The sequence below is a fragment of the Pempheris klunzingeri genome, chromosome 22 (assembly GCF_042242105.1).
Source record: "Pempheris klunzingeri isolate RE-2024b chromosome 22, fPemKlu1.hap1, whole genome shotgun sequence".
NCBI classification, from domain to species: domain Eukaryota; kingdom Metazoa; phylum Chordata; class Actinopteri; order Acropomatiformes; family Pempheridae; genus Pempheris; species Pempheris klunzingeri.
In genome coordinates, this window is record NC_092033.1 from 4,778,485 (window position 1) to 4,843,436 (window position 64,952).

Genomic DNA, 64,952 nt, shown 5'->3' on the forward strand with positions numbered 1-64,952 from the left:
TGCGTGTGTTGAATGTTGCCAACATGTCCGCTTTAATATCAACTATAAATAAAATAAATGAATATATCAACAAAGCTAGCAGTATCTTTATCAATGTTCAAATCTCTCTTTTTTTCTTAAACAAACAAGATACAACCGTTAGTCAACTGCATAACTTTGAGCTTTGGACAGAGCCAGGCGAGCTGTTTCCTCATGTTTCAAGTCTTCATGCTAAGCTAAGCTTTATGCTATGTATTGATCTTCTCGTCTGACTCTCAGAGAAAAGCGAAATTTCCCAAAATGTTGAACTGTTCTATAACGACAGGAATGAAATTCCAGCACAGTTGTTTGTTTTTAATGGATGTAAGCACCTATCCTGTGTGTCATAATCTTTCATTATCTTCTATACCAATAACAAAACAGCACGGTGAGTGATGAATCTTAAAATATAAGATGTATCCAGTAGTGGGACCATTTCTGACATCTGTTCAGCCATCTTTCAGTGTCAGAGCGCTGGGTAAACGTTTCTCAGCATGTCAGAGGTGCCATGTTTAACGGAGCAAGCAGCTCATTTTCTGATGTAAGTAGCCACTAAATTAGATGCACCACTGATATCAAGTGTCTTAACACAAGTCGTCAGAAGTTTATGCCGCTGATTCTCCGCTGTATTTTCACCAGCAGCAAATACGAAATATTCATCTGTTTGATAGAAAGACTTTTATCATTCACAAATAATAACGGACCAATTTAAGTTTTGATGAAAAAAAAATAGTGCAATAAGAGTTTATGAGGGCTAAAATGAGTATTTGAATGGCTAAAGTGGGGATTTTGATAAAGAGGGTGGCTAAATGCCGGAAATGTAAATCAGTACAGCAGACAGTGAAAATCCTTCATGGAGTGTTGGTTCACTAAAGTAGCTTCAATGCAGCTCTGCACAGATACAAAAACGTCCACCTGTATGCGAGAGTCTAAGATACTATACCACTCCCAAAAAAACCACCTATTATTTTGTGTTTTGTTTCCAGCTACACTCTTATCCAGACTGATACGAGCGCAGGAGGAGGTGAGGTTTTGGTGTCTTAGTCAAGGGCAATTTGATGGGACATGTGACGCATTTGGCTGTTGCCTGTGGAAACCGCTAAACTCTCCTGTGTGTGTGAGAGGTAAAGTACGAGAGACAGAAAGGATGAGATTAGGGAGAAATTCCATTATTTTTTTGCTTTGTTGATTGTACACAAAAAAAAAAACACTCAAACAGAGAAACTTGTGTTCAAATGGGTGGAGGTCTGGTGACTGAGATAACCACTGCACTGAGTTTGTTTTGTTTTCATCTTCATCAAACCAGCCAGTAATGTCCTGGGGATGAGGGTACTGAGCTCCCGCAACAAGGGAAAATAAATGCATATGCTTCCTTCCCCAGGTCTTATTTTTCTGATGTCTCACCCAATAAGTTCTGATCATTCTTGAATCAAGCGCACTACGGCTCTGAGGCTCTCACTACCTACCACCGGCTGCTTTAAAATCAAGTCCATCTAGGAGGTTTATTCTGTTTTCATTTGATGCTCCTTAGAAGAAATACTTGCCATATAGTGTGGGTATATTTCGGGCCTACATGTTGTGCTGCATTACAATTTTGGATGCATTATGTCTGTGGATTCAGGTTGCCACTGGCTTCCATTCATTTCAGTAGGTTAAAAAAAAAAATGAAGCTTTAGCTGATATTATATAATCCATCACTGTGTGGTAATGCAGATTAATCTTGAATTAATTTTAAAGACTTGGGGACACAGACAGACAGACAGACAGACATTTGGCCAGAGGATCAGTGGGCACTTTCACGCACTACTTATGCATTTCCATTCCCCATAACAGCCAAATTAGCGGCCTTTAACAACTGTGTATCTCATTGTGTCTGCCGTTACAAGCTACACAGTAACACTTTAAAGTGCAGCTGTCATTTTTATGTGCCCTTACAGAGCAGACCATGAATACGGGTTTTATGTACGACACCACGAGCTCTCATCATTGGTCATTGCAGGGGTGGGGTTTGAGCTGATGGCGAGGTGGGGGGGGGGAGAAAGCTAATGAGGACGTTAGCGGGTCCTTTATCCATGAGCTGTCCTGTTATCAGGCTGGAGGGCCCCGTGTAAAGATGTCACTTCACGCTTGATACACATCTGATGATTATTGCCGTCTCTGCCTGGCTTTCGTATCCACCGCCGCTGCCCAAATCGGCACGCTGCGCTGATGAGAGGGACAATAACCACCTTGAGAGGTGCTTGGCGGGTATAACGATGAGGCTGAGAGAGCGGCTGCAATAAGCGGAGGGGGAACTAGCCGTGGGAGCGAGGGGTCTCAAGCCATCCAAACTAAGTACACCCCCAACCCCTTTGTGTTGTGCATTTTCAGTAAAACATGCACACACACACACTGAGGGAGCACACAGGGCAACACTCCAACTTGTACTTCATCATGAAGTCCATTTTATGGTCCTTTCTGCTCCTCCACATTTCTCCTCTCTTTTTTTTCTGTTCTTTTCCTCATTCTCAAGTGCAATATTGCAATAATTGACCAACACTGTGCAGCCAGCCCGGCTCTTTTCTCCTGCTCTGGATAACCGCCGAATGCGGCAGGATTTCTTTAAGAGGAAACAAGACATGGAAATTTTCAAAAGGGAGCTCAACTGTCTAAAACAAGCTTGCAGCGAGAGAGGAGCACTACAGCACCCTATTTGCATGAGCAGACAGAAGGTTAATAACACAAGCCCTGCTGTGACAAAGGAGAAAAAGAACATAGAGTAGGTAGGAGGGATGGAAAGTGCTGATCCTCCACTTCTGACTCCTGCGAATCCATCTAAGACACAAGGGAGGAGCGTGGAAGTAATTAGAGCCCTGGATATATGATGGGTTTCGTGTACGGCACCACCTCCCCGCTTTCTCTGCAGCACCTCACATTTCCCAGAATGCATGTTGAGACGGAGCAGCAGCAGCCGCAACAATCTAAATGTGTGTGTGTGTGTTTTTTACGTCAGTGATTACCAGTCAGGGGCTCAAACTGAAATTGTGATTTGACTGAAAGAAAATTAAGGCACATATTTGTGTAAAAGAGGAAAATTAACATACAAATAGGATTAAAAAGTGGCGTGATGCTGATCTTTGGTATATTTACAATAAACAGTAAGATACCAGTTGCAACAGACTGACAGTGCAAACCATCTGCTAACCTGAGTCAGTTAGAAAACTCATGAAATCTAGTCAGCAAGCGAGCAGAGAAGCTGAAATAGTTGAAAGGATAAACAGTTGACACATCTATGGTAGCAGGAAACTTGTACACAGCAACCAAACAATAAAAAACCAATAGCAGTATTTTTGCTTCTATATTATCAAATGTTAAAGAACATCCAGTTTAAAAGTAATTGATAGCTGATCTTTCCGTCTGTAGAATTAACCCGTCCCATTACAAATATTGGCAGCATGTAACACGCCTGTGTGCGTACACCCTTGTGGTAGAGGCTCCACCTCTTGGTAGTTGTAGTTTTTAAGCAATAAACTAAAAGTACTGTGACACACAAATAGAAGCCATACTTGGCAACAGGAAGCCAAATGGGACCTTAGCAAAGATCAAGCGGTGGTCATCCTGCAGTCAAGCCATTGATGAGCATATGTGGAACATAACGGTATGAGTTGCTGGAGGGTTTGAGCTCTCTGGCTCATCTAATAAGTCTCTGCGATATGTCAGACAAATAAAGAAAAAGGCTAAGAAACACTGTTTTACATGATGCAGGGGGAAAATAAGGATGAAAGCCGTTGGTGGTGGCTGAAAAAGAGGTTGAGCGTGACAGGGAGACAGCTCTGTGTGGGAGGTGGCATCAGATCAAATGTCTCTCCTTTCTCTTTCGCTATTTGTTTTAGCGAGGATGCCGAATTACTTCCTGACAATAAAGCATCTCCGAGTCGAGCAAACACGCAGACAGTCGAGTACAGTTAAAAGACAGGAGAACGTGTTATCACGCTGACAGCTGTTTGTGCAAAGCAAACAGTGAGCGCCGCTTCGCTCGCACAAGTTTAAAGCGCTTCTTTTCGCTATCCTCTCTTTTCCTGCATCATGGCTGAAGAGTGCAGTTCAGAAGTCACCAGAGGGAATTGATTATCAACAGGCGGAGGCTGGATCCTTCCCTGCTCCGGCATAATGAAGCTCTCTATTTTGGGCCCATCAGGTGTTTTTTAGGCTTCTTGTCGCTATTCCTAGGCTCTCTCTTGCTTCTTCTCTGCATCCTCGGATCATACCAGCCCAGATATGAGTGCACTGGGAATATGGCATGAATACATTTTTTAAGTCTAATTCAAAGTTACAAAGCTTTTTTTTTTTTTATTTTTTTTTTTTTTTATGTCTGGCAACAATGGGTTGCAACTAAATCCGCATTGCGATAGCTTGGCTATGACAGTATTTCAACTGCATGATGGAAACAAACAAGAGGGGGGGGGAAAGCTTAGACAATTAAACACGCCCGCGCAGGTGCACGTGCAACACACACACACACACAGACACACAAACAACCTATAAATAGCGGAGATCCATGGCAACCTGAGATTTGTTGTTTGTCGTCACATGCTGCTGAGAGCGAGAGAAGAGCGGGGACTTAAATAACACTGGGAGATTGGTTTGTGTGAGAGGCAAAGTCAAAACAAATTACGCCTTTTCTATCACTTTGGGCCCACCGGTAAAGCATCTGAAATAGCTTTGTGCCTGGGGACATTTTACCACTGAAAGAATACGGCAGCAATATCCTCCGAGGACCTTAAAAAACAAAGGGATGAGGGAAGGAGGAGAGGATGGGGAATGAGAGGGTTAGTTTTGCTGAGGATCACAGGTGGCTCCTTGACCACCTAACTAACTCTCTTCACTTTATTCTTTCCCGTCCCTCCTGCCTCCGCCTGTCTCTTCCCATCTCACCACAGTGCACCGCTGTCACAGCGAAGGTCTCCTCCAGTGAAAAATGTGAAACACCATTACACTGATGCGTCTGGTTCTCTTCTTTCTGTATTTTTACAGGGGGGGTGGCCCAAAGTGGTCGAAGACGTTCAAACGTAATGAATATGGAATTCATACTCTTGAGAGGCAGCCCTGAAGGTTTTATCCGATTTCTACTAAGTCCAGCTTGTTGATTTAACTTGTTTTTCAGACCAACAAGTCAGAGAGGAAATTTCTGCCTTTCTCCATTTAAACTGACCTTCAGAGAACCTTTCACTTTGCGCCCTCTTTCTAATGCAAATAACCATTTGAAAACCATTTGAAAACCATGGGCTTTGCACTTTCTCTGCGCTCTGCCCTCCTTTGCAACATGAGCGCTGTAGCAACATGAGATATATATCAGGCTTTAATTGATTTTTGTTTTGCAAGATAAAGTAATTCGGTGCAATTGTTTCAGTTTGGCGGCGTATTTGCACTCGCTCCCGAATGCTGTTCATTAATTTGCAGCTAGTGGGTGATTTATCAACCTATTACACTTGGGCTTGCGCCCTCAAGACACACACACGCTCTCTCTCACACACACACCCACAGTTTGCTCCCCCTGGTATCTTGAAGAGGCATACATGTGGCACCTCTTTGGTGGCTGGTGCTGTAATGGCTGTGCTAAAGGGCTGGGAGCGAGCCAGGCCCTGTCAGACTGCAGATGGATGGACCCACGGGCTGCGCACACACACACACACACACACACACACACACACACACAGGCTGTTTGCCCTGGCCCATCCCGGACTAGGCTGGACTGGCCCAGCCTACTTCGGAGCCACAGCAAGGCTAAGTGGGGCAACCAGGCTAAACCAAAATGCTAATACAACAAGATTAAAATCACTATTAATTACTTGATTCTACAGCACAAGAAATCTGCACCTGTGCTTATGTTGCATTAACTAATAAGCCATGAATTGGTATTAATTAACGCATGAATAAGCATTTTCAGGAAGCAATCTAGGGAAGTTAGAGAGCCTGAAATCTCTGGCTTCTTGAGCGATGCAAAACAAAAATCAATACGGTTTGAACAGAGAGTAGAAAACATTAAGGGCTCTTCATGCAGAAGTATGAAGCAGAGGAGAGAAAAACAGTTTTTTTTGGAGCTCACAGACGAGTGAGACATAATTTGCTGAAATTGGATGATGCAGCACAATAACAGGAATGTAGTCTTAATATCACGTAGGCCTCATAGTATTTCTAAAGATGTTTCATCACCGGTGACATGTGCGGGGTTATATTGCGTTATCTACCCTGCTAAATCCCATGCTGTTGTTTGTGAGAGGCCCTGATAAGGGAGGGAAAGAAACATTTGTGTTGTTCGGATTGCTTTGGAGAGCTAAATGGATTGTTTTTGTTTGTTTTGTTTTTTTTTTTACAAGAGGCAGTTGCAAAATTACTAACTGAACAATAAAACTGTCTCTGGCTGTGATGAGTTTCAGATTTGTCCTGTTTCACAATGTGACATACAGTGGAATTTCAACAGTGTGCCGCACAGCAGACAAGTCTGTTGGACTGGATATCAGTGCCGGCTGCCAACAGTTTGAAGCAACTTTACTGAAAATCGAGAGACCAAAAAGTGAGTATCACACGAAGCAAACAGCAGACAGACTCTGTATTATTGATTTCAGAGTGAAAAGGCCTTTTTAGCAGGCTGATCTTTCCGCCGCTGCTCCGCTTCTTTTCCTTGCGGCAGACAACCGCGTCAGAACAGACCAGTGTTCAGCCACCAGAAGCCACTTTGTGTCAAAAGATAGCATTTCTCAAGGAGAGTCTTGTGTAGCAAAGAAAATGCTCTACTGACATACTGTGTGGGGGTGCATGAACTATTGGACTATTCGTTTAAGCAAAGAAATGCACAGTAGTGACAATGGGACCTAGAAACCCTTAACCCTTAAGACCCTTAAGACCCTTAAGGATAAGCAGTGTAAACGATGGATGCTACACTTAAAAGAAACATAAATCATAACTTATCTTAACAATTTGTACTTTCAGTCTGAGGGTACAGAGGGTGGTCCTCATGGTTTGACCTGGGCCCCTTAGTTCCAATAAACACAAAGCTGTTAAAAAAGTCACAGTTCGCACTTCTTCTAGGCGGGACACTGCAGGACACTGCAGGACACTGCAGGACACTGCAGGACGATCCTTTGCTTAAGCTAAACATTTAAACCGTCCATCCATTGCATGGATAGTTGATTATTTCAGCTTCACATTTAATGAATATTTTTACAAAACATTATGAACGACCTGAAATTTCTCTTCTCCTGCAGGCTGGATCGGACCCTCTGGCGGGCCGGTTTTGGCCCGCGGGCCATATGTTTGACACCTCTGCTGGTAAATCTAATGCAAATCACAGGCTGTGGTCAGTCATGACTTTAACATCAACTCAGCGAGGCAGCTTTCCCTCATCGCTGAGCTGCTGGGCATTGACGTCACATCAAGCAAGACCCCCCCCCACCCCATCTGTGCCATCTAAAAACGCAGTCCATCTAATTCACACAACCACACGAAGCCTCGCCATAAATCCAAAAGCAGAGACATTTAAGCCAAGAGTGCTTTTATTCCTTGTTGTGCAAAGTACTTGCTGTAGTTTTAATTAATTTTATGCAGGTCTTTCTATTTAATGAACTATAACATGCAAAACCATTACCTTTTTTCCTCCTTAAGGAATCAATACTTCCTCTACAGACTTTTCATTAGCCAACGTTCACAATGGCCTTGCCTACTTTTTAAAAGGACGCCATAATGGATATTGTCAGTGAAGCCTATCTGATGCCCAATACAGACTCCCAAACTGGATAATACTTCCTGTTTCCTGTGGGCCTAAGTGACAAGAGCCTCACTTTCAGCCACAACTGCAATATACAGAGCAGGGTTAAGCCTCCAGGCAAGCCTACACACACACACACACACACACACACACACAGGACCACTATGTAGATGAAATTACAGCTGACATTAATAGGTAAACACACCAAAGTAAATAAACTCCATTAAAAAACTGACATGTTTAATTTAGCCGAGCTTTTTTGCCTTATCGGCTCGGCTGTGTTTTTTTGTTTAGAGAGAGGGAGTCGGCGAAGGGATGCAAGTAGAGAGTGGGAGAGAGCGTTGCAGGTAATTATACTCCATACACTTGTAATCTGGGGGTCAGACCGAGTCCCTCCCCTTTGTTCTACAATCAATAGTCTCGGGGGGAGCGAAGGGAGGAGACAGAGCCAGAAAGTTGGTGGGTCTTTATATTCAGCATTAATCATTAAACAGCATGGATGTGGGCAGGTAGGAGAGCAAAGACGCTGTAGAAAACAAGCACTTAAGTGGTCAGGTGCAACAGGGAAATATCTGGTGGTATTAACAGGCCCCTGCAGGACAAACTGGTGCTCTACCCCGCCAACGGATTGGCTGGAGGAGGAGGCACCGTATGAGAGCTGAAGAGGGCTGGACAGAGAGAAATAATCACTTTTACTTAATCCAGCGATCTGTGGGGAAAGAAAGAAACAGCAGTGACTTTACTGTCACCATCCAGCGGGATAACCTCCTGAGTTTATTTGACAGGAGAGTGGTGCCAGATCCAGTAATAAAAGAAGAGGCAGAGCAGGAAAGAAAGTACATCACTATTCCTCCTCTAACCTCTCACCATCTTTTATTTTTTAACTATCTCCTGCCTCACTGCTGCATTCCTCTGCAGCTGCTGCAACCACTCAGGGAAGTTACAGGGACTTTTCAAAATAAGAGCCTCACTGTAGAACCCTCTACTAATACAATCCACACAGATCATTTTTGTGATTATCGTGGCCCAAAATTACTGAATTTGAAGTGTCTTTAGAAATGTGCAGAAAAGTTTCATGTTATAGACAAAATTTTAGAGTCAAGAAAGCCCAATTTTTGGGGAAATCTGATTGTAGCTATTAAGCTGTAATGCTGGCAATTGTGATTCTGTAACTTTTTTTTCCCTTCAACTGAGTACTTTTAAGTAACCATGGGGCCTCTTGCCTTATTGTATAGCACTGCCAACAAGCTCCCATGGCACATTTTAGGGCTGCAGCTAATTATCAATTTGTTATTTTCTCGGTAGGTTGATTCATCATTTGGTCTATAAAATGATGGGAAATGCTGAGAAATGCCCGTCAGAATTTACTCACGTCGTAGGTGTCATCTTCAAATTCATTCAAACAAAGAAAACCAACCAGTATTCACATTTGTGAAGCCGATACCAGTCAATTTGTGGGACTTTTAATTAAAACCATGAGTCAATTACCATAATAGCTACCAGTTTAGTTTTTTTGTTCATCAATTAAACAGCTAATTTGCTCTAAGTAGTTTTATTGGGTTTTGAAATGGTTCACTTTTGTTAACTTTGAAAACTGAGAAGCTTTGGTGGAGCTATACGTAGCCTGGGGGCGAGAACTGCCTGAGGAGACAGGTTCTGGGGAAGCAATGTCCTCTCCACTGTAGCTGAAGGGAAGTTTGTTTGTAGAGAACAAAGCTTCATTTTCTTTAGACTTGGGCTCATAAAAGTAATTCTGAATTAGAAAATAAAATTTGTTTTGGGTTTCGTGTCCAATTTGTTGGTGTAAATCTCCAGGCTAGGCTCGGCTCTGGTTATTTTCAAATGTAATTTATTAAGAAATGTCTGTCTTTCTCTCAGACCGTTTCCATTGTTCCATGCATCGTCTGTATCCATGCATGTCATGGGAGTGATGCCCAGTGGGAAGAGGGAAAGAAACAGAGCGTGGCCCATTTAGCCCGGCAAGATAATGGGTCAGTAATGGATTAAATAAAGCAAATACACAGTTTGGGGTTGGGTTTGGCTGTGCAGAACGCTACTGTGGTGGCATGTAAAAGTGCATTTTACCAGTTTGAAAAAAAAATTCCAATTGTATGATGGCAGGGGAGTCCTGGGAGTGACTAATGTGGTCAAGCAATGCAAATTATTTATGACACACTTATATATACTATACAAACACCGATAACATCCAGCACGTCACACTTTGTTTATTTGTGTACATCCACACATGTATGGATGGATTAAAGGCGCCACTTCAGCAGTACCTCCGCATGGAACTGAGATAGAAACCCATTGTTTCCTTCTCGGCTGAAATAGGAATCTGTCTCAGGCTGCATTCTCTTCCTCGGCCTCAGAAACGGACCGAGATAAGCGGGGACGCTATTGCGGTAATGTCAGTCTTCAGCCAAATGGATAAACCCGGATGGCAGGCTTTTCTCCGGCGATAAGGATGTTACTGCCACAGATCTGTGGGAGACAAGAGTCAGCTTTCTAAAAGCCGGGGGAGAATGGGGCCCTCGTCGAATGCCTACAGCCTCACAACATGGAGCGTGGTGAACTGATGTTTGCAAAGATCTGAATGGTATCATTGTAACGACAAGATCGAGGCATCTTTATTCTGGCTGTCTTCGGGACTGATGGTATAAAATGCAGTCTCTTTATGTAGACACTGACAGCTAATGTCACTGTGGAGACTGTTCAAATGCCTCAGACTCAAGCCCAGTTTTATTTTAGGCACCGTGCTGCCATTTATGGACGTGATTAGGCCTTGATGTATACGGGGTGGGAAAAGTTTTGCCTGTTATGCAACGTGGAGTTGCCACGCCAACTCACCCCAGACAGAGCGGGGTGTGGCGTTTCTGACAAGCCCGCCACAAATCATTGTTTTGTTTCATCTCATCAGTGCTTTGAAGCGTGATGCGCCAGCGGGGGAAGTGCGATTATTCAGCTAAATTCTGCAAGGGAAATTACAGCTCTGTGGCAGCAGGTGCATCTACAATCACCCCCCGCCTCTCAGCCTCAGGCATAAACAGGCACGCAAACATGGACACATATGCCACAACGTACACCTGTACATAAAATACATAGGCACGCATCAAAACAAGCTCGCACAGTCACACCTGCTTTCCCCTGTCTGTTTCACGTGCACAAACCGTCCCCTGCATCCCTGCCATTCCTGGAAAAACACAGGCAGCACAATCACACAGCGACACAGATCTGCACATGATACCACCACAATGCAGCAAGCGGACAGGCAGGAGAGGTAATTCTCTTTCTGTTTGTTCAACAGAAGAAAGAGGGGGGGGGATAGGAGGCGTAAGGGGTGGGAGGAGGTGGAGGGCCCGTGGCAGAGCCCCCAGGATCAAATCCAATTCTGGCAAGATACACATTAAGCCCCGTCAATCACAACAGTGTCCTTGGAATGCGGCAGAATGGTGATGAGAGCGGCGGGGGAGTCTCTTTTCCACGAGAGCCGGGATGAAGCCACTTAGACACACATCTGTGCAGCCACATACGAAAAGCAAAAAGAAAAATCGCCCCGAGGGCTCGCCATACTTAAACCCGCCCAGACACACATATGCAGCTGTGGGACATGATCCACACGTCTACGTCTCAAGTATTTCTACACTCACTGTGTTTATTTTAACAAAAGAGGAAGCGAGTGAAGAATAGAAAGGCTTTGTAGCATTTAGACTTTAACGTAGGGAAGCACATTTTTACGGAATATTTAACTGAGCAGATAAAATATGAATAAATCAATTTTACAAACTTCTTTCAGCATTCAAATGGGTAGCTATTTAATTCTGTCCTCCTGCAGAGGCTCACATCTGGCTTGTTGTGTATATTCTGGAGCACATATGTACATGTGAGGCAGCTTTTCATATGAAACATATTTCTTATTGAATAAATAAATCTATTAGCAGTGTTAGAATCATCATTATTATTGTTAAGGGTACCAATTTAGCGCTGCACTTCTCTTACAGTCAGACTCACATGCAGCAAAACCAGAGAAATTGTCTTATTAAACTCTTCCTTGTCAAAATCTGATGCCTGCATTACCCAAAATGCAGTTCAGTCTGATGCAGCCTCAAACAGAGCTGAGGAGTGGGCTGCAGACGCCTGGTAAACTCACCTCTCTCTGACTTCACAACCCCCACATTTCTTTTCCCTTTCGAATTTGTAGTCGTCAGACCCAACGGACGCTGACTCAAGTGACATCACACGAGGCAGTTAAGCAGATTTCCTTTAGCTTCTTCTACAGAGGCTTTACGCAATTAAAGACCTGTAAGCAGAAACTGGTGGCGTTCCCCTTTAACATCAACTTAACTGGAATGTGTGCATGCAAAACCTGTCCCAAAATACACATCCAAAATTTAAATTAACTCCCAGCAAAGGAAAAAAATAAAGAAATTAATCACACACTGCTCAGCTCGCAGCTTGAGTTCATTCAGGCAACAGTGGAAGCGACAGTTAGCCTATTTACTTTTATTCTGGACTTTTGCTAATTATCTTAACTACACAAGTAATTATCTTTCACATCAAAGGGCCGCGCTCAGAGCCCTGCTGGTCCCCCGAACCAACCAACTGCATCACACACACACACACACACACACGCCAGCTGAATCATGACATTAACAGATAATTAGACGATCGCCTGGCTGCGGTTGATGGAGGCACATGTGACAAGCAGCCGTCTACGAGTCGGGTTATTTAACGGGAATCCAGAGAGATATTATCCACAGATTTAACAGTAGCTATTAGGTATCAGGTGCTAAGATGCAGCCGGAGTCAAAGCCTGTGTAGTTTGAAATGGATTAGCTGTAAATAAATGACACCCCAAGGGACCATTGATGAATTATTGGCTTTTTTTAGGCTTCATTTGTGCTGAGCAGCCCTTTCATCTCACCCGTTAGCGTTGCTCTTTCTGATCACGGCCCACTCTGGCCAGTCAATGATGCGCCTGCTGGTCTGATTGCTGCCCAAAAGCCACGGCTTCGTGGCTGGACCTCATGACTGTCAATACACGGGACATATTCGAGTACATGTGCTTTAATTCACTTCATCCTGCTCCATCCACCAGCGCCTCTGGGCTGCTGTTTCTGCAAACAGACAATAATCAGGTCATCTGGCACCGGGCGTGAATCCTTCATTAACAATCTAACGATAATCTCAGCAGAAACATGCGACTGTGGGAGAGAATTTACATGAACTGCATTTAAATTCCTTTGAAGTTGTTTGTTTTGCTCACCTTGGAAACACACTATTTCTACTTCTCCTCTGTGGTGCGAAGTAAACGCACCCCATAAATATGTATCTACCTAGGGCCTGTGCTATTCTGGCCCAGTGTTTTGAACATAGCCACTGGAGATTGGGCCTATCAGGGACCCAACGAGAGACAGAGAGAGAGGGGGAGAGAGAGGGGGAGAGGGGGGAAACAGGAGGAGGGAGGTGGAAGGGAGCGGTGGAAGGGAGGATAATATTTTTGTGCATGTTCCAAAACGAAAAGTGGCCGGTTTGCGTGATGTTTAATGCAGGAGGATCAGGGCAGGGTTCAGAGAGTGTTTCCTTTACGAGTCACCTCACACACCTCCGAACTCTCAGCCCCGAATCAGGCGAGTCCCAGCTGCATTTTTACGACTCCCTGTGCCCGTTGGGAACTGTATTTTTGTTTTAAATTCAAGGTGAAAACATATTTAACCTCTGCAACCCTGCTGATTCACAGGTACGTCCGTCTGTGCAAACTTTGTTCAAACCCGCAAAACTTTGTTTCATATTCTAGCGGAGATCCCAAAGTCTTCAAAGAATTCAAGTCAGTCAGGCTGAATTTGGAGGCAAAGATTAGGCACAAGACATAGAATATTACTGTCCAGAAAAAACTTGTCTTGGGTTTGAATATATTACATTTAACCAACTTTCAGCTGGAATAAGCTGATATCAGATACATGTCGAGACAAAATGACATGATTTTTCCATCACTGAATCGAAACGAGGGGGAAGCTAAGGAGAAAACTAGATTTTAACAATGCAACTAACACGTTTTAATTATTTTATCATGAATCTTTTGGTTCTTCTTCCCGCAAAAAACAATGCAGCTTCCCAAAGTCTTTGGTGACATAGATTCTCTTGTTTTGTCCACATTCAGTTTACAAGGACATTTAACAAAGAAAATCAGCAAATCCTCCCTTTGAAAAGCTGAAACCAGAGAGTGTGTAGCATTCTTTTAAAGGGATGCTTTGCCAATTTTCAAACAGCTTTGTGTCATTACAGTGTGTGCAGTATATATGCAAATCAGAAATGTGACGCAAAACGCATCATCAGAGGGGCTTTTGCTCTGCGGCTGCAGTTCGATGGAATAACTGACTTCACAGCTAAAAGTCACGTTTTCAGTCCAACAACAGAGAGTCAGGTGACACAAAGACTTTGAGAGCTTATTTGCAAACGTTTGTAACATTGTAATGTTACAAAGAAAATACAAAAACTATCCCTTTAACTCTTTCTCCAGTCCTGCTTTGGGATTGGTGTCAGATAGCCAACAATAAAAGCAGCCTCATGACTTGAATTTAATGTGGTGAGAAAAGTCAAAAATGCCAAGAAAATCTAAGAAAAGGGCCCTTTTTTTTTTTTTTCTTTTTTTTTTAAAGTCTTAAAGCCAAAATCTTAGAGGCGGAGGGGGAGTTATCAGGAATTAGTTGCCAGGTCTGACACTAGTGTGCAACCCAGGCAGTTCTTGCTGTCACCTCCTGACGTGGGAACCAAAAAGCTGCTGGTGGCACCAGTTCTTAATAACCAGACGCATGAATATGGAACACGTTTATAGGCATGAACTTGTGCCTGGCTGCTCACGAATACATGCAGGGGAGTGTGTCTGTGCAGGAACGTGACATTTCCTCCCCGAACCTTGGTGACACCTCTCTGCTAGAAGTGTGTGTGTGTGTGTGTGTGTGTGTGTGATGACTATACATCCCTGTCACACATGTGTGCACGTTCACCTGGTACCCAGTGAGCTCTGCAGGCCTCCATAACTTCAGAACCCTCCACCTGGATGCTCTTGCGGCCCGCGGCGCCCTGCTCCACCACTGTAATGAGCCCGCCTCAACTCAGTCAAAGTCATCTGATGACACTGATGTGGGGAGATTGATATTCACGCTTGACTCGCCGTCCTCTCCACTTGACTGCTGTGTTTACCTCCCCACGCAATTAGTATCTGGAGAAGACAGACAGACAAAGAGCGGAGAGGGATGGAGTGAGACTCCGCCGTGTGTGTGTTTGCGAGCGACTACATTAGCTCCAATTGTTTATAAAGATGGGAGATGTCTTTCAGCGTGGCTTGAAGGTGGCTTTCTATATCACAGGGCCATTACCAGCTCATTTAATCCCCATAACGCTGCTTTACCTCTCTGAATGTCAGTAGCTTGAAATAACAGAAGCTGGATTGGCTTAAGTAGAATGCATATTTCAACAGTTTTTTGGTCCACATTTGCATCTCAGACGTGCCTCGCTTTGGCCTTTTTAAGATGCACTTCTGAATGAGCCCACGGAGGAAAAACTCCACAAGTGAGACAGTGCAGGTAGAACTGCTGCCCCCCCACCCCCCAGTTAACTTTCATCTCAATATCAGCATATAAACAAATAAAACACTTAAGGGGTGAATTGTTTGTGGCAAAAAAAAGAAAGAAAAAAGAAAAAAAAAAGAAAATGGCGGGGGGGGGGGGGGGGGGGGGGGGGGGGGGGGGGGGGCAGTGATTGGCATTACTTTGACTTTGAGCAGAGCTGGAGGATCCAAACCAGCAGCCATGTCTTCAGACTGATTTAGCATTAATTGACATTCTCTCTAATCGGCGCATTCATCGTTTGAACGCAGTGATGGAGACGCTCCACGCTGCATGCTGATGCCTACCTGGGCGGAGGGCCGGGACAGGCCGCCAGGTGGACGCGCAGGTGCTCCGGGTCTGAAGAAGAAGAGCTGCTGGGCAAAATGGAGGCGGGTTTAATGTGGAGCCACAGCGCCCCTCTGTGGACAGGCTGAGAAGGACAGCCCCTGCAGGAGGACACTGGCTGGGTTTTACTTAGTGTTTCTGTTATAAGAGGGAAATATTGCGTTCTTTTTTACTTCACTACATTAATTTTACTTGTTAATTTTCATTTGTTTTTTAAGATTTGTCATCTTTATGCTTCGCCTTGTTTCCTTTCAGCTGCACATGAGTTGTTAGTAGCTCCACCAGAGACATTTCCCCTGCCAACAGTTTAATAACTGTTCAAACGCAAAGAAGTAAAATTATCCAATTTTTCATAAAACATTAGAATAATGGCAAAAAGAAATGTTTACAAATTTGTTTGGCAGCAGCTCTGTTTTTCTTCTTTCCTTCCTCAGCATCATCTTCTGTTTTTATGTGTCCATTTTTGTTTGATGCATGGGACGCCCTTGTTGTAAAGCACTTTGTGCTGCATTTCATGTATCAAATGTGCTTTACAACTAAAGTTTATTATTATCATTACCTCACAAGCCTCCAGATTTACTGACTTACTGACTAATCAGCCAATATGTTCATAAAGTTAATGTGCTTATACATTAATGCACGAGTAACAGTCACAGGGGCTGCTTTTCTGCATAATGAGCACTTTGGCTTATGATACATAAAGTGCGTTTTACTGCTAAAGCTTCTGTTCTTTCACTATAGAGTGAATGCAGGACTTTTTCTTATAGAGGAGTGTTTTTTAGATTGTTGTATTGGTAGTTTCACTTAAATTGAGGACCACAGAGGAAGATTAGTCAGTGCTGTCCTGAAAAACACTAAAAAATCTAACGTCCCAAGTGGTAATGACTTCATTAATGCACCTCCTGAGGCTGTTTAAACGTCCTCACTTTAGATTCCTACCTTGTGTGTTTACTGACAACCAGGAGTGAAAATTTGGAGTTTCAGAGTATTATGCATAGAAGAAGCATTAGAAATAACCAGAGGAGAGCAATTCCTGAAGAAAATGCGTGGACACACTAAACTAAGGCTTGCAGTTCTAAGAGTTTTACAATAACAAAGGCAAAGGGTGATATACATATCAAGCATACACAGTGGTTAAATGAATGGAGAATCTGTGAGTTTTAGAAAGAAGAAATCAGAGGAGGAGTCTGCCTGCAGCAGTGAATGAATGCTCCACAGTGCTCTACCTATTAATTAGAGTCTAGATCTCAAAAACTATTGTGGGAGGTTTGTCCAGCAAACTAACTTAGATTATCAGAGCTGTGCTGATAGCAGCATTGCCCTCAGCAGGAATCAAACTCTGAACCTTCACTCAAACCTTAACCTGGTGTTGCGTTACCTTTGAAAGTCTTGTGAGCATTTTAATGCATGAACAGATCCTGTAGCAGCACCCATGTCAGAGTACAGAGTTTTATTTCAGATCTTAAAAAGCCCACGCTCTTGAATAAAGATATGAAAAAAGCTCCCTGTCAGAGCGGAGTGCTTTCAAAAGTTGAGAACGTCAGATTCCAGTTAAATCGTTCCTATCATAGACTTCCATTATAAAATTATGATCTTCAAAAATTCATATAAAAAAGAAAAGAGAAAAGAAAAAAATCGCTGGAATCGTACCAAAAGTCATAACTCACATCTGCTCAACGAGCTGCACAATGTGACATTATTTTTGTTTGGGAGCAATGAAAAAGTGAGAGAATGAAAATAACGCTAAACAAAAGTATAACGGCCTCCTGCAGCTCTCACGCAACACTGTGAGACCTCTGAAGTGTCCGTTCTTCAGCTCATGGAAAGTACAAAAATCATGTGTAGCCCATGAAATACAGCGACGTGCTCTGTCACAGTTCATAAGCTGACCCTCCTCTGCAGACCATATTACCGAGCTGGCAACCTATAGGACACAATTTGCAATTTAAGTGGACAATCATGGGCTCAGTAGATGAGCAGGGTACGGTGCCATATGGCAAGTGGTGGGTTGAATTAGTGTCTGCCAACCATGAAGGAGGTACTGTCCTTTTAAGTGACATTTAGGGGGGCTCAGAAAATGCAAATATCATGACAATTTTAGTTTTTCGGTCAGTTACTTTTGGCTTTGTGGATTCGTGAAACATTTCTGTGTACAATAAAGGGGAAGGTCAAGATTGAATTGAATCCAGAATACTGCATCATACCGCTGAAACACACACACACACACACACACACACACACACACACACACAGGAGAGGCGCGTTTTCATATTTGAATCTTTTATTTTTTTGCTTTGCTACAAAAAAACAGTCCCAGCAATATTTCATATGACCTGATTAAAAAAACTACTACAGTTAAGTACAAAATAAAATATACCAAAACTACCCAATGCTACCCAGAAAAAATAGGCAATAGTATAAAAAAAATGAAATGTCTTGAAGTCTACTACTACAAAAAAAGTTAGAAAAGGTTACTTAAAAAGAAGGCAAGTATCCACCACAAAATGTGCCACTTTACCACAATCAGTTTGCACGTCTTTCCTTGAATATAAAGTAATGCGAATACTTTACAATAAGTTACCGCAGGCACGTCTCCCTACGACTACAGCAAAACCAAGTAACAGTCAAATGTATCACGTAAAAATACACTTTACTTTTTTTTCCTTTTTTTTTTTGGCAACGATTTCACACATCACACAGAGAGAAAGGAATCGGCAAATAAACCTTCTGGGTAGCAACATTTTTGGTATCTTGAGAACGTTATTAAGTTCTGTGTCCACAACATCAGACTGCCTGTATGAGCTTCAGAGACGTACATACTGTATTACCGTGTCTTCAAATCATATAAATATATGTGAACAAAAATATACGAAAAAACTATTTTTTAATACAAAGGATTAATGCCAAATGGAAGCTTACGATTATAAACTTCAATAACTTAAGAAAAACAGAAAAGAAAATGGGAATACTTTCATACTTTTCAGAAACATGACATTTTAGCCCTAATCTCCTCAATAATACTAAGGCTTTTGCACATTTTTTTTTATTCTTCTTGATCATACAGCACTGTCAAAATAGCACTCACACCATAGTGCCAAGAATGCATCAAGTATAAATACTAAGAAAACTCCTGTACAGTACTCATTTATGTCAAAACTAAAAAATAAGTTAGTGTCAGGCAACTGTACAAATTATTTACAGTTTAAATACAAAGGAAGGTTATTTGTAAATGGAGGTGAAGCATGTATGCAAATGTGACCTTGACATAAATGTAGACTTTGGCTACAACTCATTCAAATAAAAAAGAAAAAAAGAAAAAGCCTTCATGTAGGCAGGAAATGTACGTTTTTGTCCACTTTAATTCACCAGCTGCTTCTTTTTTTAATAACCTCTAACAGAAACGATGATTGGCTGGCTGCCAAAATAAAATAAAAAAAAGTCAAAGTCCCATCACGCTGCAACTTTTTTGCCTCGAAATGGTTCATAGAAATGATGGTCATGATTGGTGGAGTGAGAGAGAGGGTGAGGAGGGGAGGGGGAGGACTTAAAATAGCAGTCTCTAAGCACAGTTACAAGCCTGGAGGTGGAGAGGCGGAGAGGGTAGATAGACACATTCGTTTCAGCAGCAGCCGTATCCCATCGGCACATGGTAGGAGTGTGTGCGAGTAGGAATGGATGAGGAAGAGGCACCACCTGTTACAGCAGGTGCCCAGTAAACATTTGAGTCTCCTGCAGAGACAGAGAGGAGTGGAGGGGGGGGTATTTGGTACAGGAGAGGTACGAGATTGTGTGTGTGTGTGTGTGTGTGTGTGTGTGTGTGTGTGTGTGTGTGTGTGTGTGTGTGTGTGTGTGTGAGGGGACAGAGTCGGCGGGTGTCATCAGTCCACGTCGCTGAGGTCGCTGACTGGCTCGTCCTGCACTATGCTCAGGTGGTTCATGGCGCGGCTGTAGGCGATCTGGACCGCCTTGCGGATGCTGGACGTGCGTCCTTCCATCATTTTGATTTTGTCTATGGTCTTGTCCATTCCCAGAGGAACCATCTTGGATCTAGGAAGCCACTGCCTGAAGGGGAGAAGACAGCGGCCAAGTTACACCTGAGCAGCGCCGGGGGCTGAATGTTTGTGTGGCTTCCTGGGAGCACATCACTCAACTGGGATTTGTTGCAGTAAATTACATTTGATTTTAAATAAAGAACTACAGATAATTAGTCAGAAGATGGTTTTTACTCTCATGTTTCATTCATTTGAGGTGAAAACACAATGCTGACCATCGTACGTGACTGTGTTTGTTTTTTTAGCATGAAACCAGTGCAGCAGAAAAAGTTGATGCAGTGAAAATAGCATGACAACAGTTCTGTCAGATCATAATTATATTATTGATTTTTAAATAAGCATCAAATTATGGTTATTAAAGTTAAATCATTAAATTAAATTGTTATTAAATTATATAAAGATGAAACAACAGCCATCACACTTCATATATTCTATTTCCAATATAAAAACAGAGAAAAGTAGTGGATGCTCATGTTTAAAGATCCGGAATCAACAAAATATTTGGAAAATTTCCCCGATGAATGACTAATATTTACTCAGTTTCCAGTCAATTACCTGATTTAAGCTTTCAGTGCTTATTTGGAGAAGGCGTCTTTGTATTTGGGCAATCCTGGTACTCAATTATAAGCACTGGTTAATAGTCCTAAAACACGACTATTGCTACTGTTGCTGCCACTTTTGAGTTCTCAGCAGGATTAAATGTGCGGCTGCAAGTGTTTAATCAACTGACTGGTGGCTCAGGATCAAACAAAAAGCTTTTTGCTTTAATCTTTAAACCAACTGATTCGAAGTGATTAGAAAATCCTAAAGCATTATAATTCTTATTATATCATCCACTTCTGCTTTGTATTCAGTTATATTTGGGACTTGATTTGTGGCTGTTCTTTTAGCACATTTTGTTGTGTGGCAGCTCCACGGTGGTCGCTCCAAGATGTGAGCGTTCGTTTCTAGTAACAGATCCAACGGCTCCAAAGGCTCCAGTTCCATCATCACCATTAAAGACTGAAAAACGTTGTCCCACTGATGGGAGTCCAGGTGAAATTTTCAAATGCCTCTTGAGACGAGAGCCATTTGTTATCACTTGACAATCGATGTCACGCAGCCGCGAGAGAATAATGATCGGCTGACGGACAGGTTGACAGGTTTACCCTTGTAGAAACCTGCAGCGGCTTAAATCATTCCCCCAGATAGCGGCACTCACCAGCTGCGCTTGTTGTCGAAGAAGAGGACGAGGTAGAGTTTCTCTTCGGCTTTGTACTGCATCTGTTCTCCGATGCGGAGCACGTCCATGGGGGGCATGGGGATGGACACCCCGTTGTGCTGGCAACCCACACGCGGCATGTGGGGGTCGATGATCTACACACAGCGGGGGAGGGGAGGGAGCAAGAGCAGAGGGAGGGGGTTACACACACACACACACACACACGTGCTCATGAATGCAAACGCATGGCGAGCATACATTCACCGACAGAGTCACCCAAGCGGAGCGGAGATGTCTCTACTGTACACATGTGTACACACACACACACCACACACACACACACCACACACACACACACCACACACACACACACACACACACCACACACACACACACACACACACACACACACACACACACACACACACACACACACACACACACACACACACACACACACACACAGCTTATGGCAATGAGATTCTTTTCCTCATTTGTCCTTTTCATGCTAAGGTCGAATTTAACAGTTAACAGTGAAACGCTGCCACCTAGAGGAAACACTGAGGACTTTTTGAAGAATGGGACATTAACTGTCGACCGGTCACCTAAAAGAACAGTTTTTGTAAAACTATTACAAGAGTGTCATAATTAGGGTCCAATGTGTCCCACTATGAAGAGGTGAAAAGGAAACTTCAGAGCAAAAAGACAGTGATTGTCATGCTTTCTCTCCCACAAACACTCACCAAGGCAGGGTAGGAAGGATATCCACTACATTTGGCCCAAACTAGCTTTAGGGGTTCCAATGCAACTGTTGCAGCACTAGCGGGCATCCAAATATTGCTGTTGCCAACCTCTATGGAAGCGGGAACAACACCAAACAAGTTATGTGCGGGTTTAAACACAGACAGAAACACATTTCCAAAAGCCGTGCCTGTGAGTGCAGGAGCGCACAGCGGACCAGGGTGGGAAATTAACTTTTCCCCTTTAAGAGCCACGAGTGAACGACAGAGATTAAAATGCACCAGCCACTTTTGGCATTTTATTAGCCAAATGTGATTTTTATATGAGGGAAGAGTCTCCACATGCTGACTGGTCACATGCCATGATGGCAGGCAGAGTATAAAGACTCACCGGTCACTGCCAAAAGTCACAACAAGTTGGCCGGTCGCTGCTGTTAATTTCCAACCCTGTTTTTTATGTGTGTATGAATACCAGATGGCTGCAAGTTCTATCAAGTTTAGCTTTTAAGACCAAACTGATGCTAAAATGAAATGTAAGGCCAATTAAAATAACTGTGCACCTTTTATAGTTTTCATGACATAATTTAGCTTTACAGGACGTGCAGACATCTGGGAATATGTGCCACTACATGACTGTACTGTATTACTGACCAGTCACACGGATTACTGGACAAGACTGAGAGCAACAGGCTACAATAAATACTGTGTTTTGTTTTAAATCCACTGTCAGTCAAGTCTTGCTTCTGTCTCAGCAAACACCTACTGACGCTGGCTAGAAACTAATGTCATGTCATCAGTATTGGTGTATATTTTGACTGATATGATACAAGAAACTGAAGCATGTAACTGTGTTTATGCTGCATTTTAATGTACATTTGACTCTATGTTCTATTAATAGGGCCAAATATACATGATTCAATTTGACAAATTGTTGCAAGGCGTCACATCTCCTGCCTGGGAATATATCTCATCTTTGTCACAACTCATAACCAAATTTGAGGGCTTCCTGCATAATCAATATCAACCTAAAAACTGAATATAGAGCAGGATCTGACTGAGTTTCAGTTCACAAAAAAAGCATAGAAATTGTGAAGAATTTAATAAGATCAATCAATATTAGCATTTCACTGAAAAATGACCAAAACCTGTGTAAAGAATGTTAAGGCTTCATTTCACACCTGCATGCAGATTCTTTGGACAGATAAATCAGCCGACTTACCAGCAGCGATTCGGGCAGCTTTTGCAAAATTCCCGGTTTCGATACAAGCGATTAATTCGCTCTTATCGTCCACAGTGTTTCTCCGGACCAAGGCGGGTTTCCCTTTCCCACATTTTGGAAGACTGAGAACAGTGCTAGAAACATAAAAAAAAAAAAAAAAGACATTTACAAGAGAGAGTCAACTTCTGGTGGTGATGATGATTGAACCAAAGTGTTGGACCACCAGCTAATGGAACAATAGAAGGATGGAAGAACTGACAGACCAGCTGGCATTGCCTTCTTAAAGGGATTGTCAGGATTATTTGAAGTGGGGCTGTATGAGGTACTTCAGCTAGTGTATTACTTATGGCAGATTGCTGTCAGCATGCCCCCAGTTTGGAGGAGAAAGCAGGAGTCGCTCAGCAATGTGCAGCTGTGGACGGGGCAGCAGAAGAAACGTGTTTTAGCAAGTATATCAGTTTAAGGGAATGCTATAGTTTGAGTGTTTTCACCACTTTACAAAGCCATCAGACAGCCCTTTCCGGCATGCAGCTGAAGCTGCTCGCGGTTGGTACGTTGATCGAGGCTGTGGTAGACCAGCAACTGTGAGGTAAAGTTACTGTTTTTGTCAATGGAGTGAAGAGAAAAAGGGAACAGGTTCAGTTCCTCTTCAGGCTGTCTGACGTAAAGAAACACAAATATTCAAAATATAGCGTACCTTTAAACTGATTTTTTTCATTCAGGCCTTTTTCAGGTGGCTAAAATATGTCTCTCTGCTGCCCCTGTCCACAGGAGTACATTGCTTAGCAGGCTCCAGTCTGCTTCTCGAAAGATAAAAGACTAACCATGGGTACAACAGAGCCATCCCTTTAAGGCCCTGCTTCTAAGTCATATCTGTGGTGGATTACCTGGTGCTTCCTGGCAGGCTGCTACATGAGGAGATGGAGGACTCAGAGGCACAGCGTCTTCGAGGCTCCACGGGTCTGCTGGCTCTACTAGAGTCTTGCAGCTCCTTCTCCTCTTCCACCTCCAGAAAACCACTCGACAGGCCTGAGAGGAGGCAAAGCGAGATAGGAGGCAAAAACATTTGCAACCAATCTCAAAAATATATGTATTACGCATACTCTGATCCAAAAGAGCATCTGCGTTGGCTACAATTAGTCCAATTAATGATCAGTCATTCAAATTCCAACATATGGTAACTCAAGGGAAATTTGTAGCCTTGCAGAAAATTGTGGAAGGGCTTGACAACTTTACAAGTTACTGTTACAAGACAGACATTGATATGAATGGAGGTATGAGCACCACTGTGTGTATATGAAAGCAAAAACAAATGCATGTATAGTTTGTGTGTATAAATGTACAAAATGATTAATGTAATTGGTGTAAACTTCCCTTGACTCCATTCGTCACTATGTCAAAGGACTTAGGATTACTTATTTCTATTGAACTTGAAAAAGAAACTAAAAATAAACTAATTAGATGCAGCTTCTTTCAGCTTATTTTTCTTCCAGCTCTTCTTACCAGTGTCAAGCCGTTTCACAGGGGACTCTCCCTCCTCTTCATGCTCCCCCTCTCCCCCCTCTTCCTCGCTGTCTCTTCTCCCACTGTGCTTCCTCTTCTTGCTGTGAAGCAGCGTCTCCAGCCTGGGTATGACCACTGACAAGAAGGATTTGGAGCCCAGCTGCGCGCCCTCCTCGTCTTCCTCCTCCTCTCCCCCTTTTATGTCGACCCCGTCGGCCCCCTCCTCTCCGCCCTTCGGGGCCTTGTGGGGGCTGGCTGTCTTCGATTTGCGGAAGAGCACGGCGGTGCGGCGGTTGACGGTTCCCGTGCGCTCGGCGAGGGTGGACGTGGCCACTACGCTCACATCTCCGTCCAGCAAAGAGTTCTGTAGGCTGTCGTGGGAGTAGCCGTTGAGGTGCGGCGTAGAGGACAGCAGGTCTGGTATTTCACTATCGAACTTGACGCGCTTGCTGTGACTTTTGTCCTCGCAGTCCGGGGCGGCGTCGATTGGTTTGAGGGTCGGGGGCTCGGGGTCTGTGTCTGAGTGGATGAGGGGAGGGATGGAGTCTGAGGGCTCTAGCTTGGGAGGAAGAGATTTGTCTCCTGTAGGGGAGAAGAAGATGAAAAGCAGAGACACGAAGTGTTTACAGCTCTAATTTTGACAATACAGCCAACATGAATCGTTCAAACTGCGAGCACTAAGTACAACACACATTATTCACACTAGGACACAAAGGCAGTTTTTATAGTTATTGCCAAGTTTTTGATAATTATGCTTTCTTTGGTTTTTGGTTGCAGTGCATCTGGTTGTATTATTTATACTAATGTATTTCCCCTCTCTCTTTCATCATCATTACCATTTCCACATGGTGCTATAAAAATACTAAAGTATAATACATTTTATTGTGGCTTAGCTATGCAGAACAACATAATGAAATTGTTGGCAGACTCCTTTGGAAAAAACAGCAAACAAAAGCTATTCATAACTAGAATTATCGCCTCGCGGTTGTGTGCCTCCACCAGCCTGTCAAGTTGCAGTTTACATTTATGTCTGTCCAGACCCACAATTAGTGTCACCAATTCAGAATCCAACCACATGTGAAATACGGTTGCTTCTGTTCTTGAGTTGTGGCGTTGAATAATAACCAGAAGACTGTTGCTGCAGAACATTATGATGTCACAGTGACGCTGACCTTTGACCTTTTGGACATAAAACGCCATCACGAGTCATCATCCTCGAGTCCAACTGGATTTTACAGTCTACTCATGGCAAAGACAAAAAAAAAAAAAAAGACCTGCAGAGCAACAATATTACCAACAGTAATGCGCTACAACACCCACACTTTGTCCAAGTGTAGGAATGCTGACTCAGCGCATTATCTCATGGCGTTTGGGTTTATCATAAAAGTAAAACAAGGCACTATTTAGCATAACACTGAGGCATTTTATGAATAAAAAATGAGAGCAAAATTACTTTTTCCATTCTTTTTTCCCCCTCCAACTAGCTCATTATAACGCTATCTATTCAGGGATCGGATCCGGAGGGAGACATAAGAGTGTTGTTACGATTCACCAGCAACACTTATTCTCCGCTGCTGGAGCACAACCGTCACATCCATGTACTCCTCAAGTTGTTACTGTCTGGTGCTGCAATTTGAAATAAGGAGTTCACAACAAGGTTTTCTGTGTCTGTAAGCCTTCTGAACACTTCTCAGCTTAGCGATCTGTAATATATTTCAACAACCGTCTCTCAGATATAAACATGCTGATCAGATTTCCATCTACAGTGCCATTTGAACACAAAAGCTGCCGCTGCTCCACTCACAATTAACTTTCTAATTACAGATTTTTATGACCCGTTCTCTGTCAAAAAGATATGTTGTTGGTGCAATAAAGTCAAATATGTGTACATTACGTAATTAAGGTTGTTTCAGCTTTCTAGCTTTAGGAAATAACGGTTAATGGTCACAACCGGAGGTTGTCCCAAATACCAAGAAACATCTGTTTTTAGCAAAACACAGAGATGGGGTGTGTTATGATTAACGATTAGTTATAGTGGCCTGGAAATCATGCATAATCTCTATTTTGTTCTTCAAATTGCTAAAATAAATCTAAGATGTGGGAGGTCTGGAACCAGGATGATGTTATAGTACTGAAAGTAGCAAAAACGGCTATACTACCATGTTCCACATACATTAGGTATGAGGAACAGCATGTGACTTTGCTTTGTGAGGCTGTGTTTTGGGTTGGGGGGGTTAATCTCTGATCTTTATCCTGCGCTACAGGATATTAAGGACATGTGATTCTGTTTAAAGTCGCAGAGGCTGGTTGACGAGCACGATGTCAACCAGAAAATTCGCTCTCTAATAGTCAAAGCAGATCCATACGTACCCTCATCATCAGGAAAATGTCCATTGGGCTTCAGTCTCTCTTCTTTAGGATTACTGAGCACTGGGTGGGAGGCAGCGGATGAAGATGATGCCGATGTGGTGGGAGTTGTGGAGGACGAACAGTGGTGGTGGTGGTGGGAGGGCAGCACTCTCTTTAGGCTCATTTCGTTGCGGACGTCGTTGATGGTCTTTTTGAGCAGCTTTAGGCGCTTGCTGCGGGAGGGGCTGGACTTCATGGCACAGGTCAGGTCAAACTTCTCCAGAAGCAGCTGAAGCTGCTTTTCCTGAGACAGATGCTCCCGATTGGCTGGCACTAGTAGGCGGTCCACTACGGAGAGAATGAAAGCAATCACTGGGAGATTGAAAGACAGTTTTCATTTGCCCTTATTCTGATGATGCAAACACATCACACAGGTGTATGTCTTTGCCACTGCCCTTACCGTCCTCCCAAGAAAAAGATGGCGGTGCTTTGATTTCGGGAGCTTCATCCAGATGCATGCCGCTTTCCGAGTCAAAGCCAATTTTCTCCACATCTCGCCGGGCCTTTCTAATCAGAGCCCCACCCTGGTCTCGGAGGCGGACAGCAGCCCGGTAGAAATAGGTGTCCTTTGAGTTATATTTCATACAGTTATCAACAATGAGGTTGAAGTCATTCTCAAACTGCTCCAAGTTGTTGTAGCCCTGTGCATCGATGCGCTGCCGCATGGTGGAGAAGTCCATTGGGTGCTTGATGTGGTCGAGATAATCGGGCACCTACAGGAAACGGCAAATATGAATGATGAATTACTTCAAAATGACTGAAACTATTTATTTACTAATGAGAGGTAAGAGGCAAAGATCACTGTGTTGCGTGGGAACTCAATGTTCTACTGTTGTAGATACAGCTGTCATTCATATCAATAGGAGTTGGGCAACATGACAATAAAGTTAGTTAGATAGTAAAGTAGCTACAACATAAATGTGTTGTTCTAAGTTTAAAAAATTACTACAAAGTCTTAAAACTTAAGACATTTGATTGTCAAAATGACAAACACTAGTGATGAACTCCAAAGCCAAAAGTTTCGCCCAACGTGGGGCTCGAACCCACGACCCTGAGATTAAGAGTCTCATGCTCTACCGACTGAGCTAGCCGGGCTGGCACATGTTAGCACTCTTCACCTTTCACGACCACAAGTCAGGAGACTCTCAAGTTACACATTCAACACACCAGGAAGTCACATTGCTCAACGATGTCTACTCAGTGTGGGGGAGGGTTGATTTGTAGCCTCAGTCACTGTGTTCTGAACCTGTGACGTGGAGCAGGCAGCTGTCTGCTGGCTGCAGTCTCTGTGGTTTGTGTCCTAATGCAACTTTTAATACATGTGTGGTGACTCCAGGGACTGATCACCGTTGGTAGTTTGTTTTTAGGTCTACTTGGTGTATGTGTGGCTCTTAATCATTAAGGAAACTCATATTAAGTACTTGATATTTAACAAGATCACACTCTGTGTTGTACATGTTCATATGACAGCAATAGGCATCACCATTCACGCCATTATTTCAAAATTTCTGGAGTAGTTATCTGGCAATCAGGCAGGAAAATAGGTAAAACAGACATGCTGTGTTGCTGGCAGGGGGCTTTCGCCCTGACAAATAGCACAATGGCAAAATTCACAGGGCTGTGTTGAAATATGAACCAGCAGGTCCGGTTTGAAGGCATATAAAACAGGAAATCGTGGGATGCTCAGGAAGACTATATAAGTCCTTGTATTTGCTTTAGGCCGGACTTTACACCTCCTAAAAAGTTAATTGTGGCTGCAGTTGTCTTTCCCATCTCCAACAACCAAACAACAAATTGGCATATTGCTACGAGGTATGTCCAGTACTAGGAGTTATTCTTCCTATTATGTGAGCTTGCACCTGTATGGTTAGCAAACAAAATGCACTGCCATAGCCAAAAAAGGAAGAGCCAGAATTCTGTGTGACCAAACACAACAACAGAACTTAAAAAAGTGTTCAAATATCTGCCGAAGCTCACCTCACTGACATCAACCGGCTGGGTGAAGATCCTGGCCTGGTCTTTTGTCTGGAGCTGGTCCAAAAGGGCTCTGAGCAAAATACTGAAGGGGGTGAGCTGCATCTCCATGAGGGTCTCCTGCTGTTTGATCTACAACACAGCACAGAGGGAAACCATTAGAAGTTCGGATTGTTTCATTTATTCAGCAGAATTGCTCTGACCTCAGGTGACGCCAGGCGTCTGCTCGTCCGCTCCTACCTCTTCCCTCTTGAGCTTCTCCCTCTTGCGGATTAGCTCCAGCAGCAGCCGGGCTCTCTCCAGGTCGTGTCTGAGACGATGCCATTCCTTCAACTGGTCCTTCAGTGCCCTGCTCTCCTCCTCATTCTGCCTCTGGACAGGAAATTCAAATAAAGACCAGTTTAAAAAAAAAAAAAGAGTAGAATCAAAAATAATCAACTTGCACAATGGCTGCGTGTTTCTCAAGAAAATACATTTTCCATAAAATGAGGTTTTCACTGAGATCCACATTTAGCAGCAAACACACAACACGGCCAAACACCTTTTAATAGCAGCAGTAAAGTGTTGAAAAGCGTACTAGGCAAAACATAAAAGATTACAATGGAACAAAGTAAAAACGTGTGAAATTGAATGGCCATATGAAAAATTAAAACACATATTTAGAGTTCTAAAAGCTACTGGTACTTTGGTAAAAGGCAAAATGAAGACTGAAAGCCTTCTGTGGTTGACTGACAGATGAACAAACCGGCTGTGCATTCTTCTGCGCCTGCAGGCTTGTCTGAAGGCGTCTGATGAGGGGAAGCCCATTCCTGGATTGCCTCTTTAGTGTCCAGTAATTAAGGACCAGCTCCACAAATGCTTTCTTCTTCTGGACTGACACCTGGTTCAGAATGGTTTGTAATCTAAAAGAGGAAGATGGGTATTAGGAGGATACAGCCAGGGTGGTTACCAACAACTAGCACATTTTAAGAGTCACTAGCTGCTTGCAGGTTTATATTCCGGTATATATAAATTCAGAAAACAGATTATGGGAACAGTGGCACAGAGTGGAACAGAGTTTTTCAGTGACAAACTTAAAACAGCAGTGGACTGGCATTCGACACAGACCAAATGCATGAACGCCAAAACACTTGCCAATGTCACATTTTTGAGAAACACAGACAAGTGCTCCCTAGACCACCAGTCCCACATCAAGCAATACATCAATGGCGTTCAAGTGAATGTAACTGAATATCCCACAATGAATCGCATACTATGCCTCGTATCATTCACACAGCTCATAATTATACCTGTGAGCAGGAAAAGTAGGCACAGTAGGAGGGTTTGCAGCTTCGCTTTCAGGTTCAGGCTCAGGCTTCTTGTTCTTACTCTTCTTCTTCTGTTTTCCTTTTGACTGTACTTTCTCTTTGACCACTTTCTTACATAGTCCATTTTTGGGTTTGGCATCATCGTAGATTGTAAGAGGCCTCCTTACACACCCATTAGGTGTGTGAGCTCCACAGTAGGCTGTCTTTTTCACAGAGAAAGTAGGCTCTCCTGTTTCCGTAACGTCTTTGATTGGCTCCATTTTCATAAAGAGGCCAGCCTTTTGGGCACAGCTGACATGGAAGGCGGTGTAGCAGTTGGCTTTGTGGCACTGGATGCACGCCCCAACACCTCTCTCCTTGCAGAGGTAGCAGGTGAGCTTCCAGCGGGCAGGGGGAATGTGGCTGACACCATCAATGGGTTCGATGAAGGTGGTGTTGGAGAAGCCGACCTCGGGAACCCAGAGGGCACACACCACGTGGCCCCAGCGGTCGTCGTCTGTTTTTTTCACCGCTCCACCTTTGTTAGGACAGAGGACGCAGTCTGCGGGCTGGGTGGGTGACTGGAGGCAGTGTCTGCAGAGCCACTGGCCCTCAGGAATGTAGGGCACACCGTAACATTCCTGGTGCACAGCCACGTTGCACATATCACAAAACAGGATGGCGTTGCTGTTGTGACACTCTCCATCCATGCAGATGCAGCAGACGGCGTCCTCGTCGATGGGAGCTTGCTTTTCGCTGCCTTGATCCAGGCTCTCCAGGTACAACTCTTTCTCAAAGCGATCAATAAGGAACTCAAAGACGTTGTGAGAGACCTGACTGACCCCTTCACTTCTCCGTTTTTCATTGACCAAATCCAGCCATGCATAATCTTCCTCGTCCATGTCGTACTCCGTTTCCTCATCCAGCTCTTCCTCCGTCTTCTCCGTGTATTCATAAAAGGCAGCTGGGCGCTTAGGAACTGCTGGAAGATTATATTCCACTGTACGAAATTTAGGCTCCGGAAGCTTTGGACCAGCATTAACACCGGCATGATGTCCGCCTCCCTCCCCATGGCCAGTGATGCCCAGTGCAGCGTTTCTCTTCTCCTGGTTGTTTTTTAGTCTGACTGACCTCAGGAGGACCTGCTGCTGCGGTTTCTCAGCATTCTCCTTATTGCTGGTGCACTCCATCATCTCCTGCACCATGGGGTCATCGTCCGACATCACGTCCAGCTTGTCATATATGCTGACCCGATGGATGCGGCCATCGATATCGAACTCCACCATGCGCTGCGCCTGGGCGTACGTCAAGATCTGCTTGTTGGGGGAAGGCTTGATGGGAGATGGTGGCCTCTGCGGCACCGCAACTCGGTGCTGCCGAGCTTTCTTTTTCATCTTGACGCTCCGTGTTGCTGTGGAGACCCAGAGCGGAGAGAAACAGCTATAAATCTACATAGATACAGTGTTGTGTGGCCTAATGCACACTTTTTCACAGCAACAAAACAATCAAACAACAAAAACAGAATTGTTTCAAAAGTGAGACTTCCTCAAAAGCATGAGATAAGGCTGTCATATCAATGCATCACATGCAAGTCAGATAATAAATCATATTAGTGACATCATTTCTAATTGATTGGTATAATAATGTGCCTGATTGAAAAATAGGGTATTCTGGTCCTCTGGAGCAAAACACACAAAGGCATAGCATTTTAATGCATTACACTTTAATAACATTTAACCAGTTAACCAGCTGATAAAGAACCTAAAAGGACGTGCAACTGTCACTGGTGTTACTGCTTCACACTACAGAGACTGTCCATGTTATGAACTGAGATGTAGTAGCCAGCTGCATCTTACAGCTTTGTCAATGAGCTGAGGCATTTAAATGCGGTGGGGGGCGGCCACTCAGGCCACTTTCAATATGACTGCGCAGGAGTTTAGCACTTGCCCATTTGGTGCAGAGATGCAATTCCCTTTAGATTAACAAGTCACAGTCAAAGTGACCAAGTTGCTAACAATAACATTAGCTAGCCAGCTAGCTAACAAGAGGAGCTAGCCACCCCCTAAACGGACCAAATGGCGTCAAACAACACAAGAGCTCTTTAAAACAACGTTTGTTAAATCACACACAAAGCGTACCATCAAACATTTTACAGATGCACCGTGTGCCTCCTCGTCTTCGCCAGATAAAAAACAGAAAAGCAAATAAAAACCAAAGCACGTACCTCGGATTCACGAACAGTTTTGCTAGTTGAAGGAGACGGTAGCTAGCCAGTAGCCTTACAAAGCAATGGCGATACGGCCTGCTAAGTGGCTCTAATTCAGTACACAATGTTCTCATCCAACGGGCGATACTGGGGTCTTTTCGGATACTAATAAAAAGAGAAAGAGGCCTGCTTGGTGCCTGTGAGGTTCCGATACTAAATTCCACAGAGAGCACACTGTTGTTTGCTTTGTGGACCATTAATATGCTAACAGTCGCTCGCTAGCCACAGTCGACCAGCAGCAAATAGCAGCAGCAGCACTACGGACGGCTCATCCCCCAACACAACAATGCGTTTCAGCAGACAACTCCCACCCGTACGCACCGCTCTACGTGTGACGCTGGAGGTCATGTTGGTGGTGAGTCGTAGATTTCGCACAAAAGCCCATCTGTCACACAATCAATGCATTGCCTTTTGTCAGACCCGTACTAGCCATACGCGCAGACAAAGCTGCAAAACAAAGCGCGAATCATGGCAGTAGCGCCGTGTGAGTAAAGCTGACACCTATCTGTGTTTTTGGTTCAGGGATCGGGGTGTGAGCCAAGTCATAACCAGCGGATATCATTCTTAAAATGGCACGTCTGGCTGTCATAGCGTGGGCTATTGATTCAGCATTTTCTCCCGTGGTCGCAGAGGACAGTGGGGACATTAGCAGGACAACAACAAACCACTGTCGTGTGCCCCACCCTGGTGACCAGTTCTCCCCAGACTGGATCCTCCAGGTCAATAACACCCCCGTCGGTTTAAAGCAGCCATAACGTCCCGTAGTGATGAAACCAAATATGCTAAATATTCACATTTCAAATCCTTGTGTTTCCATGTGTAGGAAACATCCACCAGACCGTGAACGCATCACACAACAGAACCAGTTTATTCATTGAGTCATTGAGCAGTAATTATATCGTAGTAGCAAGCTGTTGTTTTTATTATTATTATTGTTGTTATTATTATTATTATTAGTGGTTTTAGACCGCATAACGTGAAATGGTTCCGTAAGTTAACCGTTACTGTTAATATAACCGATTCTCGCTTGTTTTATGTGAAGATAAACCCGCTATAAGTCGCTCCATTTTGTTATTTTAATAATTAGACGCCCACAGCTGATACTACTGAGGGGGAATGTGGTAAAATAAAAGGCGATATTAGGCGAAATATCGCTTAAATGTGTCGCACAGAGGACCGTCCGCCCGGTGACATCATTAAAACATGTTCCTTCCGTCCGACGCTGTGTGGAGCTGCTCCGGCCGAACTGCTAGCAAACCAGGAGACAAAAGCAACAAAGTGAACCCCCCTCCGGATCAATCAAATGTGTCATATTTAACTGTTTAGGAGCCGAAACCTGGCGATCACATCGTCTCACTTCACTGTAAGTACCCGGAGCACATGTACCCGTCCGAGGAGGGTTTAACGGGGCCGGGACGTCGTGGTTAGCGCCGGTCAGATTCGGATCCCGTGCGGTTCGTGTGTTGCCACGGCTGGGTTCTGCCTCGCCAGGTTAGCTAGTGTGTCCTGTGTGTGGCCTAGCTGGCAGCTAACCAGCTAGCAGTCGTGGTGTGGTCCGAAATTTCCAAACCGCCTCTCGGAGCTCATCACGCCGCTGATGGGATAGTTGTAGAAGTGGTTTTGTCTCAAATTGCTGTGGCACAAATCCATGTGACAGAAGTGTTGTACCTGTGTGTTGTTTTTGTCTGTTTATTAGCTTTGCGGCTAACCCAGTTAGCACCAGGATAGCCACCGTGGTGTTTACTGATGATGTAGCCTAACTGCCAGCGTTTCTTTGAATTGTAATGTGAAATATTTATTGGTTTAAGGCTGGCACAAGTTTCAGGATTTGTGTTAGCTGTTCAACGAGGGTAAGCCGGTGCGTGAGTATCCATTTACAAGTTGGTGTGTTAGGTGGAGATGAAAGCTAGTCAGCGTTGGCAATTTTTTTTTTTGCTGTCCTCTCGTATCTTCTTAGCACTTAAGCCAAACCCGGAAAAACTGTCTGTCACTGTTCACTTAGGAAATGGCTTAACTTTACCAGCTTTTCTGGCTGTCTGCTGCCGTGAAAACATGTATTAATAATTAATGGTGCAATTGGGTATGTTGGTCACATTCATGAGGGTAGATTAAGATGAGTGAACGGTTAATATTGTTAGATATGGTTTTAGTCGAGATTGCTAACAAGTTGGACTGCATGAGGTTGACAGTGGTGGACTTAGGCTTATGTCCTCAGTGTTTTGTGTCTTGCATGTATACCTATTGTATCTTGTGCTAGGTTAACAATCCTCCAGGTCTAGTCTGTGAATTAAATTAAGGAGTGTTGTCTTATTAATATTTTTCCCTTATTTTGTATACTGCATGTAAAGCATGATTCATCTTGACTGCACTGGTTTATAGAAACACAATATTTCCTGAAATAAGAAAAACAAATGGTACATAGACTTAACATTGAGTGCCCAGTGAGGCACTGGTTGTTCATAACAGACCACATTTGACCTAATCCCACAGCCGGTGGTGTATCTGCAATCAGAGAACAGAGAGATTCTGTTTAAGTACAGGGCATATCCACCCAGTTACCAGGTTATTATGGACACCAATCTAAGACTAATGCCGTCTAATGCAACAGCCATGCAATAAATATTACTTCATGAATATTATATTGAGCAGTTTTTTTGTTTAAATTGTTTTTTAGAGATGTTGATTCAACTCACTGGTCATTTTATTATTTTTAAATAGATTGCATTATATTTAGAGGTAAATATAGATGCATAAAAATTTAATATTCTAACCTTCATTAAGGTGGCGAGTAATGCAGGCCTGTGAGACTGCATTATTTTTAGCTAGGTGGAATTTAAAAGCAGGCATCCGAATTAAGGCTAAATGGTATTGGCACATTTCACCATGTGTATCAATTAATGTCATGGCAGGATCATCATTTCGACAGAGTGGTGCTAATACAGCATTCACAGTATATTAAGATCCTAATGTAATGGCCACCTCCTCCGATTTCAGTCATCAGTTCCTCAAAATGTAGTAGTCAGTGCAGCCGCTGAAGAGTGTCACTGTAATGAAAACGCTTCTATACAAGGATCCACAGTCAGTGTATTAAATATTTAAGATGCATTCATGTGGAGTTGTGTGTAGATTTACTGTACTGTGAGCCAGTTATACATAATCAAATGTGATACGAAAGCTACCAGTGTTACAGAGCAAACAGATTAATTCCCAAAACTCAGAACTGAAAATTCTGAATTTGAAATACTGTGAATATTTCAGTGGTAAGCATAATTATTAATACATTGGAAAACATTTTAAAATAGTTTTAAGGGATGAAGATAACTTGTGGGGATGAACACAGGCTATAATAATAATTCAGAAAGCTGACCAAATTGAGTAACAGCTCAGTGGAAGAAGCTTAGCCAGGTGTTCCTGCTTGTGATGAGTGATAACCACCCTGGTGGCTGCTTGCATAATGCTGTGGGCTATGAATGCAGGTCTTCCAGTGAACCTGAAGGCCAGGCTGAACCTGCACAAGTTAATAAGACAGTGTAGCCTCACAAAGACTTGCTACTGTGTTCAGGCAATCCTTATCAACGTGACAAAATCAGAAATCAGTGTGGTCAATACGGGTGGTAAATTGAGAGTTTTATTAAACATGATTTTACAGCAGGAGTTGTGACTTTTAACCTCAATACACCATTTATTACCACCAAACGTTGTGCAAAGAGCCTGGTCAGTCTGTTTTAAAATATTATATAAAATGTAATGAATAATAGAGCTGACCTATGTACAAAAATAACCTTATTGTTTTGATACTGAGCTGTAAAAACCTTCAGTTGCAGTAGAATTTGCACAAGTTCAAGCCTTGTGTAGTGTTATTACCATGAGTTTTTAACAAAATCTAAAAAACTGCAGAAGAGCAGGCCTGGTGTGAACATTGAGAAAGAGAAATGATAATATCACAGTGCCGTTTTGAATTTCTTCCATAAGAAGTTCAGCTCCCTAATGTTTTGGTCAGTGATCCCTGTCGGATGATAGTCAGCTTACTTGACACACTGTTAGTCAGGTTTTTAGTCATGCAATCGCCATACACAGCTTTGTGCTTAAAGACAACCAACACACTGTTACTCATTGACACTAAAGTCACCTCTAGCTCTTCAGCGTTTGGGTCGGTTGTGGCCATTTTCATGTCATAGCACACCAATCATCAAAGCTTGTGAGTAGCATGGCATTTTCAAGTCTTTTTTCTTCATGTTCTCTCACATATGTCATGTGGAGCAGAAGACAACATATGAGCATGTGACCGTGTGTTTCTGGCCCTCTGGTTATTTAGATTGTAGAGGTTAAAAAACTCTTTTCTTTAAATTGCAGCTTTAAAAATTGCACTTTATTACATTCAGTCCTAATGTACAGGACTTTTGTGTTTCTGCAGAATACCCATATTACCTGTCTCATTATTTCTTAAGACTACACTCTGACGTCTTTTCTCCCTCCATCTCTCTAGGTCGTGTGGAGAGAGGTGGAACTACTTCAGTCATAAATGGAGAGGGACAAGCAGGCACCCTGTGTCCCCGACAGCCACACACTCTTTACAACACCTGCTTGAGAGCCGCAGTATCGATGACTACACCTGAAAACACTGATTACGTTTGACAAAGCAGACCTGACTATTCTACAGAAACCCTTGGGCTGCTACCATGGATGGGGAGGAAGAGGTCTCTCACATGAGCGAGGATATGTTCAGTGAACCTAATGGCACCATAGAAAAAAAACGAGAGGCAAAAGGGACCTGCCTGAAAATTGAGGGCCAGGATGGCTACGTGTTCAAATCGTACAGCATTAACCCTCACGAGACTGCGAATGCAAAGTCTCCCACTTGTTCCTCATTAACACTAGATAAAGACTGTTCCTCCTTTTTTCATTTATCTTCTCAGGATGACAAACAGTTGGAATCAGACCAAGCAAGTGAGACTGATCCAGCTTCTCCCACTCCTTCAAACAAATGCCTAAACGATGATGCTGAGGGAAACACGGAGGGTGAAAAGTATGAAAATGGTAATGAAGCAAGTGAACATATCAAAGAGGAGATTGTGGATACAAATGGGATGGAGGAGGAAACCCAGGATGATGAAAGGCTTGGATTTGGTAGTTCAATTGGCCCTTTTGTAACTAGAGAAGGCGACGAGTATAGTAATTTACTAAGTGGGTACACAAGCACCCTTTATGATGTTGCCATGGATGCTGTAACTCAGAGCCTTTTGTCATCTATGAGGAGTAATACCAACCCGAGGAAAAAATCTCCTGCATGGAATCATTTCTGCATATCGCCACGAGACAGTACCAAAGCAATCTGTTTATACTGCATGAAAGAATTCAGTCGGGGTAAGAATGAGAAAGACCTCAGCACAAGTTGTTTAATGAGGCACGTGCGAAGGGCTCACCCCACTGTGCTCTTACAAGACGGAGCAGACACATCCTCAAACAATTTGACTAGCTCTCTCGCCTCATCTTTGATACCTCCCTCCCCAAACTCACCAAAAAACGGAGATTTGACAAACAGCGTTATTTCTTCTGCCTCAAAGAACACTTCACCGTCCACCTCCTCTGCTGAAAATTCAGATCTGTCATCCAAAGAAGTGTTACCCAAAGTCGAACCAAAACTAGAACCGTATGCCAACATTGACACTGTTTGCAGCACGCTCGCATCCTCACATTCCAATGAAAACAACCTTGAAGACATGTCAGACGGAGGGCCCGAGCGCCTTCCCGGGACCCCTAAAAGCTCGAGTTCCCGACGGAGATCAGCTGTGTGGAAACATTTCTACCTGTCACCTGCTGACAATTCCAAAGCAGTATGTATCCATTGCATGAATGAATTCAGTAGGGGTAAAAATGGGAAGGATCTAGGGACAAGCTGTCTTATTCGTCACATGTGGAGGGCCCATAAAGAGGTTGTCATTGAGGAAAATGGTCAGGGCAATCACATTCCCCCACCCTACACAAACCCGCCCTCACTATTGTCCCGCACACAACTACAGGATCCACTGGAGTTAAAGAAAGAATCGCCCCTTCTTCCATCCTCACCAGAAACCATATCAGATGAATTACCCCAAAGCATGGAGGAAAGTATGGATATAAAAGAGGAATCTGATGAGGTGATGCAGCTCTCAGGGCAGGAGTCCTCTCTCAATCTCTCCTTTAAAACTCAGGGGGAGGATACACCCCTAACTTCCTCACCATGTGACCTCCCTGAGGGCCCCGGCCTCAATCAGGACCATTCAGTTTTCCAGCAAAACAAGAAAATCATGAAACGGGTGAAATCTGAAGTGTGGCACCATTTCATAGTGTCACCAGTTGACCAGTTAAAAGCACTGTGCCGTTACTGTCCATGTGTCATCAGTCGGGGGAAACGGGGCGACTTTGGTACAAGCTGTCTGATGAGGCATCTTATGAGACGCCACCCTGACGTCCTCAAAAACCAAAAAAGCACAGATGAGAAGGAGTCCTCCCCTCATCCCTACACCAATCTCACCGCAACGGACGCAGTTTCAACCCAAGAAACTGAGAGCCCTGCCAGTGAGAAAAAGCCACAAACCCTGCCTGTTTTCAGCAAAAAGACATCAAAACTGTGGAACCACTTCTCCATTTCACCTGCTGACCCCACAAAGGTGGTTTGTTTGCACTGTAGCCGCACAATTAGCAGAGGCAAAAAGACTACAAACCTCGGCACAAGCTGCCTCTTCAGGCACATGCAGAGGTTTCATGGACATGTTCTTGAAAGTAACAATTCTATCTCAGGTGATGTGCCGTCTGCTGAAATTCAAGTTAAACAAGAGCTCATGGACACTTCTGTTTATGAAGCAGAACAGAACCGTGAGAGGTTTGATGAACACCACCCGGTTGCCAAAAAAATCACCAAACTTATCGCAGAAATGCTCGCACTGGATCTTCAGCCATCAGCTCTGGTGGAGAATGCTGGACTGAACAGACTACTAGAGTACCTCCAGCCTCAGTATTCTCTACCACCTTCTTCTTACTTTACCAGCACTGCCATACCAGATATGTACGAAAGGGTGAAGGATGTAGTGCTGACCCACCTGAAAGAGGCTGAAGGTGGTGTCGTCCACTTCACAACTAGTATTTGGGTCAGCAGCCAGACAAGGGAATACCTGACCCTTACTGCCCACTGGGCAACATACGAGTCAAGTGTCAGACCCCAGGGTCAGGACTTTCACTGCTCCGCTCTCTTAAGTGTCTCTCAAATAGACTGTGATCACGATATGCATGACATCCCAAAGCAGCTCGAGTATCTGTGGGATTCTTGGATCACCTCATCAGGGCTGAAAAAGGGGTTCACTGTAACTGATAACACCACCATCAGAAACACCTTGGAGGACCATGGCCATGTCACCATGCAGTGTTTTGGACACACCATAGACCTCATTGTTAGCGAAGCCATAAAGAGCCAGAGAATGGTTCAGAACCTTCTGAGTATTGCACGAAAGATCTGCGAACGTGTGCACCGCTCTGCAAAGGCCAAGGAGAAGCTGGCCGAGCTCCAGAGAGCCCACCAGCTGCCAGAGAATCAACTGATTCAGGATGTTCCCTCCAAGTGGAGGACCTCCTTTTTCATGCTGGAGCGGCTGGTGGAACAGAAGACAGCCATCGACGAGATGTCGATAGAGTGCAATTTCAGGGAAATGATCAGCTGCGACCAGTGGGAGGTGATGCTGTCTGTCTGCAATGCACTGAAACCTTTCGAAGTCGCCTACAGGGAGATGAGCAACCGCACTGCCACTCTGGGACAAGTGATACCCCTCATTCACATCCTCAATAGAAAGATAGACCTGCTGTTTGATGAGACTGTGGGCATAGACACCATGCTCAAGTCCCTAAAGGAAGCCATGGTGAGCAGAATGTCCGCAACTCTGCACGACCCACGATACACCTGGGCGACCATGCTGGACCCAAGATACAAGACTTCTTTGTTCACGGAGGAGGAAGCAGAGCAGTGTAAACAAGATCTCATCCGGGAGCTGGACTTGTCGTCTTCTACCTCAGTGGCAGTCAAGCCTCTGCTGCCCAACGGCTGCAGCGAGGGCCCCGTTTCATCCAACACCCCCCACTCACACAAGGACAACCTCTGGTCCTTGATGGCCGACATCCGACAGAAGATAAAACACGAGGAGAAGCCAAAGTCCTCAGAGCTGGCAGTGCTGGAGTACCTTGAGGAAGACATACTTGATCAAAGCTGTGACCCCCTCGACTATTGGAACCTGAAAAAGTTCCTGTGGCCCGATCTTGCCAAAGTAGCTGCCCGTTATGTGGGCTGCCCCCCCAGCATCGTCCCAGCAGAGACACTGTTCAGCACGGCTAGTGTAAACTGTGCCCTAAATCAGTCCAGGCCTTTACTGGAAAACATGGAGGGTCTGCTGTTCCTCAAGGTCAACCTCCCTTTGATTTATTTTCAGTACTGATTAATGTTGAGTGTTAACTTGAAAACCCTTTATCAAGGACCAAGTTGCATAGCTGTGAAATGGGGGGGTTTTCTGTTGGGCAAAGTGTAAAATATCAATTTATACACTGATTGATTTTCAATGCAAAGGCCAGATTTGGAGGTTTTATTGTATTCTGTGTACTACTGTTAAAACACTTTGGAGCTGTTGTGATGAAAAGTCTCAGTCAAAAGTGTATCAGGGAGGGAGGGTTTTTCTAGCTGTAGGGGTTGGTGACAATGTGTTTGCTTGTAAATGGTTTTTTGTTTTTCTGTGTCTACTCTCTCCTTGTGCCTTATCCAAAACTACTTCAGGTCAAAATGCTGTAAATATGTTGTTAAATTGCGCAGATCACGTCAGGATGCTTTCTTCTTCTTTTTTTTTTTTTTTTTTTGATTATTATGTATTAAAGATAGATGCAGAGAGTTGTTTTCTGAATGAAAACATGGCCCAAAAATAAATGCTGTGACTGAAAGATGTTTTAAGTTAATGTTATTTAATTTTCATTGTGAATTTGTGGCTCATGGTACTGTCATTTAGAAATAGACTTTTTTTTTTAACTTGCTGAAATGTTTTTAATAAGATCATGTATAATATTGCTGTATTTTCAGAATAAGCAGTTTGTTTGGAATATACAATTTGTCTCTTAAGCACAATTTAAGTTTATGTCCAGGGGATTAAATTATGGGTTTATTATTGAGTAAAACAATGTACTGTACATTTTTATATTAAATGACTTCTGAACCTAATTTGATAAATGTTTTAGCATTCAGACTGGAACCATGCAAATTTTGTGGTCATTTGTAAATAAAGGTTTTCCTTATGCAACATGCAGGTGTTTTATTTGGTCTTCAGAGATGTTTTTCAGGTTTTCTTTCATTCAGTTTCTTCTTTATTCACCTTTTTTAAAATTTATCTACAAAATATACAAATCACAGCCTGAGGTAAAAAATACAAAGCTGTCTGCAGAAGATAAAATATCTTCTTTCAGACAAACCTTTTTTTCTTCTTTGATATTTGTGGGAAAACCAATGCATTACACAAGAGAATGAGAATAGATAACTGACTGGTGTAGTATTTTAAAAAAGGAAAATAGATTTGACAGTTCAATGCATCATTTATCTACTTGGGTAACAAACCAGCAGTTGATCTTTAGTGGAATGTGGTAGATGATAGACGTGTTATTCTGTTCATAACTAAGGAAAAATAGCTTGAACATTGCAAGCTATCCCAGTATAACCTTTGACATTACTTGGTTTGTCTTTTTTGGTCGCCAACAAAACGCATCCTTAATCCATCGTTCCCGTTGAAGTCACTGTTTTTGTCGCTCAGTCGCAGTCTTTCGTTCCATCAGCATAGTTTTTCTCTCTAACCGCACCCTGACAGGAGGGAAGTGAAACAGGTCGAAGGCAATGTTGCTGTAACCTTCAATGAAGGCCAGAGGCTGGTGGGTGTCCTGGAGTAGCTGTATGTTAGTGACGTTCGCCTCCATGAGCAGGTGTGTGTACATTTTGATCTCAGGGTTGCTTAGGCTCAGGTCCTCACGTTTGTCATATCTGTTGTAAAAAAAAAAAAAAAAAAATCATAAGAGATAGCATCACAAGGGTAATCGTTATTGTGTTTATTGTGTGTGTGCGCATTGTGTTTGTTACAACAAAGCAATGAAAACACACTAACCTCCAGTTTCTGTTCTGCTCCAAGAAGCGAGATACACCAGTTTCAGCAGCATAGGTGTCAATATGAACAAAGACATCTGCAGGAACAAAGACATGGTGTAACAGTGCTAATGTTGTGACTGTATTAGTATGCACTACTTTGTATGATTTCTGCCAAGATTCTTTAGTCTTATGCACAATTAATATAGTTAATCACATTAATAATGAGTTAAGATTAGTTTAGTTTAGATGCACAACATAGAAACTACATACTACGTGCACATATGATCAAGATTGTCCATATTTTCAATGATTAAATCTTAAATGTAAAAAAATGTACTGAGGCAGGTGGCAGGAAATAATAGTGTCACCAATGTTTTCTATGAGGAGCAAATGATGTGTAAAAGTGATTCCAACCTGCAGTTTCTGGCAGCAGCCTGTGTAGTTCCTGCAGCCCTCGGCCCCCCGGGTAGTTGTGGTGGGAAACATAGAGGCAAATGCCAGAGTACGCCGTGTTAGTCAACAGCTGGCCGACCACAACTGCAGAGCCCAGTTTATACATCCAGGATTTCTGGTAGTTGCACAAACTGAAACATAAAGGAAGAAGAAAGTGAGCGGTAGCTTTCACACGGCCACGCTGTTGACACAAGGCGTCTTTCTTATGATGACACTGATATTAATATCTGGAAAACAGTTGCTCCGTATCTATTTTATGAGCGAGAAATAATAACTATCCACCTGCCAAGTGCAATATACAGCATGTAAATGTCCCCGTCGTGGGACTAATAAAGGAATATCTTATCTCTGCTGGTTGTGCGCTCCAAAGTGCCACTTCAGCAAGTCAACTTTCTAATCTTCCAAATGATTTCTGTGTCTTGTGTTACATATTTTACTTATATAACGATGGGAGAATCTGTTTTGTATTGGAATCCATCAGACAATGTTGTTGGATGATAAAACATAAATGTCCTGCCCTGTATTTTTTAATGTACGCATTGGGGTAACATGGTTCGACTTGCATGAAAGAACAGCCTCGGGCAGCCACCAGGCTGAGCGCAGGGAAAGTGTATATGATGAAGCGCATCTCCTTGTGGGGCAGCAGCGAGTAGATAAGGATGAAACCGACGGTGGGTAACAGCAGCAGCCTCATCCGCCTGTCAAGGAGGCCAAGGGGCACGAAAAGCAGCGTGCAGCCCAGAGCACGGGGCACAGCGGAATAAAAGTACCACAGAAAGGGAGAGGTTTACTGAGGAGAGGGGAGTCAAGGAGAATCGGGGGGTTGGAGATCATCCTCAATGATATTCAGTGACAGTAAAATACCAGAAAGTTCAAGTGCACGCATGGGTGATAGTAAAAAACATGTATGCTCGAGTACAATGAAAGGATATTCCCCAGTTGGAACTTTTGTTGAGAATAGTGTTGTACCACAAAACCTGACCTTCAGGCCACAAAAACTTCCTCCAGAAGACCGTGTCAATGGCCACCGTCAGAGCTGTAAAAACCAAAGGAAATCAAAACCTGTTTGGTCAGAAGGGCCAATTTATTGATTCAATTGATTACTGACTAGGCACTTTTCTTTTCACATACTGTGCACTCACTACTCACCCAGTGACAAGATCCCAGCAGGAATAGCATAGTAAAGCAGCTGCAGCAGTCCCAGCTTCCTGCTCAACAGCGACAGCAGTAACATGAGACCCAGGAAGACGCAGAGCTCTGAGCGGAACACAATGATGACGAACGCAGAGAGGCTGATGAACTGGCCGTATTTCTGGGCCATCCAAGATGTGAAGGCAACCAGAACTGGAAAGAAAAAAAGATCGCCGTCACTGTGCCAGTTTTAGATTTAGTCACGAATTCAAGAAAACCTAATAAACTTAATAATCTTAATACAAAGTTCCTGGATTATGATGGTATTTACTGATGTATCTTACCTATCGGCAGTGCAAATACATTAGGGAGCGTCCTGGTGCTGTAAAACATTAGGTGAAACTGAGAGGCACACGTCAGACAGAAGAGGCCAGCAACTGTGGAGCCAAACTGCCTTCTCACCTCCTTCTGCATGTGCCATAGTGCACCGATGACACACGCTCCCAGGGAAGCTCGGACTGCAGAGAACACATCAAGAGAACGCTTTTGTTTAAAATGCTTAAGACCAAAAGAGACAACCTTGTTTCTAAGATAATTGTGGGTTGGAAAGTGCCGATATTGGCAATGTACCTATCAGTTGTGTGTAGAATTTCGGTACGTCCAGCAGAGACGACAGAAACACAACAGGGGAGCAGAGCGTGGAGAGAAACAAAGGGCCAAGGAAAGTCCGTGGCACCACACCAGGGAACTCATGATGGTCATACTGAAAGACAGGAGAGGCTCCGGTCTCAACAACACTAATACAAACAGACCCTAATACAATAATTACTAGTTAGCAGCTGATCTAGAGGTCGTAATCATATCACATTAACATTTCTATTATTTGCCACGAATACTGGGAAAACTTAATAATCATCATCATCATGATCGAAAGCTCCAAAATAGCAACTCAATGGATTTTGAGCTGTTCTCAGTTCTTTAGGCGTTTTGTAGATAATTATGATAAATACCTACATATTGCAATATGTATATGATGTAACAGTGAATAATGCAAAGCAGCATGATCATATGACTTAATATGAATGCTTATGTAGAACTACATGATTAGAAGTATATAATTTTGAACTAGACAAATAAAATCAACACAAATGTTTCTGTCAAATATGAATTGTATCTTTTTTTTTTAAGCTAATATGGCAACGATAAAACAGTAAGATTATATTTTATAGGAGAAATTCAGCATTTATTTCTCTGACTAACTTACATAATGCTTCTGTGAACAGTACAAGCTTTCTCATGTTTATGCCTTCATCTTATTTATGGTTTTGTATAACATACAGTGTGAATTTACCAAAAAATATCTTCAATGTTCCATCTTTGGGACTTTTATACATTCAAACACGTTACAAATGATAAAGCTTTAACCCTCCTCACTGTGTTCATGTAAGTGTTGTCTGTGTGGTTTGTGTTTTCACAGGTGTTTGATTTGAAAACACTCATTATTTCATTCACTGGTGCTGAGCACTGTCAGCTTGTTTAGCACATCTAGCATCAATAACGCCTGCTTACCTTGTCCAAGTTCAGTCTGTGATACAGGACGTCGTGCGCCGCTTGTAGATTAAAACTCTCCTCAACTTTAGTGAATGGGCAAAGTAACAAATGCAAGAGCGCCACAGCTATTAATAAAACCAGCAGTGGCAGCCCCAAAACATTCCTCTTTTCAGCCATGACAGCTGAAAGCTTATCACTTCCTGTCAGGACCGGAAGTGACACATCCTCTCCATTTTCATATCGCGAAACATTATTTTTCTAGTTATGGGATTCAAATATTAATGGGAAATATAATTAAATGCAGCACTCAAAAGGAAAAATAAATTATTTTAAATTCTTCTAAGAGGATTCCTGATTTTTCCACGTGGGGACGGAGCTTTTTGTCCCGCGCGTGGCGGGTTCTGATTGGTTACTCATTTGATTGACAGATCGTCTGAGCAAATCAGCGCAAGCCACAATTCGATCAATAGGCCAACGCGGAAATCTAAAACCGCATCGTTTTTTTTCTACAACCGGCATGTAAATACTATTTTATTGCGCTTTGCATAGGTAGCGCTAACTTAGATTTAATGTTAGGGACGGTTCATTTAGATGTGTCCGAAGCGTGCAGTACTTTTATTGTAGCTGAAAGCTTGTTTGCGAGTGGCAGAAGCGTGTCCTGATGTGAAACTGTGTCTGAATTGATCGGCTGAGATGCTGTCCACCGGTCCACAGCTGCAGCTGCTGCGGCTATTGTCTTGTGTAACTCTTCTGTTACTTTTTCAAGTCACCGACGCCAAGAGGGATCTAAAAAGCGCCTGTACCACCTGTCAGCAAATGACTGATAACTTCAACAAGGTAAAGGAGCATTTCCAAACCTCTCCTTTGTGTTGCTTATCATCTTGGTGTCTTGCTCTAATATTGTCAGTGTTCTTTCCACCTAAAATGGTGTGAAATGCCTTTATGATCATCCCTGTTTCTTTCTGTGCAAGCAGTGACACTATTTTTGTGTTTCAGGGCATCGACAGAACAGCAAAGCAGAACTTTGGCGGAGGCAACACAGCCTGGGAGGAGAGGAAACTGTCTAAATATGAGACGAGGTGAGACGGTGCATCCTGTCCTCTCCAAAGCACAGGTCGCCCTGCCACAGGACAGCCATGTTTGCTTTGCCATCACAGCTGCAGACTGAAGCGTGTCACAGTTTTAGATAAGCAGTTTGCATCTGGGATCTTTGCTCAAATGGGTGATAGCACAGGCAGACTTTCAACCTACAGCATTTAGAAAGTTTGGGGTGTTATTTTCCCACTCTTCCATGCAAGCACTTCCTTTTGTATCATACAGTTTATGTGGTGGCACACACTCATTTCCACCTCTTCCACTTGAAACTCCCATTGGTTCATCTCTTCTGATCACGGTTTGTGCTGTGCTTCCTGTACAGTGAGATCCGTCTGATGGAGATCGTGGAGGGACTGTGTGACAGCAGCAGCTTTGAGTGCAACCGCATGTTGGAGGAGCACGAAGATCATTTTGAAACTTGGTGGTTCAAGAGGTGGGTGTTGGCTCATGCAAATATTGTCAAAGTTTCGTGCCAATTTTTTTCCAGCCACACTTGCAGGTTGGTAGGATTTCAACCGACAGATGAACGTTCTGCTAGCGTGATTAGACGCCCTGACAGAGGCATCACCTGCACGGTCATGTGTTTTAAATGATTGTTTCCTGCTTCAACACAGAAAAACAAAACATCCTGATCTGCACAAATGGTTCTGCATTGAAACCATCAAAGTGTGCTGTCCAAAGGGAACATTTGGATCGGACTGCAATGGTGAATACTGTAACTCTTTTAACCAAAATAACCCCAAGAGTCTGGGGCAGTAGCACGGATGTTAAAAGTAGTTTAATATGTTTGTGCTTGCTGTCTGGTTTTACTTTGTGAAGCCTGTGTTGGGGGCTCAGAGAGACCTTGCCATGGAAACGGAGTGTGCGATGGCGACGGGACTCGCGGAGGAGACGGACAGTGCAGCTGCGACCACGCTTACGAAGGCGAGTTCTGCCTGGACTGCATCGACGGCTACTTCAACGAAGTGAGGAACGACACCTTCTCCCTGTGCACAGGTATGCCTCAGCACGCAGCGACCCAACGAGCAGCCGTCAGCGTTTGAGTGTGAGGAAAGCGGTGTTTTGTAGATCTCTAACAATTCACCTCCTCCTGCAGAATGCGACTCATCCTGCAAAACCTGCACTGGAGCAACCAATCAGGACTGTGATGAGTGCAAAGAGGGCTGGGAGGAGGATGACCAGGAAGCTTGTGTTGGTAAGAGGACCAGCAGAATATGTGGGGTTAAAATGTGTCCTATTTTTTTTTTTATCATTTGAAATAAGCCCTGGTTTAAAGCTTTTCTATGGATGTTAGCTTTTTGAGCCAAAACACAGCCTGCAGCAGACTAGATGAAGGTTGTTCTTAGTCTAGCCGACAGCCTTTTGCTCTGTGATGTCAGAGCAGTGAGGAGTCGGCAGCAAATGAAAGATAAAATAGGTTTTTCAAAAATTGTGAATCACCACAACAGGAAAGGTCTTCGGCATGCAGACATAACACACACACTTCATCAACTGTGTGACACCACAATTGACCGTCTGACCTGATACGGTGTGTTTTTCATCCTGATGTGATAAAGTGCTCCGTAGATGATGGTCTGAGGACACCACTGTCCTCCTCACTGCAGTCCATCTCATGTGTTACAGATGTGAACGAGTGCTCCAGAGATCCTTCTCCATGCAATGAAGATCAGTACTGCCTTAACACGGACGGCTCCTACTCCTGCAAAGGTAATCCATCGCTGTGTTTAGCACATTTATCTGTAAGGTTCTGACACAACAGCAGCTAGTGTGTAGTAAAACGTGCTAATGTGGTGTGTGTGTGTGTGTGTGTGTGTGTGTGTGTGTGTGTGTACACACTATCATTCCCTAATGCAGTGTTGCTTGTATGTTTTTGCAGGGAAATGATTGATTCTTGCTTTATTAAACATTACTCATGAAAATACATGACATACTGTCAATTTACTGCTGTCAAAATCATCATCTCCTCATTTAAACATTTTATTTGACATTCCTCTAATAGAAGGTTGTGTGTGTGTGTGTCTGTCCTTCCCAGCCTGTGACAGTGTGTGCTCTGGCTGCACTGGAGCCGGTCCTGATAAGTGTCAGGGTTGTGCCAGCGGGTACCAGGACGCAGAGGGCGCCTGCACAGGTAAAAACATGAATAAATCACTGTCGGAAGGCTTTCACTCCTTTTTTTTATGCTGGACATCAATTATAGATGCACTCTAAATTGCTATTTTTATAGCTATGAGGAGAAAGATTTCTTGCATGTATCTGGATTCTTTGTGGAGAAAATCTGTGTCAGCGTGCAAAAATCCTTAATCAGAATATTTAAAAATTGAATATTAATATTAAGAGCAGCTGAAATATTGAAGAGAACAAAGGATACTCCTTATTGTTATTGTATATCTCTCTTTTTATGGACAAATCAATGTGTTGTGGACCTCTCAGTACTTTACGACTTTCACAGCAGAGGAGGAGAAGAGAAAACTCCAGGTCGATGCATCAGCGCTGCTTTTTGTTTTCCAGATATCGACGAGTGTTCCCAGCCTGAGTCGTTATGCACCGAGGAGCACCGGGTGTGCGTCAACACTAAAGGCAGCTATGTGTGCATCTGCACGGGTGGTTATGAGGAGCAAGACGGCAAGTGTGTCCAAGTGCCACAGCCAGGTGAGGGTTAGTGCCAAATGATCTGTACAGATTCTACAGATAAAATCTAATATATGTTAATATACTTGAGCAGAAGGTTCACATCGTCCACAACAAAGTGTATTTATATCACAGCCTGTGAAAGGAAATTGTTTTAAAAATACAAAGATGATGTCACATTTCAGCTGACATGAAATGTTGCTGTAGTTTTACAATGTTATTGGTATGAAAAGTACATTTTTATTAATGATGATATCCATTCTCATCAGAAAAAGAGGAAGAGTCTGAGGCACCCGAGACGACCACAAGTCCACGTGGCGAGCTTTGATCTACAAACCGGGACCAATGGGAATCAGGAACGGGTGGAACAGAGTTTCCCACTCTTTTTTCATCCACACGCACTTAATGTACCAGCTGCACTTAGAACCAGCAAAAGCTGAAAAGACGGTGTTCTCTTGAGGTGGATCACGGATTAACGGACAAACAAAAAGAGACATTTTCTGCTCTCCGTTCGCTGGTCGATGTTGCTTTTCTCCAGTGTGCTCAAACGTCACCTTGTTGTCTTTTATTTGTTGTGTGGTTTTAAAATCGAAGGTGTTTCAATAAAGGTGAATTATGTGAAATTTAAGATAAACCCATGTCAACAAAATGTTTGCATTTCCTTGTACAACATTTGTGTGTTTTTTATAGTCTTGAGGAGCAAATGGAGTCCAGTGGATTAAATGAAACTGGAAAGTTAGACCACAGGTTGCTCTGTGTTGCAGTGACCACAGATGACCACATGGTGGCAGTCTAGCCATATGACATAAGGATGCTCACTACTGTTTTAAAGATTCTTGCCTGATTTAATCTGAGAAGGACCAGATCATTTCCCCCTCTGTTTTCGCTCACCTCTCACCCTCATATCTCACTTCCATCTTGATGCATGACCAGATTTGAGTGTGTTATCTAAGACATAATTATCCTGTGTGTCCGATATCTTCATAACTGCATCCTCTACATCTTTAATCTCAGAGTAGATCCGCACACATTAATCCACAGTTTTCCTATACGGCCTGGACTTCACAAAAGAATCCTTCACAGACACATTTGGGTCTTTTGGAAGTCAGCAGCACCGTCACCACTCGGGTGGGAGCAGCGATACGCTTTGGAAAGACCTACCTGTGGCCCCGTTTGGATCAAAGCATATTTTTCTAACCCAAGTCTCACCTTGCAATAAGGCTTCCCGGCTTCCTGCGGGATGATGTCAGCTGTTTTGACTTGACAGGCTCGCCAAGTTGGAGGAGCAGCCAGTTGAGACCTGCCTGAGCTGATGGTGAGGCAGCAGAGGTGCAATCATACTGCGCCCCCCCTCCATCCACCCACCCACCCAGCCACCCCTCCAGTCTTCACACCTGGATGTTAACTTCACTATATGGAAAGTTTCCACCAGGGAGGATAAGAAAAAGTCCTTCCCATAAGCACAGCGTGATCAAATGCAACCAAGGACTGAATAATAATAATCTTAACATGATCGACACCCAATAAATCACACCTCAACTCCCAACATGCCTTTTTTGTCAGGTTATTTTTGTCAAGCACATGTAAGGAAGCGTCATTTTTCATCAATTAAGACATAACCACAATGATTTAATAAAAATGTAGCTGTAGATTTTCTTCACACAAGAAGAATAGTTTGCTATTTTGGGAAATTTGCTTATTTGCTCTCTGGCGAGCTTCTCGTGTGCTGGCAGGCAGATTTTTTTTAACCTTTGGACAGAGCTAGGCGAGCTGTTTCCAGTCTTTAATATTTCCTTTTAATATTTAACTGTCCTTTTAATACTTAACTGGCAGATATGAGAGTGGTATCGATCTTCATATCTAAGACTCAGCACGATGGAAAATTGCTGCTTTTCCAAAAATATCACACTATTCCTTTAAAATATCTTCATTGCCACAATTGAAGCACCAACGTAAAAAAAAGGCAAAAAGCAGAATAACAATGCACAAGTGGCAACATAAACAAAAACAGCTCCTACAGGCCACCTGTAAAATTCATGTATCATCATTAGCTGTGGGGGGGAAAAGTGTTTTTCTCTATGAGAGGAGTCAGCATGAGTCAGCATACTGACTAACACATGAGTCAGTGTACCTATTATTGATGCTACAACACCCGTCTAGGTGAATTTAGCCTTCATTACAGTGACAGAGAGACAGATATCTGATATGATGCTTCATGAACTCTCCAGTTTCACCGCTAATGGCGAAACAAACGGCTCAAGCGGGAAAGTTTGTTCTCATGTTGCAGAAAACTGAGTGACTGGGTGCGATGGGTAATCAATCCAGATTCACCTGGCTTTTTTCTTCACTCAAGGGCTTTCCTCTTTCTCTACACACACCCGAGCAGTGCATCTGCAGGGGTTTGGCGACTCAAGCTGGAGAGAGATAATATACTCCACCCGCCTTATCAGCCGAAACCACAAAGTGGGGCTGTGCTGCTTCATCTGGACTTGTAGATACGATCTGTCTGCCCTCTGAAATTTCAGATTAAGTGATGAATCCAAACTTAGAGGAAAATTCAATCCTTTTCAATCTTGATTTTACATTCTCATAGTTGTGGCTATTCTGACTTGGGAAACCCAACCTCCAACTAGTTTCCCTGGAAGTATAATGCACTACTTGCCCCCATTCACTTGTTTTGCTGAAGTTAGCATCTCCAGAATCTCTACAGCAGACACAACAAGTACAAAGTTGGCATGACCTATTGTTGAAACTGACAAAGTGATGAAAATGAGGTTGTAAAAAGCGTGAAAACAAAGCAGAAATGAGCAGCTTCTACCAGACAGTTGGTCTGTTTAGTGTCTGTCATCAGTTTGCAGCACATGTGGGTAAGAATAATTGGGCTTTGTACAGTTTGAATATCATATGTCACGTGACACATGGGTAGTGAAGTTCAAATCCTGACAACAAACAAGTGTTTAGTATCACAAAATGCCAGGTGCCATTTCAGAATCACAAGTTTTTACATTTGACTCTTAACAACCCAAATGTTCCCAACACTTACAAAATGAACACAGAAATTTAGGTCCTCAGGATCTTAATCAAAATATTCAGATTTTTGAACTTGTGACCTCCCTGAGACAGCTCCTCTAACCACTGGGCTCGCCTGCTGTTGAAATTAGAGTATTGTTTATTCCACATGTTGGCCTCGCCTTTCGTGCGGCGTAGTGAATCCCTGGTCAGAATCCGCAAACCGTGCACCAAGGAGCGGATTGTGTCGGTGTGTGTGCACATGCATAGCATTGCCAATGCGTGTGTTTACACACACTGGAGCAGCACGAATACTCTGTGGCTGGAGGGGCACCCTGCTCTTTTCTCTTGACTTTGTGGTGGTTTTCTGCTGCCAGTAAACCTCAGCTGCGGAGCACATGGTCCAGCTGTAGTGGGGTGACTACGAGGACACTGACATGGTTACTGAGGAAACCTGCAGAGTGAGAAAAAGCACTGACACTGAGCTGATAGCACTATAACCTCCTACATGCAGAAATGCTTTCTTTTTAAGCAGAACGGGACACCCTGCCCTCTGCTCCCTGGCATCAAACTGTGACTCCGACTCTCCTCCTCAGCCTCCTTCATCAGCAGTTATATCTCAGGGCTGCTGTTTCCCAAAGCTATCCTTAGACAACAATCCTCTTTGTTCCTTTGTGAGACAGTGGGACGGAGGTAATTGCAGTGCTGAGATATGCTGAGGGAAACTGCATGCGAAACTAGAAGCCAGATGTGGCACCATGTGCTTTTGTTCAGCTGTCAGTGGCCCGCACTGCCTCTGATGTCAGGCACTCCTTAAACATGCTGCCGTCTCTGATGCGGTGTGCCTGCCTTCTTTTCACCCAGCTGGATGCTCAACCGCCAGCGATTGAGCCGCAGAAATTGGAAACTCTGCAGAGCCGACCCAAGTGAAACTCAAATATAGATCCTGAAGGTGCTGCTTGGGAATCGACCCTTTCAGAGCACCACAAAGGAGGCGCGGGAGCCTCAGTGAGCACAGTGACACCAGCACTCGTGCTCCAAGGCGCTTTATAAAACACAGACTTTGGCGGGAAGTGGAAGTATTTAATGGAGGACAGAGGAGCAGCTGGGGTTGCATGTGTACCAATGGCCGTTTGCCTGAGGACGAGGAGGGTAAATTGGAAATTAATGTTGTGTGCGAAAGCGATATAACGCACAACCATCCAGCCCATGTGACCCCTGGAAACACAGACGAACCCAAATGCTGGATTTCACCAGAGAAGCAGTTTCTTCTCTTATTCAGTTTTATATCTGAGGGTAGAAACAAGGACACGTAAGCTGGTCAAAGGCTGCAGGATGAAAATCTGCAATCATGACACTTAACTTCCATTTGAGCCACGATGCAGAGCTGAAAACAAACAGGGTAGATGACTGTGACACTGTGACAGTGAACCAGAACTGTGAAACTGTGGGCAACAAAACCGATTTCTGTGTGGATTTATCACCACGAGTGACATCTTTCACGTTACACATAGTCTGACCCATCGTTACAATAAAAGTATTGATTTGGATGAATTACAAATTGGATTTAAAGCGGCTGAAGGGAAATTTAGATCATCATAAAATGATCATAGTGTTTATTAGGGAGGAGAGATGGTATGAGCTGAAATCAGGAAGTAAATCTATTACAATTTTAAATACTACTGTGAAAAATCACAATTTATGGCTAATATTTAGAAAAGCAGTCTGTCTGATTTTCAACTGACTTTTGACAGGAATGACATAATGTGAATCTGAATTATTTACATCATGAGGTCATGATACTACTACATGGTGTGTAGTGTTTCCTCTGAATGATACTCTATAATAATGGTAATAATAATAATAAAAATAACTTTATAGCACTTTTTAAAGACAAGCTACAAATTGCTTCTACCTGGGTCTATTTTGGTCAATAAGAGTGTGAAAACCAATTCCAACATTTTCAATTATTCAGCATGTTATGTGGCCCCTGTTGGTTCATTGTGCTGGAAATGAAAACCTGGAGAGAAAATAATCTTTTCTGCCTCAGTTTTCATGGTAACATTGTGATCTTTTTGCTCTGTGAGTCGATGTCGCCATAAAAGGCTCATACCACTTTTACTGGAAATACAAGTAGTGTATGCGCATATAATTGCTATGCATCTCTCCCATCGTCACAGACAGTCCACCTTTGCACTGCCTCCGAATGTACTGACTGACTCGTTGTATTTCTCAGGGGGGGCAGGAGCAATAGGAGGAGGGGAGGGGGAGACAGGGAGTGGCGCGCTGCTAGCTGGCACGCTCTCTGCAGTACAGAGATTTCGCAGACAGGTAGGGTGGATTGATGTTACCCACCTTTGTTTGATCTTAAAGCCAGCGCCCATGTGTGTGTGTGTGTGTGTATGTCTGCATGCAAAGGCATCTGTGTGCATGACAGTATGATGAGATCTGGCTTGCGTGTGTGTGTGTGTGTGTGTGTGTGTGTGACTGCATCGTCTGGCCTCCGGTCTTTTACTTCCATCAGGAATGTGAGGAGGCAGACTTTGATCTCCCTCTAAAGAGATGCAGCAGCCTTCCTCTCTAAAATCTTTGGGTTTTTTAGACGTTAAGAAGGGGAAGTCACTAGAGAAATGGCACTTCAATAAATCTCTTCCACGTTGTGCATTATTAATCGTGTTTCTTACACTCATTTAAATTATTACACACTTATGTTAGAGGCTCTTATCTGACACTCTAATCCAGTTCAGGTAGAGGGTTTATTGTCTTTCTCAGGCTAACTTACTCGATGAATTTACATGCACTGAGTAAACACGTCGAGTCACCCGGTAGCCTGAACGTCACGTAAAGGAGATAAACAATTTCTGTAATTAGAGTGCTGGATTAAAGAATCCTAGTTGCCATAGCAAAATCTCTCTGTAAACCAGCCTATGCACGTCTGGAAAAGGTCTGGAGAAAGTGTACCGCAAAACAAAATAAGAGGCAGCAACTCTTGGTAAACCAATGCTGTTGTTCTGAATTGTTATTGGGACTGATCGTGACTGGAGTGTCATGTTAATTCGTTGTATTGTTCAGGAAATCATGATGCAGCCAACGATGATGACGAGGCTCTCCATGAAGAGTCTTTGCTCTGGTACGGCTCTAGGGATGGCAAGGTCACCACTATGGTCTGTAATGCAAAATCGCAACAACTACTGGATAGATCACTATGACTTTTGGTGAAGATGCCCAAGTCGCCTTCGGCATGAACTCTAGTAACTTTTCATCTAGCGCCACCATCAGTTCAAAATTAAAATTTTCCCAATATCTTCGGTAGCATGTTAGAGCTTAGACCACTGTGCCTAAGTGCAGCCTGACAGAGTCGCTAGCTTGGCTGTTTGTTGTGGTAAGAAGCACTGGCTTAAATTAAGTAATGTTCACATGGACCGTAACATGGGTTTATAAGTGTCCCCAATGGATGTCCCTGAAGTATCTTGGGTCACAATGAAATGAATAAAAGCCAGCACGAGGTGCAAATTCCTCAGAACCTTTAAACAGACTTATACAAGAACAAATCCAACAAAGAAAACAAACACACAGCGTGCAACCAGTCCCATGCCACTGGTGAACACTTGCAGCAGGTGCAGTTGTGGCCCGGCCAGCTTCGGCTCTTTTGGGTTCCCATAAACTCATCATACGTCCCGTGTGAACATGCCAAATTCAAATGTAATTGAAGTATACTTCCAGCTGTAAGGACCCATATTTGCTGTGCAGATCAAGCTCGTGGTCTCTCAGTTGCAGGACCATCTCCACCCTGTCACGTCGTAACTAACCAACCAGATGTTGCTGAAAATTGGATGCCGAGACAATTTGTCTTTGGATATCTCCACAAAAATCTCCCAAGGAAAGCTCACCTAAATAAAGTTGTTGGATAACCCTGACAGATCCAAGCAGATGTTCAACACCTGGACAGATAAACCCTGGTGTCAAATCAGATGTGGTCTTACTGCTGGAGGGTCCATACCATGTCCACCTTTTTCTCATGGTTACATTTATAGTTCTACGATCTAAATTGGTTTTAAGTTTAAATGTTAAAATAGAGTCATTGTGTAGATGATAGCATGACCTACTTCACACTGTGGTTGTAAAACTGGATTTTGTGCTATGAATAGGCAGTATTTTGTATTGTTAACCTGTTCTAACACCTGCAGTAACACGAAACACTAGCCGCCCCCCCCCCACATCAAAGGCATATTTCTCTCACACTGTTGGACACAACTTCAAAATATTTTCCAAGCCTTTTCCCTAAAAGCGGCTGTAAAACCCTGGTGGAAGCAGAGGCCCGTCTTCGCCTCTTCTTGTAGCCGTGTGTGTTGCCATGGCGTTCAGGCCGTGTTGATACTGGAGGGTGTAAACAGACGTGGAAAGGCGGGAACAAGGTAGTGGTGTGTAGGGGATAGAGGAGGTCACACACAGGCCCAGACAGACAACACAGTCTGGGCGGCAGGAGGATTAGTGTTTAGTGAGACTGGAAGGTCACAGGTCTGATTCTGTGTGTACCTTAACCGTAAGCCGTGCAGTCATTCAGCCAAATCCAAACTCAAACACTGGTAAGAGACAGGCTTCAATTTGTCTGATGCATTTTCGTCATTCGTCTGATAAATGGACAAACCCTGGCAAGTTGAACGCTGATTATTTATGGTCAGAGTTGGGGCCCAGGTTTTCACTGATGTCCAACTCCATGGTGGAAGAAGAGGAAAAATGTGCCTACGTCTCCGTTGACCATAGAGCCTATTATCTATTTTTAAACAAAACTATAAGATTTTTACGGTTAACATGTTAAAGCTGTAGTGTGGCACTTTTACACAGTGAACATCTGTTACTTCCAAGCCCTCACCAAATGAGTTCACACAGTGCTAATTAAGCATGCTGATTACCACAGGGCAAATCTCTCTAAATCTGTATTTCTCAGTATACCAGAGTTTTTCAGTCTGGTGTCTGTGGCGACGCTCCCACATTGACATGCTGCTAGTGATATGTTTTATGTTAAGCAGCCATGATTGGTATGCCAGAGCTGATAACCATAGAGACAGAGTAGGCTTCAGCAACTCAGTGTGTGGTGGTGGTGGAAAAACCCAAGAAACATCCAAGTAAAGTTTATGATGCTCCAGATAAAAAAGAAACTTGTGATGAATAGATAAATAAATTAAATTGACATAGATCATAAGCACATGTCAACAGTGACTGTGTGATTACTCTCTCGCTGCCAGACAAATGTTCCCGACTGCAGGCTTAGCAGACAGTTGCCTGTTTTTACACATCCAGCAGACATTAGCATTCATTTGGAGTCATGTTTTTGGCCACCTAACAAATGTAATTCCAGTTTTCGCTCTCTTTTAGCTCTGTTTTTGGTCACCACCAACTCCTGAGAGAAATATGTGCTCCGCTCTGTTCATCAGCTAATTGATAGCAACAAGCAAGGTACACTACCAAGGTTTCTTCTTTTTCTGTAATGAAGGAATGAAGGTGACATTATAAAGTGGGCCCAGAAATAGAGTCTGTTTCATAAGGAATAGTTGATTTTTTTTACGGTGTTGAAGCATTAAAAGAGAGCAGATGTATGTGAGACTGTAGCCTTGTGTCCTTGTTGGAGACTGTGACAGACTTGCATGCTGCTCTGGGGGCTGAAGTGGAAGATTGGCTCTTTGGCTGATGAGTGGGTTGCAAATAACTACATATGTATATATAGCTTCACTCTCCAAGTCTAATTTGCGGGATTTGTTTTTGTTGTTCCAAAATGTGCTCAATTTGCCATATAGTCTAGTCTTAAATGGCGGTTATGGTTTTTTTTTTTTTTTTTCCAGTCTCAGTTTTGTCAGCTGCACAGTCAAAATACAGCCTACTGCTGCTGGGTCATCAAAACATTTCTCACATCTTGGTTCGGCTTCCTAAACGTGAGTCGGCCTGATCCGCATTTTATTGGGTAGTTTAGTGGATGTGTTTCATTGCAATGTAATAAGAGAGGACATGAGTCTCTTATGAACTTTCAAAGCCACCCGGCCACATGAAAGCAAAGAGCAGCCTATCACAACAACAACAGGCATCGATTCCATTTTCCCCTTATTATAATCGACTGGATATGAAACAGGCCCGGGCTTCTGTGTCATTCTCCATGGAACTCATTTCCTGCCTGTTATCAGTTCATATGGCTTTGTTTTTTCTGGATGGGAACCCTAGAAAAGGGAGAGCCACGATCACAGGAGAGCTCAGCAGCTTAAGCCGCGCTGACCACCCCACTGATGGCGGTTATGCAACTGACAAGGCTACTTTCGGTCAGAGCAAAGGGTGATTCACATTCACTCCAACAACCTCAAAACAAAATCCTGCCCTCGTGATGGCAGCTCTTGCAAAGACTTTGAAATGGTGCGTACTTGAGTGTGACGATTGCCAATCAAACCAGCTTTTTTTTGATTGTAAATTGTGCATCGGACGGTCAGGTTCCCAGGAAAAAGAGCGCATTTTGCATTGAAGGCTATGCTGATGAGTCTGCAGTCAGACAGAGTGAGAGGGAGAGAGAGCAGCACTGCTGGGTCAGCTAAGCCTTGCCTGTCACCTCTCTGTCAGCTCAGCACTTTTGGACATATATCTGCCATGTAGAGCTGCCGGCCGGTGACATGCCACTCATTCCCCGCTGAAGCCCACTCTGCTAAAGCCTCCAACATCCCCACTGTGACTCCTCACAGTCACAAATTACTGCATATACTCGAACATGTGTCCAATTATACAAGCTCTGGACTGTATCAATTGAGGTATAACACCACGTGAAGTAACTCAAGACGCACAGCAGTATCTAAAGAGGATCCTCAGAAATGCAGCTATGAAGCAACCCTGAACCCAGTCACCTTTCTCCTCCAAATGTCACGTTAACAATACAACTACAAGAATGAGGAACCTGAGGCAACGGAGTGAATGGTACAATAGTAGAATGTGTTTCCTCCCTTTCTGTGAGGTGTTTCTATCATTTTGTCCAGTGTTTAAAAGTTCACTAAGCAGTTGTGGAAGAAGCATCCAGAAGTTAATGTAGCAAAACTGTGTTAGAAGTAAAAATACTACACTGGAAGTAAATGTCCTGCACTTCAAATACAATATATAAATACATAAGTATTATCAGGAAAATGTACTTAAAAATTGGTACATGGGTGTAATATTATTATATGATCTATTGCCATTATTATTATTGATGCATTTGTGTTATCAGTCAAGTAACTACAGCTGTCAAATAAATGTAGTGAAGTACAAATGACTTATATTTCCCTCTTAAATGTAGTGAAATAGCATATGATTCTACTTCTAATTTGTACTCAGGTACAGTACTGGAGTAAATGTATCCAGTCAGTTTCCAGTACTGACACTATTACACTCTACGCAGCACTGGCAGGGGTTATTTTACTGACGTCCCCTACTGCCTTCAAACTTGTGGCCATTAGGTGGCAACCTTGGCGTAAGTGGCCACCAGTGAGTCGTCCCACTGTGGCCCACACATGTACTGAGCTAATAGCCAGAAACATCTGGACACACGGACAACTCAAAGGCTGGACACAGCTGTAGACAGAAATCATCAAGCAGAGTGTTTTCCTCCAGGCATCCTGTCTTTGTTTTACTGTTCTGAGTTGGTGCCTGCATGAGCCTCTTCGCCTCAGGACCTGAATCTTTTAGTTTACGACAGGCCGGTAAGAGACATCACTCCTCACTGTAGTTACGTAAACAACAGCGTGCCTCCCTATTATGGTCTCCTCTGGTAGCAAATGCCCTCCAGTGATGGTCGGACCAGTCTTGTTTGTGTCCGATAGCACACACACTGCAGGAGACTGATCCACAGTCACTTCTTAAGGTTGCTGGTGTGTGTTTACTGCAGGTCAATCAGGCCTTTGGCACGCATGAATGCCTGCTAGTTTGTATATGTAGGGAGGTTGTTCAATTGTTATCATACACGGTATAAAAGATGATTGGGACTGAAGCCGTGATCACTACTGCTCAGACTCCAAACACACCCTCCTGACGAATCACAGGTTAAAGTTGCCAAGCATGAAGTTTCACCCCCTTTTTACAGCATGAAATAACTAATTTATACCAAACTGATCAGAAGAATGAGTGCTTGAACATAAATCAGCATTACAAGAATCCCAAAAATGACGTTTGAAACATTTGACGTTTACTTTGATTTTTTTAGTTTGGCACATGTCCTGTTGGCCAACATGGAGGGGGCAGACTTAATGACCTTTGCTGCAGCCAGCCACCAGGGGGCGCTCAACAGGTTTCGGCTTCACTTGTGAGCTGTCATGTCATCCATCTTTATATACAGTCTAATGGTTGCTATATGAACAATAGCCACAAATTGGTACTCATCCTCTTTCCAACCAATGCTCTCTGGTCTCTGCCCTTTTCCATTTCCTCTCCTCTGGATGGGAGGAGGACAGTGGCATGTTATTCTGGCCTGAAAGCTGACTAGTAGGAGGTTAAATGATGGTATCATAGCACAGCTTCTGTCTTTGATCTGCAGGCTTTTTCAGGTATTTCCACTTTCTCCAACCTTCTTTCTCCTCCAAGAGAAGAGGACTTCCGGTGTTTCATTCCCTTGCTGGAAATGTAAATGAAGCGTGTGACCAAATGACTACACAGCTTGATCTGGCAGGCTTACATAACGCTGGAACCGAGTCGGTTTCTCGTGGCCAAGCAATAGCAGCTCCGGCTTGGCCTACATCCTGTTTCTGGGACTCTTTAGCGGTGGCTGTGAATGGCTCTGGTAGCTCACGGCGTGGAAGTGTCTCTGATTGCAGGGAGAATGGAAGGCAGTGAGCGGCCCACTCACCAGCCTGCTGCTGCCCCCGCACACAGACGCACACACACACACACACACACACACACACGTGCACACAAATACACTCATACGTGCACACAAATACACTCACACATTTACAGGGGCGCTTGCATACTGGCAACAAGGCGCACCGTCACGCTATTAGAATCATCAGGTGGGAAAAAAAAAAAAATAGCCACGCTAAAATGAAATTCTGAATTTGATTTAATCAATCGCATTAAAAGCGGATAAGGCTGATGCACACTCACACACCCACAGCGCTCAATCACACACAAATACACACTCACTCACTTGACTTTTTCCATCTTGCTCTCGCCCACATACTGACATACACTCACACGTTTGTACATGCCAGTAGAGTACTCCCAGATGGACTACTACCAGAGCAGGAATTACGTAACAAAGGCCTGTTTCAAACTACAAACTTCAAACTTGAACGCAGAAGCACAGTGGGGAGGTTTTGTTCCGTATCCCTGAACGTTTGCCATCTTTTGACTCCCCACGGCAGAAAAAATGACCGCTATTGTAATAGTGAGGTTGATGTAATTGGATAATTGCAGTTTATTGCAATTTGGGCCTGGGAGCACAAAGCTAAAGACACGAGGATAGATGGTCAGGAGTTTCGCTGGGTTATCTAAACCGATTTTTAAGGAAGTAAAAAAAAATCCCTCATTGCAGCTGCAAACAATATGTTGTGAAAACAACACATCACAGCAGCAGAAGGTTTAAGTTGATCTAGGAGGTGTTAGCATGCTAAAGTTAGCTTACTTCCATGGTTTCCCAATCTGTGGTAGTTTGTGTCAGATTTTTTACTTATTTGACTTATTTTCTATTCTGAATAAATTGTGCTAATGAAGGGGTCTGTTTAAAAGCTTCCTGATTATCTGAACACTTGCTATCACTACATGCTACGTTGTTTTTAGTGTCTGTGTCTCTGCGATTAGTATAATGTTAATACTACGAATAAAAATAGTGGCTAAAACTACAAGAATAAAAGCCAAGCTGTAATAATAATTATAATTCAACCAATTATGTAAGCACTGAAACTGGTCATACAGCTACAGTCATAATACTAACTCAACTGTAACCACTACTTTTCATACCACCAAGCTACCACCATTTATTTTTGCTCATCAGACAGAGACAAGTCCAAACCTCATTAAAACCTCCTTAGCAAAAGTGCAAATATGCACTGGTCTCCACTCTGAATGCAACGAGCAGGATTTGTAATGATTACGAACTTTCACCCCGTCAAGGAGGCGCTTACACAACGAGAGAGAGAGAGAGAGAGAGAGAGAGAGAGGGAGAGAGAGAACAAGATTTGACTGTTAATCGAGTGCATCTCGCCTCATCTCCCGCCAAGCAGCGAAGCCCCTGCCCCTCACGGCCCCACATGGTGGGCAGAATGCTACCATTTACAAGCTGGGGAGGAAAAGGGAGGGTTGTAGGTGAGGGGGGGTAACTGGGAACAGATGTAACTTCTGCCACGTACACACACACACACACACACATGCGCCTCCTAATCTCTCCCCTCGCTCGTGTCGTCGTCCCCCCGTCCTCCTTCCTTTTCCCTTTTTTTTCCCTTTATTCCCAAGCTCCCTCACATTTCTCCCCCATGTCTTACCCCCCAACGTCTCTTAACGTGCAGGTTTTAACAACAGGCTCAGTGTGGCCCACTGGCGTCACCTTGCTCCTCCACCGGACACAGGCCACTCTGTCTGGGCACACGAGGGCCTACTGGAGAGGTGGGAGCTGGGATGTGGGGGGGAGCACCTCCACGACCTGGGAGACACAAGCAGAGAGTGTGGGAAGAAGACTGCTGTTTGTGTCTCCTCTCAGTCTGTCAGCCTGTGTTGGACTCTTCCTACCTCCTCTGTCTTTTCAGTGAAACACACCCTAACTCACACCTGTCTGCAGATTAAACAACGTGTGTGTGTGTGTAAGCTGCTGTATTTTTCCCTCCCCGTCTCTGTTTTTCTCTGCAAAACTTCCCCACCTGGCCACATCACAGAAGAGCAACACAATAGCCTTGTTGTGTTGGCAGCATTGCTCAGGAGGAAAATACGAGGGTTTATGCTGTCATGCCCTCCCCCCTTGTTGTCTCTGCACCTCCCAGAGTAGCTTTTTTATGATCAACTCTGATGCAAACTGCAACCTGAACAATCGCTCCATTATGAAACCTACGATTCCCTACAAACTGTGAGAGTCAAACCCCTGAATGCTGACCGAGGGGGAGTTATATGTGGCCCCTCTGGACTACGTTACATACATCCTGCTTGTGAGAAAACTGTGGGGTTAGTTAAGGTCTTATGATGAGTTAAGGCACCATGATGCATTTCAATTGAAAGCCATTGTTTAGAGACAATGAAGCGCTAGTTTAAGGATTAAGGTTTTCTTGTGAAAAATATCAAACATTTCATGGTTCCTGCGTTTGAAATGAAAAGACTTGCTGCTTTTCCTTTTGATATTTTAATAATACTCATTTGTATCTAATAGTTTTGATGTTTGGACCACTTTTATGACAAAAGCATTGTAAATTCTTCTTAAACTGGTTAGAGAGTTGATCTGTTCCCGCTGAGTTAAATCCCAGACCCTTGAGTCCACAAAGACAAGTCACCAAAGTCAAAGGCAACTGGACTTTCTGTTTGGTCTCTGATGATTCTCACATGAGTGCCATCTGACCTTAACGATTCACGTCTGACCTCAATGACTCTCATGTGACATCAAAGTGTTGCCGGCCCGTATAAAATGCCCATTAATCCCCTACAGTGTGGTGAGGAGGCCTCTCAGCTGAGCGGTGGAGGATGTTAAAGACTAAACTGCTGTCTTTGACCTGTCATTATCCCTTATTGATTTCCATTAAAGTTATGCTAATCCCCAACGAGGAGATGCAAATGAAGAGAGGCAGATTAGTCACAAGCGGATTTGTAAGACAAGATATTCCGTGTTTTTTTGTGCAAAAGTGGCAGTAAAAGTTTAACTCACCTTTCTAAAAATAATTTCCACCATATTTGCATGTCTAAAGCCCCATAATCCTTCTTCCGTTCTCTTATCCAGGCAGCCATTGGTTTTGATTAATCTTTGTGCAGAAAATGAATTTTGAGCTGCATGAGATAGACGCCACCACAGTGAACATCGACAAGCTTCATTCTTAATCTTGCTGTACAAAACATGTAAGCATCACAAACTTTTGTTTGCCGCTTTATTTTCTGCGATAATGCAAAATCCAATGGAAAAATCCCGATTGACTTTCTATCGAGGGAACCAGTGCGATGCTAACTTCAAATCTGCAGCGCTCCGTTACTGTGCAACAACAACTTAATGTTTTACTGAGATAAATCACCTGTCTACAGCAAATTTGCGGTCTCTTTAAATTGCCTTTACTACCACAGTGCAGTGGCAGCCTGTAAGGTAAGAAGCCGTAAAATAGACTTAAGTGAACACTGATGTAAAATGTACACGGGTTGTTATAAGACACGCTAGACTGCCGGCTTTGTCTGTGCAATAAGTTTGAAATGGTTTAAGTTATAAGAAGCACTGAGCATGATTTTAAGTGGTGATGAGGTTGTGTTTAGATTGTGATTCAACCCATTCTATTGAAATGTGTTGTATATTGTTTGGTGTTATACTGTCCCTGAAATCCTGTTCTTGAAAGACTGAATTTCCATTTTGACAATGAAATGGAAAATCAGATCTTATTTGTGTCAGATGGAATATGGAGGTGTGCGG

General features: G+C 43.4%; 4 protein-coding genes and 1 non-coding gene across 5 annotated transcripts; 2 read left to right on the forward strand and 3 right to left on the reverse strand.

Annotated features, from left to right (window-relative positions):
• Positions 1 to 18,015: 18,015 nt before the first annotated feature.
• brd1a (bromodomain containing 1a) lies at positions 18,016 to 32,618 on the reverse strand. The gene is made up of 13 exons (XM_070853730.1): positions 32,326 to 32,618; positions 30,105 to 31,512; positions 29,561 to 29,717; positions 29,056 to 29,187; positions 28,819 to 28,947; positions 27,242 to 27,554; positions 26,803 to 27,129; positions 24,433 to 25,014; positions 23,817 to 23,958; positions 22,930 to 23,063; positions 21,714 to 21,823; positions 20,971 to 21,125; positions 18,016 to 19,779 (listed from the first exon to the last, which is right to left on the reverse strand). The coding sequence occupies exons 2-13, from the start codon at positions 31,493 to 31,495 to the stop codon at positions 19,596 to 19,598; spliced, it is 3,756 nt and encodes a 1,251-aa protein (XP_070709831.1). The 5' UTR covers positions 31,496 to 31,512; positions 32,326 to 32,618; the 3' UTR covers positions 18,016 to 19,595.
• On the reverse strand, positions 27,864 to 27,936 carry trnak-cuu (transfer RNA lysine (anticodon CUU)). Its single transcript has one exon. It is a non-coding gene; the product is annotated as a tRNA-Lys (tRNA).
• Positions 32,619 to 33,618: 1,000 nt separating the features above from the next.
• On the forward strand, positions 33,619 to 41,672 carry zbed4 (zinc finger, BED-type containing 4). Its single transcript, XM_070854043.1, has 2 exons — positions 33,619 to 33,730; positions 36,854 to 41,672. Exon 2 carries the CDS (start codon positions 37,047 to 37,049, stop codon positions 40,824 to 40,826), a length of 3,780 nt encoding a protein of 1,259 aa, XP_070710144.1. The 5' UTR covers positions 33,619 to 33,730; positions 36,854 to 37,046; the 3' UTR covers positions 40,827 to 41,672.
• Positions 41,673 to 41,737: 65 nt separating this feature from the next.
• alg12 (ALG12 alpha-1,6-mannosyltransferase) lies at positions 41,738 to 45,814 on the reverse strand. Its single transcript, XM_070853785.1, has 9 exons — positions 45,656 to 45,814; positions 44,717 to 44,849; positions 44,431 to 44,604; positions 44,105 to 44,299; positions 43,886 to 43,991; positions 43,519 to 43,740; positions 42,917 to 43,086; positions 42,522 to 42,597; positions 41,738 to 42,400 (listed from the first exon to the last, which is right to left on the reverse strand). Exons 1-9 carry the CDS (start codon positions 45,812 to 45,814, stop codon positions 42,157 to 42,159), a joined length of 1,479 nt encoding a protein of 492 aa, XP_070709886.1. The 3' UTR covers positions 41,738 to 42,156.
• A 328-nt stretch (positions 45,815 to 46,142) lies between these two features.
• On the forward strand, positions 46,143 to 49,974 carry creld2 (cysteine-rich with EGF-like domains 2). The gene is made up of 10 exons (XM_070853807.1): positions 46,143 to 46,474; positions 46,634 to 46,716; positions 47,055 to 47,165; positions 47,347 to 47,438; positions 47,552 to 47,728; positions 47,829 to 47,927; positions 48,356 to 48,439; positions 48,765 to 48,860; positions 49,241 to 49,381; positions 49,630 to 49,974. Exons 1-10 carry the CDS (start codon positions 46,331 to 46,333, stop codon positions 49,686 to 49,688), a joined length of 1,086 nt encoding a protein of 361 aa, XP_070709908.1. The 5' UTR covers positions 46,143 to 46,330; the 3' UTR covers positions 49,689 to 49,974.
• The last annotated feature ends 14,978 nt before the right edge of the window (positions 49,975 to 64,952 follow it).

Coding starts and splice junctions, on each gene's coding strand:
- alg12 (XM_070853785.1), bottom strand. CDS start 45,814: ATGGCTGAAAAGAGGAATGTTTTGGGGCTGCCACTGCTGGTTTTATTA. Junction 43,992..44,104: donor TGCTGGGATCTTGTCACTGG/GTGAGTAGTGAG, acceptor TGGTTTTTACAG/CTCTGACGGTGGCCATTGAC. Junction 42,598..42,916: donor GCTGCTGCCAGAAACTGCAG/GTTGGAATCACT, acceptor TTGTTCCTGCAG/ATGTCTTTGTTCATATTGAC.
- zbed4 (XM_070854043.1), top strand. CDS start 37,047: ATGGATGGGGAGGAAGAGGTCTCTCACATGAGCGAGGATATGTTCAGT.
- creld2 (XM_070853807.1), top strand. CDS start 46,331: ATGCTGTCCACCGGTCCACAGCTGCAGCTGCTGCGGCTATTGTCTTGT. Junction 46,717..47,054: donor CTGTCTAAATATGAGACGAG/GTGAGACGGTGC, acceptor CTTCCTGTACAG/TGAGATCCGTCTGATGGAGA. Junction 47,166..47,346: donor GAAACTTGGTGGTTCAAGAG/GTGGGTGTTGGC, acceptor GCTTCAACACAG/AAAAACAAAACATCCTGATC.
- brd1a (XM_070853730.1), bottom strand. CDS start 31,495: ATGAAAAAGAAAGCTCGGCAGCACCGAGTTGCGGTGCCGCAGAGGCCA. Junction 28,948..29,055: donor AGAAGCTCAAGAGGGAAGAG/GTAGGAGCGGAC, acceptor GCTGTGTTGTAG/ATCAAACAGCAGGAGACCCT. Junction 27,130..27,241: donor ATCTTTTTCTTGGGAGGACG/GTAAGGGCAGTG, acceptor TTCTCTCCGTAG/TGGACCGCCTACTAGTGCCA.